The following is a 60948-nucleotide window of genomic DNA, read 5'->3' on the forward strand; positions in this document are numbered from 1 at the left end:
AATTAGAAACTTGTGACCATCTAGATCTATACTGAACTATAATTGGGCCATCAATTTACCACTCACTAATTTGGCACTGTAGTTCAATAATATTTGCAGGTTCCCTATAATATATTAATTACATCATTATTAGTAAAAGAATCTAGTCTCAAATCCAGCCTTAAGTACAGAAATCAGTAGTGATTTTGGACAGTTCTTCTTACTGCAGTCAACCTATCCTGCAGGGTTGCTTGTGGAAAAAAATGGAAGTAGGTGCACTACATTTGCTGCCTGAAGCTGCTGGAGGAAAAGGTAGGATAAAAATCTTACAAATAAATAAATCTAAGCACCATGGTAGCACAGTAATTAGACTGCAATGTTGCAGGCTAATTCTGCCGACTGCCAGCAGTTCGATTCTCACTAGTTCAAGGTTGACTCAGCCTTCCATCCATCCGAGGTCAGTAAAATGAGGACCCAGATTTTTGGGCTAATATGCTGACTCTATAAACCGCTTGGAATTATAAAGCACTGTGAAGCGGTATATAAGTATAAGCGCTATTGCTATTGCTAAGTGGATTCATCTGATTACTGCCATTAAAACACAGTATGACAATCCGTGAACTTGGGTGTACCTGTGACTGGGCTCAAGAAAATGTATGACAATGGTACCTTCCCAAGGAAGACCTGCACAGACTTCCTAAGATTCTCCTCCCTTACACAAGTGGAAGATTTGTAAAGAATGTCACTAGCAGGAGAAAATCAACTGGAGTCAAGTCTATATCGAGCCGGTCATATTGTCGGCAGTGTCACTGTTCTTTATAAGACATGAAGCCGAGCTGAAGAGAGTAGAGGAAAGCCTAAAGCACACTTGAGAATTCATAAGATCACTGTGTCAAATTTCATTTGCTGAATGCTCTCCAGATTGTTGACTTAACATTCAATCCCTTCTGTTCCATTGGAAACCAGGCAGAATTGCAGGCTTTAGACTGCAAAGCCTGACAGCCAAGGACTACCTGTACATTTGTACAGGAGATTAATCAACTGTCTTGGGAAGAGGTGGAATTCATGAATAAGTTACCTTTACAGGCTCCTTAGATCTCCATTATCTGCATTTTGAAATTTGCTCAACAATTCTATAATTTAATGATAATGTAGGAAGTCAGCCCTCCCTAGAGAAGGAAATATTAAAAAGGCAGAATATTATATTTCATCAGAGGGTCTTAAAAAGTCAGAAAACCATGCCCAGTTTTTCTTAATAGCCCCAAGTCTCCCTCCCCCAAGCAGAAACCAGCTCTGTAGAAATGTAGATGTGATAATCTTGTCAGAAAGATTGGAGTCAGGAAGCTGGGATTAGAAACACAAAGATCCCTAGAATCAACAATCCCACACACCCAAAAAAATCCAACAATCATCAGCCACAGCCCCAGGGAAGCAGGATACAACCTTTGGGACATAATAGGATTAACCCACCACCATCATAATACCAGAAAGGCACACTCAGACTCAGGTCAAAGTTCATGCCACAGGAATAACTCCAAACAAAAGCCCAAGAAGGTATAAAAACCCACCACTCCCTACTACCATCTTTCTGTCTAGCTCTCCTCTTCAATAAACTGCAACCTTCTTTCTAAAGCAGTGTCTATTGCCAGCTTGGACTAGACTCTGATGAAGATTTTTCTTTCAACAATAATGACTTAAAAACAGACTGTATAGAATTTAACAGCAAATAATAATATATTCACTATGTCCGAAAGATAGGTAAACATTCTGATATAAAGCATTTGTGAGAAATAACACATATTGAAAGATATTATTGTAGCTCTTTTTTAAAAAAAAGTTTACAAAAAAGTCAGTTTCACGTAAACATTTCTTGTCTGTGTTTAGTTTTTTTTGCTCAGGACTACTTTATTTACGAAGAGAATAATTTAAGCACCGCAGACTTGATGTCAATATTATTAACTCTGTGCATCAAAATCAATGAATTGTGAATATTAAAACTAGTTAGTTTTGACTGGATTATGCTCATAGTTTTATTTTCATCCTCTCCTAAGGACCAAGTACCTGTAACATAAATTGAAATCAGAAATGACTTTAATAGATTAAATCCTTCATATTGTTCACAATCTTAATCTTAATGATGGGAATTTAATTTAATATAGACCAGATCAACACATATAACTAAAATAAGCTCACCCTCTTTGCGATCCCCATGCACATATCTAAGCATGCTGTACTGAAAATATTCATATTATTTGGGTCAATTAGTGCATGCATGTTTATAGTCAAGAAGTTCATGAAGTGTAAAAGTGAAAGGTCAGAAGTAATAATGATAATAAAGTTGGAAGGGATCTTGGAGATCATCTAGTCCAACCCCTTGCTCAGGCAGGAAACCCTATACCATTTCAGACAAATGGCTGTCTATAATTTAAAGTAAATTATAAGCAACACAGACTGAAAGACATCAGATTGGGATAGGCAGAAAAGGAGAAAAGTGGGAGAGGCTATGATGCAGGGTAAAAAATCCCTCAGGAAACAGAGGGCCTTGCTATATACAAGTAGCCCTCATTTAGTGACCACCAATGGGACCAGCAAGTAATTAAGCAAAGTGGTCACTAAGTGAAAATCGCATGACCATGACTATGCTTATGATTTTACTTCAGCTTCTCTTTGCTTTATGGTGTCAGAATATGATCCCAAATAGCTAGGTGAACCCCAACGGTGGGGAAGATTTCTGGGATTCATACGGAAGCTGGATAAAAGAGAAAATCTTATAACCCCTTTCCCTCACTCACTCACCCTGTATTGGGATAATTGGCAAGAAGAAAATTGATGTTTACATTTATTGAAGAGGAAGGGATTACAAGAGAGTAAGCAGGCACACAACAGGCAATACACGTGAAAAGGAGTGCACTAGCTTTGGCTCTTCAGCTATTCTGCTGCAGGCTGTGAGCCAGGAGTTGTTTAGGAACAAACAAAAGCCTGTAGTGTGACACTCATTAGGGTCTTGTCAATGTCAGGCAGCAGTGCCAGTGGTTGGAGAGCTCTAATCAACTAATCAAGGTCAGAGAACTGAGCTTATTAACTTGCAGTTAGTGTTTTTTAGAGATGAGCTGCACCAGGAAGAAAAGCAGCCCAGGAAGAGATCACTTGTTTAGGCAATCTCTCTGCTTAATTAAGAAGAGGGGGAGGAAAAAATGGGTCTGGCATAGGACACCATGGACTAAATGACCAAGAACATGTGATTGAGAGATGTTCTGCAAATGTTGTAAATGTGAGCATTGGTTGCAAAGTTACTTTTTTAGTACCAGTTATTAACTGTTGCCTTAGGCAGTCTTTAAGTGAAATCTACCTATATTTGCAGCCTGTAGTATAGGCATGTCCAATCCACAACCCACAAGCTGCATGCAGCCCTGGACAGCTAGTAATGTGGCCCCACAAGATCATAAACACATAAAAAGTTCATTATTTATGTACATTAACTTTATTATATATTTTATATCAGTGGTTCTCAACATTTTTAATGCCGCGACCTCCCCAACCGGTCATAAGTCGAGGACTACTCAACCGGTCGTAAGTCGAGGACTACTCAACTGGTGCAGCACTGTTTACAGAATGAGACTTTTGGCGGGCTCAGCAGGGCAGAGACAGCCTGGACAATTCCTATTGGCTTTTGAAAGCCAATAGAATTAGACTCTATTCAAGAGAGTCTATTCTATTGGCTTTCAAAAGCCAATAGAATAAAAGGGAGTAGCACAGCTAAGGAAAAGGGGAAAAAAATGGCGGACTGCGTTGCTTGGTGACCCCCGTGAAATGGTCATTCAACCCCAAATGGGGTCCCGACCCACAGGTTGAGAACCACTGTTTTATATGAAGCCCAAGACAATTCTTCTTCATTCAATATGGCCCAGGCAAGCCAAAAGGCTGGACACTCATCCTGTAGAACATTATTCTAGATTGTTTTAAAATTCTTTTTGCAGCAAGAGCAATGGTGGGATTCAGCCAGTTTGCACCACTTCAGCAGAACCGGTAATTTTTTGTTGCCCAGGCCCAGAATGGACTTCCGCAAGCGACATCCACACAGAGAACTGGTTGTTCACATATCTGAATCCCACCTCTGAGCAAGAGTTGCCAGATCATGACAATTTGTACATACTTTGTACACACATTTTCAATTTTTCCAGTCCTTTCAGCATTTCTGCATGCCAGCCTATCGGTTGCCACCTCCATTATTGCAATTTGAATACCAGAAGTGGAAAGGACTTTTTTTTTTTCATTTCTGATCTTGTTTCAGCTTCCAGGTACCAAATCCTGTTCTATCTATTTTAGCCTCTTGTTGGTGGCCAATGGCAAAAAATATGAGAAGCCATATTCCGCCCTGTAACAGTTGCCTATCTTTTTTGTCATCTGGATAGCTTTCAGAAAGAATTTAAAGAACGCTAGGCTTTGAATTCAGGCTAATTCAATTGCACTTAAGTGAAAAGTTAATATTAATTAATGTTTCCATTGGGCAGTGAGGATTTTTTATGGATTAATTTGGGCACAATCAGTGAAGTAGTTTCATTAGTTTCTATCACCGATCATCAACTAAGTCTTCATCTATATGGGATGGATAAGGGGATACATGCAGGACACAGATATGGTCTTGTGTAAAGTAACATCAATGGTAGAAATTCATTCAAAATGATGTGATGCTAAGAATTATGCTAAATGATTATGTTCAAAATGAATTATGTTTGCTTTCCATAGTGGACAGCCGTAGGGCTTAATAAGCATGGCTTAAAAGTCATACTGTTATTCTCTCTAGGAAAAAAAAAACGTTGCAGGATCCAATCTGGGTCAGTCACCGGGATCAGAGGTTTAGCCTTCTGAGCTTTTGGACTCGTGCTGAGGTCCATCCTCAGGGAACTTCAGAGAAGTTCCAGTATGAAGCTCGGAAGACTAAATCTCTGGTCCCATGACTGACCCAGATTGGATCCCGCAATATTATCCTGGGAAATGTATATTCATCTTCATTTGAGAAAAAAATGAGTACCATTGAGAAATTAGGATAGGAAAAAGCTCCTTTGTGCTTGTACCATTTTCACTAAGTGGCTAGCAGCAACGCGCAGGGATAGTTAAAAATTAGCATTATAGGAAAATAGCTCTAATTATAACATTACAGAATATGGTCCTATAATCCTTTGATGCTAATGTTCAAAAAGCTTATGGTCATAACCACCTTTAACTATTTGGTTTAGTGAGAAGAAAGTTTCCTCCTCACCCATCCCCCTTCATATAGAGAGGAATAATCCCTTCCCCCAGTATTTTACTGTTTTAGACACTTTCCTTGCAGTTCTAAAATATTTGTCACAAAAAAAGGTTCTATTATAGACTCATTCAAATATTTAGAGTGAATGAATTTAATTTCAGTTACCATAGACTTGGTTGAAAGCAGAGAACGCTGCAAATTAAAGATACTGAAACTGATTTACTTCAATGAAATTTTTTTTTTAATGGATCACATATTTACAGAAAAGTGTAAAACCTTTCTGACACTGTCTTTAACTATCCCTAAGATGTTAATAAAGGTCAGAAGATAATACTTTGAGGAGGAACATTTCGTTCTGGTTCAGTACATCCTTTTGCATGTTGGAGAGGAAAAATGGCTATAGCAAAAAGAGTAAATTTAAATACATAGATAAATATAACAGAAGGGATTACGTTTGACTGGAGCCAAATTTTTGTGGGACTGTTTGAAAATCCTGCTGAAGTGGCACCCCAAGATGTTTTTGTTCTTGTAACTCAGTGGTTTTCAACCTTTCTAATGCCGCGACCCCATAATACAGTTCCCCATGTTGTGGTGACCCCCAACCACTTATACATCACCGGGTGCCAAGAGCGTGGCCAAAGAAAAGGGGGAAAAAATGGCAGACAGCCTTGTTTGGTGACCCCTGTGAAATGGTCGTTCGACCCCAAATGGGGTCCCGACCCACGGGTTGAGAACCACTGTTGTAACTGGAGTTTGGCCATTTATCATTGCAACACTCAAATTATTTTCATTGACTTCTGGGTCACTTTTCAGTGAAAACAATGCCAAAATAAATAGTTTGAGTTTGTAGTTTAATAGCATTACACTGAAGTCCTTTATTAAAGTATCGGTCCTCCTGAAGTCAATATGACAAATTGGTTTAATAGAAGCCCTTTCTGTGACCCACATTCTGCTTTGGACTGAAACGTCACTTTATAGTTGTGGCTGTAAATAACATGATACCCTGTATTCTTCAGAAAGATAGCTAGCTTGTTATAGGGAGTGCTTTTCTTTGAACTAGCTCCAAAACGTTAGGCAGTTATATAGATTCCTGTGCTCTATCTTAGATTAAGAACCATGATGCGTTACATCCTTTCCAGTCTGCCTAAATTTATCAAAGAGCAGATGCAGACATTGTCATTTAAGGAGTTGCTTGGGTTATTAGCATGTTAAGTAGGAGTGGGATAGATACAGGTAGTCCTCGACTTATGACCAAAAGGGAGCACAAGATTTCGTTGCAAAGTGAAACATTTGTTAAGTGAATTTTGCCCCATTTTACAACCTTTCTTGCCACAGTTGATCACATGACTACGGGGATGCTGCAACGGTCATAAGTGTGAAAAATAGTCATAAGTCACTTTTTTCAGTGTTGTAAATTCGAACAGTCACTAAACAAACTGTTGTGAGTCGAAGACTACCTGTATTTAATTTGGATGGTTGTTATATCTATCTATCTATCTATCTATCTATCTATCTATCTATCTATCTATCTATCTATCTATCTATCTATCTATCTATCTGTCTCTGTCTCTGTCTCTGTCTCTATCTCTATCTCTATCTCTGTTTCTTCCAAAAGCGAGCATGTTCATTTCCTTTCAGTATAGAACATACTAATCAATCAAGATAAACATGGCTCAAATCAATGAGTCAAGAGAAAGGTTGGACCAAGATCCTTTAATCCAAACTCTCTGTCATTGTGACAAAAGATGGCACCAGATGCCATTGGGGAAAGGAAAGGAAAGCAGGCTGTGTTCCGACTATGTCAACATTTGTTTTTCATGGAATAAAACCAAAGATTTGATGTTGTCTTAACCTTAATCAACCTCTAGGTTCAGAACAGCTCAAACAGCAGGACAGAATGCGGAAGAAAAGCTTTGGAAGACTGTTGATATTCAAGTTTACTTTTTCCTTTTATCATTGCTCTGTTTCTTGTCTTGTCTTTCCTGAAGATTTCTATGTCCCTTGACATAACACATGAATTGAATATTGCGAGGTATTAGTCCGTCTGCCACGAAATGGTTTAATGTACTGCACAGTATTAAATACATGTGCACACATGAGCATGTCTCCTTTTCATATATAAATGCTATTGAGATTAATATGATGATAAAGTGAAGAGATACATAGAAAGAAAGAAAGAGAGAGAGAGACTGATTTCAGGTGAAGAGCCAACATAGTTGCTTTGAGTTTCTTAGAAGAGTGGGGCACATATATGAACAATAAAATGTAAGAGATCTTCTTAAAAGTTGATGAAGATTATATGGGTGGTCATTGTACATATTACTAGTTCCCTTATAAGTCATAACACTACTTCACAAATAAAACTGGAGTTGCCATAAAAAGATATATACAATCTTTTATTTTATCCTGTCTTCAAAGTTCCATATCACTCAGCTTATTTTGCAAGTTCATAAGATAAAGCCAGAGGACCTTGACTGCCTATCTATAATAGAGCCTTGAATGAAGCTACCTATGGTGGCATTTTAGGGTTTACCGACACATATCTTTATTGTCTACACTAAATACAGCTTGGTGCTTCATAAACTAGGAAAACCCATTATGTGATCAGCCTTCACTTGACAATAACCTCCCGCTTTAAGTAGTTTACTGACTTCTAAAGATTTCAGATTGGAAATTACTGAGGTCCTATCTAAACATGCGATTGATTCAATCTGGGACTTTTTCTATAAATTACATGTTTCATGAGCAATAACCTTCCTTTCAGAAAAGTGAATCTGACATTTTGCCATGTAGAGAATCTGAAATTTGCTCTATTCCAAATCACCTAACAGGCCAGCTAGTAGATAGTAATCACCTTCTCATAGGGTGCACTACATTTACACATAACTAGCTAGAATTGGTTTCTTATCTTGAGTTGTTATAAACAAGCTGCATGCTGATTCATGCAGCTTGTTTGCTTCTGGTTTACTCCTTTCTTTGCAGAAGCTAAAATAATCTGTAAATTAAATCTGTACAATGGTTCAGATTCAAATAAGTGGTTCGGGTGGCGTGGAAAAAAATCCACAAAATGCATTGCCCCCTGCCCCAAATCTCACAGCAGCTATGTGAACCTTGGAAAAAAGAAACTCCTTTAAAAAGTTGTAGATGGGGGCAATTTATGCACGCACCTTTTGACTTTTGAATTGTACTAGAAATTAACAGTGTGAAATCTAAACCCTTAACCTTAAAGATTGGTCCCAAATACATTTGGATTCATAAACAACAATAAATAGGGTTATATTAGTTTGTTTGGGAGCAATGACCCAGGAACCTGACATCACATAAACTTTTTTTTTCATTTCTGGCTTGTTTTATTCCTACATATACAGACTGAGCTATTTGTACCAGAAAACCATGATAAACCAGCAATACTAAATTGTTATGCAGGGAGAAGGCAAAACCTTTGCAGAATTAGGTGTAGCAATGCTATATTTCTCCCAGTAAAAAGCTCTCCCATTAGTCTGGTTGTCGTGTATATTAGGCATTGATCCCCTTTAATTTTACTTTATGGATTAGAAGTACTGTGACTGTTTGTCATGTCTAGTTGGTTCTAAAATGGTAGCACTTTAGAGTATGTAAGAATAAATAGCTGTTGACTGACTGAAGCAGAAACGTTTAATGAAACACAAAAAAATTTATAGCTTGTGTAAAAAAAATAAATGAGTCCTAAGGAACATGGTGTGGTACAACCATTGGTTCAGAAACTTTTATTGAGAATTTCATTCATATATGACTCATACATGACTTACATGAACTGAAAAGGACTCTGCAAAGTGGAGCTAACGATAAAGGCAAACACCAAGGGACTAGTGAGTAGATAAGCTCTTTGGGAGCTCTCTTGATAAGAAGAGAATGGGAGATCACCCACAAAAGAAACCTAAGAAAGGGACTTTCCACCCTCTTCCTGACTAGTACAAACAATTTTATTATCTCTTCACCTCTTCTTAATTAACAAAACTCTTCATTCTATCACTCAGTGAGCCCAATAAGCAACATCTTTTTCAATGCAAATGTCAACAGAAAGTCCAAACAGAGCCCTAATCACATTCATTAACAAATACAATATTCATTAACAAATACAACAAATACAAATTCCATATCTCAACTCTTAAATATAAGGAAATCTATGTTTCACTGGATCTAGAAAATAAACTGGTCGAGGTTTTAAAATTTAAAAGGGAAGTACAAATGATGAACCAAATCAGTGACCTGGCAATTTTTTCCTGTTGAATTTACAAAGGTTGTTAAAGCCTCAAAGAAAGGTGGGCAATGGGACCAAGAAGAAATTAAAAGAAATCAAATCCAACAACAACATTTGAATGTACTAAGTCAAACAAATGAGTATAATGTTGGTTTATTTGATTAAAGTTAAAACAAGATTATTTATTTATTGATTTTCTGCTGACACCAGGACTAAAAAGTTAATTTCTTATGGTTTTGTTTATAGATAAGAGATGGGATATGGGATTAAGAGATAAATGTTGGAAACCTTAGGGGGGGGAGTCACTAAATTTGTTTATACTGTGATGAAGGTTGGAAGTTATTTATGTATTTCTTTTCTATTTCTTTATTATATTTTTTCTCTCTCTTTTCCTTTTCCTTGCACTTTTTACTCCTTTCTATTCTTTTCTTTCTTTCAGTTTAATTTATATTAAGTTTTACTACTATAAAAAATTCTTAATTAAAAACAATATCTTGTTCCTGCAAATTTACATTAAATTTTTATTTTAAAAAGAAAAATTTTACACTGAACTTTATATTTAAAAATCTTTGGATATTGGTTACGATATACTGTAGATTAGTTTGCTTCTCCCATTGCACTTGATTTAAAAACATTTTTTTCATGGTCTGTTCTGCTGCTTTGGTGTTCTTAATTTGTTTGCATCGTAATGTTAGTTCACTGTGTGATTAGATTGTTTTCATGGCATTACAGCTTATGCTTTTAAACTACTTTTCGTATGTAAAAGAACTGTTACTCTTCAGAAAACTGATAGGTATCTGTTCTGCACCTTTAAATTATATCAAGAGATAGGAGAAATTTATCAAGTAAGATGTGTCTTTGTACTGTAGACCTTGGAATGGACAAATTCACCAAATATATTTACCGGGTGGCTTTGAGCTGGTTACTGTCCTTCAGCTCACAGACATTTATTTTCTCCCTGATATATCTTAAGTTTAGAAAACAGTTGTCACTCAACTGTTTATAACCATAAACTACAAAATGCTAAAAGACAGTGAAACTGGGTGAAATTTCCTAGGAATTTTGTGGTGTGCAGCATCTTAATTGAAAAAAGCAGTGCAGCCATCTTACCTCTACGCATTTTGCCATCTTCTGGAAAGTGCCTTTGATGTTCACGCATTTAGCCGAAGAGTGATGTTGGAGATTTGTTTGATTGTGACATCCATTGATGTCTGCAGTAAAACATAACAGTGCTATTATAAAAAGAAGTTGAAGACTTGAAATTTTACCCCCAAATGCCTTGAAGAAGCCTACCCGAGGTAGTGAGAGCAATTGACTAGCAATATGGGCCAGCTTTTCTTGATTTGGCATGTTGCAGAGATATGGAGATGGAGCTACCAGAACTGTTTAATACAGGTAGTCCTCAACTTATAACAGTTCATTTAGTGACTGTTCAAAGTTATAACAACATTGAAAAAAGTGACTTATGACCAGTGCTTTTGTTTTTTTTTTTAAAGGTGCTGGAATTCACACACGTCATACAACCCGCCTTGCCTACCCTTACAAGGTTCCATCCAAAAAAGGTGCCAGAACTCAATTCTGGGCATTCTATGAGAAAAAAAGCCCTGCTTATGACCATTTAACATTTACATGAAGCCGCTGGGTAAGATCATCAGACAGCACGGGGTGAGGTTTCATCAGTATGCTGATGATACCCAGCTATATATCTCTTCCCCGAGCTCTCTCAGTGAAGCGGCTGATGTGATGGGCCGTTGCCTTGAAGCCGTGAGGGTCTGGATGGGGGTTAACAGACTCAGGCTCAATCCTGACAAGACTGAGTGGCTTTGGATGTTGCCTCCCAAGGATCATGTTAACTGTCCAATGTTGACTCTAGCAGGGGAAAATATACCCCCTTCTGAGTGGGTTCGCAACTTGGGTGTCCTCCTTGATCCACAGCTGAAATTGGAACATCATTTGACGGCTGTGGCTGGGAGGACCTTTGCACAAGTTCGTCTGTTGCACCAGTTGCGACCCTTCCTGGACCGGGAGGCTCTCCTTACAGTCACTCATGACCTTGTCACCTCACGTCTGGACTACTGCAATGCGCTCTACATGGGGCTACCCTTGAAAAGTATTCGGACACTACAGTTGGTCCAGAATGCAGCCACGCGAGTGATAGTGGGTGCTTCTCGGTACACCCATGTTACACCTATCCTCCGTGAGCTGCACTGGTTGCCTGTTGGTCTCCGGGTCCAATTCAAGGTGTTGGTTATTACCTTTAAAGCTCTATATGGCTCAGGGCCAGGCTATTTGTGAGACCGCCTACTACCTCATAGTTCCCTTCGTCCGGTTAGATCCCACAGGCTGGGCCTCCTTCAGGTCCCATCGGCCAAGCAGTGCCATTTGGCGGGGCCGTGGGGGAGGGCTTTCTCTGTGATGGTGCCCACGTCTTGGAATCAGCTCACCCCAGAGATTAGGACCGCTCCCACCCTGTTGGTTTTTCGCAAGCTACTTAAGACCTGGCTTTTCCGGCAGGCCTGGGGTTTATAAAATCTGACCCCTGGATGAATGTTATTGTATTGTTTGTTTGTTAAGTTATGTTGTGTTTTTATTGTAAACCGCCCGGAGTCCTGCGGGAGTGGGGTGGTTTATAAATTTTAATAAATAAATAAATAAATAAATAAATTTTTCACATTGCAAAATCCCCCATGGTAAATTCAGAGGCCTGGCAACTGATTCATGTTCATGACAGTTGCAGTGTCCCTTTTGCAACCTTCTGACAAACAAAACCAATGGGGAAGCCAGATTCATTTAACAACCTTGTTACTAACTTAACAACTGTGGCAAGAATGGTCATAAAATGGGGCAACGTCTCACTTAGCAACAGAAATTTTGGGCTCAATGTGGTCGTAAGTCAAGGACTACTTGTACTGTATTGGGAATTCTGGAAAGGCAACCCTAACACGTTGAGGAAGCCTGCTGTGGTTTGTAGTAGAACATCTACAGCTAGCAGTTCCCTCCCACTCCTTATGTAATAGTCTTCCCCTAGACGCCAGACTTGGACATCTTTTCACAAAATAATTACAACTCAATATTTGGCATTGAGAATATTGAAAACCAAGGTCACCATTTTTTGTTGTATTGTCAGCCATCCAGGGTTGTTTGGAGCTAGGCAGTGCCTGAACTAAATACCTAAAACAAATTAAGTATTGGTTGACATTGGTAGCTTTGGGAATTGGCATTGCTTTCCTTTAATTGCTTTTTGTTCAAATTGTTATTTATTTTTCTTTTATTGTAGGCTGGTTTCTATGTTTTATTGCTATGAACTGCCATGAGTCAACAAGATTGACTGGTATATGAATTCACCAAATCAGCTATGTTTTATTATGCTTCTAATCTATGAGTGATTTCTGGCTGAGAATCAAATGTAACAGGGCAAAAGTCCACTTTGCTAATGTGAACTGGCTTAAATCAGTTAGGTTGTTTTACTTACAGTTTTTTTATGACCCTATAATCCCTTGCTTCTGGATGGGGTCGGGGCGACTGGATGGAGCTGAGAGTTTACTGACTGGATGCCCTTCCTGAAGCCTATATGGAGTTTGCAGCAGATATTTTCTCTTTATGCCCTGATAGAGAAACATCTGTCACTGCCTGGGATTGAACTCTCAACCTTCTAAGTGGGAGGCGAGTGTCTTCACCTCTAGGCCACTGTGCTGCTCAATTTATAGTTGCTAGGCTCTAAATTAATGATTTAGAAATGTAGATGGAGAAGATCAGCTGGTGACTGGGATTATTGGCTGAAATCAGCTAATCTCAGGATGGAGAAGCAGGAATCTGGTGGTTGAGACTGGAAGGCTGGATAGATTGCTGGTGGCTGACAAGAGCAGGCAGCTATACAGTGGTAAAGCTTCACTGAAGATTTCAAGCAGAAACCAGGACAGTTTTACGCTCTTATTTTTAAATGTCCTATTTTTCTTTAGCCATAAACATAGATTTTGCCAATCTATCCTGGATAGATTTTGCCAATCTATCCAGTATTGTTAATGCTAATTCTGTTTGTGCTATAGGAATCATTCTCCAGATGTTTTATTTTGATGAACGTTTTTGTAGTCAAGACAATATATTTTTATTTTGGGGGTCCCAACTGGGAAATTTCTTTAATGATATGGAGGAAGTCTCAAAGAGGTCCAAGCTCCTCCTCTTCCTCCTCCTTAGAAAAGGAAGAGTATAGGTGGAATAGCTATATTGTTTGTCCTGCAACTTTTCCTGAAGCTTAAGGTTCATCCACATCCAACTGAGATTGATTTCCGTTCTGTCCAAAAAGATAAAATGAATTTATCAAATAGAATTAACTTTTCAAAGCAACTAAAACTTGTGAACTTCCTCACTTTATTCAGTAGGAAGATTACAGCAGAAGTTCTGGAGCTTCAGATTTTCAGGACAATTTATTTCAATTTGGCCAATTCTGGGCCTGGCTTATTCAGTATTGGATGTTATTCCCTTACATATCTTTCTATGTCGCTTTGGTGATTCTGAGTATGAGGGAAAAAAGAAAATATCTCTACAGAACAACATCCCAGTACAATGTAATGGAGACTGTCGGTTTATCTGACAGTAATTTCAGCAAATATCTGTTCAACTGGTGTTCATTTCTTGATTTGTTTTTCATCTGCCTGATTTTGGAAGAAGGAGAATAGGCTGTACAGGGAAGAAGTCAAGGCTTCCTACTGTATAAATTAAACTATGATCTTTATCGACAGTCTTTAATGGTTGTTTTTCTTCTTATTTTGTCAAGTCCCATTATGCTGCTTCATTTTCATACGGGAGATACACTGCAGCTTATTTTGTTTGGCTATAAACAATGTCTTGGATTATAAATTACAGATTTATGCAGCTTGCCCATTCAGTTTGTTGTCAGAATATTACTCTGCTAAGAGGCAGAGAGAATGATATTATAATACTATTAACACTTCTGTATTTTGCCTGGCACTTTGGTAGATAGAATTTAGGGTATACAGTATATGCAATGTGAATAAAAGAAAAAGCCACATTTCCCCCCATCAGATCATCTAACTCCATAGGCAAACGGCAAACAACAATATCCCATGTGTCACAAATTACATAGTGAGGTATGTGATGCCATATGCTCCCTTTCCTGTAGCGTTATCTGAATCACTTTCTCCTTTCAGACAAGTTGATAAGGCAGCTTAATAGAGAATCTACTGGCTCGTGCATGCAAATGAATTTGTCATCTATATCTTCCTGAATGCTGTGGCTTTTTAGAGAGTAATGTGAAGCTCTGCGGAGATGCAGTATACTGAGCTAAACTACAGGTTTGTCTTTTGCCAAGTTGAGGATAAGGCATCAGGCTAGAAACCAGGAAACAGTCAAAAATGGAAGGCTATTTTGATTCCCACTATGGGTGAATGGCTACAGAAGTTGATGGAGCTGGCAGAGATTACGAAATTGACTGTTTTGATTAAAGAAAAGAATACAAATACCTTTGTTTCTACATGGAGACCGCTTCTGGACTATGCTTGAGGTGGAAAAAAAATGAAACTGTGATTTTGGGTTTTACTGATTAGATTGATTTGTTGTTATAGAAATGGCTAGTTTATACTATTGTGGAAAAGTAAAAAGTTGATGTTCGATGTTAATGTTTTATTCTACTGCAACAGATGGAGTTTGAAATCAATACCTTTTCTTTTCTTTCTCCCCTCTCCTACTCACTTTTCTTTCCCCTTTCCCTTCCCACTGTGTCCTATCATTTGCTTTTGTATTTTTGTATTTTATTCCATAATCTAACATTATAAAAATGAAAAAAAAAGCAAAGAAAAAGAAACCAGGAAACGGTGAGCTTTAGTCCCACTTTAGGCACGAAAGCCAGCTGCCTGATTTTGGGACAGTTCCACTCTCTCAGCCTAACTCACAACAGCGTTGTTGTTATGGGAAAACTAGGAGGAGGAAGGAGCATTGGGTATGTTTTCTGCTTGAGTTATTTCTAAAATGAATAAAGATGGGAGAAAATAAAATTTAAAAATAAAATATTGAAGAACAAGTGTGGTCTGCACTAATAATCTCAGAACACAAAGGAAGAGATATTAGCCAAGTATCTCTGGCCTTCTTAAGGAATGGATAGACTTTGCACTATGCAAATCTAAGTCCAACTCCTCTGTCTTTCTTATGACCAGAAGTCTAAACAGAATTATGTCCCAATAATGAACTTGATTCAAACTGTCCATGGGATTCTTTCCTCTCTTTAGGGATGGGTAATCAATCCCCCCCAACCCCATGATTTCTCTCCACAGAAATCATTCAAACTACACCTGGGCCAGGAAAGCCAGCCTGCAACTGTGCTGTCTGTTATTTTGTGTATAACTGTTAATTATTTCAAGAAATTTGCCTCTGATTCTTCTAGCAGAAGTTAATTTATTGCTTAATGTAAACTGCATCTCTCCCTCTCTCTCTCTCCCTCTCTCTCTCTCTTTCTCTCATATCTATCTATCTCTCTGTCTGTCTATCATCTACACTGCTAACATTGGATGTTTTGCATTGACAAAATGTAGCCATCTTTTTCCTTTTCACTTTTAGAGTTAGATGATGCTGGGGGGGGGATGTGAATGAGAGTCTAGCTAGACATAACAACACTAAACTCAGCATGAGAATCAAGGTTATTGAGCCAAGAGCTGATAAAGAATTGGTGGGCTGGAGAACTGGAGAGGAACCCCCCCCTTCAAGCTAATTGGGGAATGTGATTTATGACAGTTAATTGGAGGAAGGAATTGTGCTTTGAGACTATGTGCCCAGGGGAGGGGAATTCAGTTTTTGGCTTCAATTATATAGTGCCGATATTATGCTACTCGAATATAAGATTCTTTAAGGTAAACAATGCCTTGAAGTTCTTTTGAAGAGTTTCATCTGTCCGAACTATGACACTTTTCCTTTACATATGTTCTTATGTTTCTCTTTTGTACATGTACATTTTTTCAATACAATTTATATAAAAAGAAACAAAAGGAATGATATTTAGTGGGGCTGGGTTGAAATATAGTATTTAATTTTGAAGAAAATATCAGATTTAAAAAAAGAGAAGCATCTTGACAGACTGGTGGTTTTGAATTCCGTTTCCTTTTTGTGCAGGATAATTGTTTTTGTCCAAGTAGCTTATGAGGGTGGAGGTTCATTCTCCGAGCTTGTGGGTTGGTTTCTGAACATTTCATTACCAGGCTAGGTAACATCTTCAGAGGAATTTAGGGAATGTCAGTGTTGGTGTTGTTCTGCTTATAAGGGCTTTGTGTAATCATTAGGTCTTCTGATGGGAGGTCACATCAGGTGAGGGTCTTGTGATGGGTCTTGTGAGGGCTCAGGTATGGATTACATCAGGTGAAGGTCACTGAAGATTTTCCAGCCTCTAAGCAATAGATGAAGTTCTTGTATTCCACTTTGACTGGAGCAATTCTTAAAGTAAAAACAGAATATGAGGTGAAAAATTAATGTTGATCAGCTTTGGTTGATGGTGATGGCTTTAATATACTGAAATAGAAGCCATATTCTCCACTTGCATCACAAACTTGCCAGTGACAGCAAAACTCAAGTACTAAGGCAGAACTTGCACTGTGATGGCATAATGCATATTTATTTATTTATTTTAGAATCATCATGGGTAGGATACTAATTTATAGCAATATCTCTTGCTAAATACAGAAGTCCCACATATACAAAAAACAAAACAATATAATGAGTTTAAAAGGACTTATTGTAGCCTAATAGATTTAATTTCTTTATTGCATATATAACAGGGATATTATATATATACACAACAAAAATAAATACATACAAGCACCAGGATAACATCAAACTAGAATTTGTTTAATAAAAATGCTGAGCTTTATATATATATATATATATATATATATATATATATATATATATATATATATATATATTCTGTTGTAGATTACTGTAGTCTTGGTGTTTTCAAAGCTGGGGAAGAAACAGTTTTTCTGTTCCTAATGGCAGATGTAAGCTCACACTACTAACATGTAATCATGACTTAATACATTCAGTCTTGCAGTCTTGACCTTTGATGTCACCTTTGATGGCTGGAACATCAAATTTAATTTCTTGACTTTTATGCTTTCCTCTTAACCTTTTCACCACTTTTAGTAACATCCTACATCAAAAAAAATTCCAGAGAACCTGGAAATTTGCATTTTTCTTTTACTATTTCATTTAGCCACAATTAATGTATTATTAATTGGTGGCACAGTGGTTAAGAATGCAGTATTGCAGGCAAACTCTGCCCACAGTTTGGAATTCGATCCTGACTGGGCTCAGGGATGACTCAGCTTCTGAGGTTGGCAAAATGAGGACCCAGAGTTTGGGGGGCAATATGCTGACTCTGTAAACTGCTTAGAGAGGGCTGTAAAGCACTATGAAACAGTATGTAAGTCCAAGTCCTGTTGTTATTATGGATCTTTAGTTTAATCGATTTACCATGATGTCAAGCTGACCAACAGCTAGTAATTCTTTTATTTACTCACTGCCTAATGAAATATAACATTTGATTTTATTGCCCAATGAATCTTCTATCATGATAATTTTTAAAAAAAATAGCACTTTGTCAGAGGTAGTATACTTGTTATATATACCCTAAAATACTGTTCATCATAACTTCCTGCTTTCTCCTGCAATATGTATTTTTGTACAATTTGTATTTTCTTAAACTGTTGAAATACTGTTTTTTCTTAATTGCCTCATTCAATGCTTGCATAATGATACATGATTTTACTTTATGAGTGTCTTTTATACAGAAAACCTAAAGCTGTTCTAAAGAAAGCATTCTTCTTAATTGTTATTTTAACCATGTAATGCCTAAAACTTGATACCTACCACTGTCATTTAAATTTGCCCATATTTTTGCAAAGAAAAAAAAGCACACAAATGTATTATCTTCTGGCTATATCCTTATAAGCTATTTGCTGGTTTGTAGCTTATCCCAAAGAATGGATAAGGTGTTTTGCTGAGCAAGGCCATAAGGAATCAGATTTTTCCCATTATGTACAAAGAAGGATCTTACAACCTCCAGATAAGGAACTTTATATCTGTTAATAATATTAAGAACCTTTTTATTCACCTTGAACTCTAAAGATATGTTCCTTGTGTCAGGGTATGTCTCTCACAGAGATTACTTTGTTTATAACACATTGGTCCAAGCCATACAATTTGTTTCATTTTTAAAGGAAGTGAGAACTCTGCTACTCTGCTTTGTAAACCATGGTTACGATTTAACTTGTGTGAATTCAATTCTGATTTCTTAAATAAACCATAATTAAACCAATTATGACCTACTGTGATCTGTAAAACCAACTCTGGCTTATTTATCATCATATTCTATCCAGGCTGTGTTGTAGCTGTAATAGGGACTTCTGAGAGGTCATCCTATATGGAATGTTGTCTACTGCCATTTGCAAACTGTTCAGAGCTCTGCACTGCAAATCTGGTAGTCTCAGTTTCTGCTGCATTAAAATCTTGTACATTTTTTAACAGATAACTGAGGATGTTCCAGTAGCTGGTTGTCTGCATGAATATACATACAGTATGTTTTCCTTGCCAATATATTCACTCAATGAATTAATTGCCTTTGATTCCATTGTATTGCCCCTGATTTCTTTAAATTTGGCAGGTATATAAATGCTGCATTGGCAATTTTTTTTTAGAGATTCAGCAACATAATTAAACTAATCCTGTCCCATGCCTGTACATGAAAGTAAATTCAATTTTCTAGGTGTAATTTAGATTCTTAGCAAGGAAAACTTCACAAAAGGTTAACTCTGAGCCAGTAGCATAGAAGCAAATCCACAGTGTCAGTGTGTGTACATTAAAAAGGGTGGGGATCTGATCAATAGTTCCACAGCCACTGATACTATTTTGAACAATATTTCTTGAATACTTTCATAATCCTTTCATGCAATGCAAGAAGATCTACTTAAAAATCGGTGGCAGAAGAAATTAAGGCATTTTGCTTCCATCCTTCAAAACATTCAGTATATTTTTTGTTTGCAAATATTCCTAACTAAGGAGGAGCAATCCTATGCTTATTCACCTGGGATTATGCCCCAGAAATGCATTAGAATTTATCAATAAACACTTGTAGAGGAATCTATTAGTTTTCAAGTTACCTGGTCAAAAGACTTCACGCCAAGGCCCTAAATTAATCCTAGGTAGATTTTCACATGACACAAAATCTTTAGGAAATTTTCCAAGTAGAAAAGGATCAAGGGGTGCTTTCGTCAAGCCTGTGTTATCACAAATAAGTCTGGATAAAGAATATTTTCCAAGCTCACGCCTTTGAGCATCAGTAAAAATGTTAACGTTCTCCCACCAAAATCTGCATGGAAAGAAGATCCCAGTATAAATACAATCTATTAGTGTATATCCCAATTTCATAGAACTAAATTTTCTGATATTAAAATATGTATTGGAACATGGCTAGAAATGGTTTAACATTTGTGCAGAGAGTAGAGTATTATAAAACAGAATCTTATAAAGGACTGAGGATTGTACATTGCATTGAAGGATAGGGAATAAAGATAATATGGATTTAACGGTGTAGTGTTAAGAATACTGAATGTAATTCTACTTCACCATGTGGGGGGATGTAACTTTGCTCAGGCACTAAATATACAGAGCACCGAGCACGTGAGCAGTTGTCCAATGATAATTTTCTACTGCAAATGATGTGCTTTCAGCGTGAACACTGAGAAGACTTTTGTAGTATAATTGTGTCCATTTTGGCTTCTATCAAGCAACAGTTCCCTAGTAAAGCAGGCTCCTGGTTCACACTGACATCATTACAGATATACTTGTTGCTGGACAGGCTTATGCACTGTAGATCTTTGCACTGCCCTGTCCCGTGCATGTCGGACTGTTTAAGGCACTTCAGGCTGAAAGGATTAGCTGGTGACATCACCATTGCTCAGAGAATGCCCAGGAGAGGCTTCTATCATGTCCATGCCAAGGAGCTGGAGTGAATGACAGGAGCTCAGCCCACCACACAGCAACATTCAGGTCTCAAACATGGATTGGCTAACCTCCAACCCAGCGATCTTTGCACTGATAAGTGAGCATCTGCAATTGAGATCATTAGTGCTATATTGGCAGAGGATGTTAGCTGTGTAATGGGGTAATGGGGTATTGAGTCCTTGAGTTTTATTGGGTGTCCTCAATCCAATTCCTTAAGTCACTAAGAGTTTCATATTCTTTCTTGGCAGAATCTGTAACTTGGCTAGTCGCTAACATAATTCATGATGGTGGTGGTGATAATAATGATGATGATGATGGAGAAATCTGCGGAAGGAAGGAAGGAAGGAAGGAAGGAAGGAAGGAAGGAAGGAAGGAAGGAAGGAAGGAAGGAAGGAAGGAAGGAAGGTCTTCATTGTGCTCACCAAACTTATTGAACTCAGATATCAAAATGGCTCATGTGGTTGTTTGGATGCAACGTATTATCATATTTGGTGGTCATGTAAAAGCATAAAAGTTTTTTGGATAAAGATATGGTGAATATTCAAAACATTTTTAAGAGAAAGATAAAATTCACTCCACAATTGTTTTTGTTAGGTATTATTGTTGATTGTGATGATAAAGAAATTATTTTAATGTTAAATTTAATTACAACAGCAAGGTTGTTGATAGGACAATATCGGAAGAAGGAATTTTTGCCTACTTTAGAGGAATGGTTTTTTAAAGTTTCTTATTTATCAGAAATGGCAAAAATTTCGGCTTATTTGAAAGATCAATCGCAAGAGAAATATCTCTTGGTGTGGAAAAGATGGATAAATTTTATACAGTATAAGTATGATATTAAAAGATATTATTTAGCTTTTGAATAATTTATGTTTAAAGTTTAAAGTTTAAGATAATGTATTTTTTATTGTATATATACATTGGATTTTTTTATTATATATAAGTATTGGATTTTTCTTTTTTTAAATGTAACTTTTGTTTGAGGTTTATTTAAGTTTAAATGTTTTGTATTCTTAGTTCTAGTTAACCCTGTATTCAGCTCTGAGAAGAGGGGGGGAGGGTTTTTGGGAGGGTAGAGAGGTAGTGGGAGGGGGATTTTATTGTAAAATTGTAAAAAGTTTTAATAATAATAATAAAAGGCTCACCCTGTCTGTTCTGTAAAAGCAAGTATAATCCAATAATGCAGGTACAGTAAACTTACCTATCACCATCTCTCAATGCTTTCATTTGCTTTCCAATGATACATGCAAACAAGGGACCCGTTCTGGCATTAGGATGAATATTTTCTACTATTCCCCCCAGCCAGACATCAATGTTGTTGGGGCTTTTGTAGAATTCCATAATTCTTTGGACAATGGTTTTATTCTCTATTGCTGTCATCAATTCTTTTTCTGTCCTTAGTCTTGGCAAGTCACAGAATTCTCTCCAGTCATTGTAACCTACAGATATTCCATACACAATAAGATTCAAATGTATTTCTCTTTTTTAGATATACAAAAGTACCCGTACCATGTTAGCAGTGCATCAGTTCTAAAAAGAACCCAAATCCCTGCCTCCCTGAAATAATCATTTTTGTACCAAAAAGCCTTTTGGAGAGTGAGAATCCTTGGGACTATATGGACACAACCATGCAGTTTTCATGGCAACAGTATGATGTGGCAGTACCATCTTTTGGGAAGTTTTTCAATTTTCCTGTCAAACCTACAACCCCGATATATCATGGCTCCCAATACATGTGTAAACTAAGCTAGAGCAACAGTAGACTTTTTCCAGTATTTTTTTAAAAAAAATGACTATGTGTCATTGTTTTGTCTTGGCATAAAGAATGTATCTGTCATATTGGAAACCCATCTGCTTGCTCAAAAAATTACATTGGCTGCATAGCCCACCTATCTGATGTAATTTTAGGGCCAAGCATTGAGCTAGTTTTGACTGAAATTAGCCCAAGAATTAGACAAAAAGCTTTGAGAGGGGAGTTGAGATACAGTAGGCTTTGCCAATTCAAATCCGCAACCCTATGCAAATGAAGCTGTGAGATAGTAAATATTTTGCATGGCATTCATTTTACATTGCATCAATACAATGTTCAGACTCTCTCTGATTCATCAGCATTGTATAGAGATGCATTTTTTTCTGCAAAATACGTTGTGGAAATACTGACGGCTGTGGTGCAAAACTGTAACTGGATTTGTTAATAAGTTTGGTCCTGCTAATCATAATGGCAAACCAATCACTAATTTGATTTAGGCCTTTTGGGGACTAAGAGGTTCAAAGATGTCAGGCTCACTATTAACTGCTAATCTTCCTGGTCAGAGTATTACAGTAGCTATATTCTATTAATTAAAAGAGAGAAATTTGTATTAAGGTGAATTATATAAAACATTGGAAAGAGGATTGGAAATGGATGGTCACTGATTGAAAAAACTAGAGCTCTGAAAGCATAAATGGAACATCTCATCTGATGTAAAAAGTTTTAGTTAATTAAGAAAATGAGCAGTGTATGAAAGGGAGAGAACTCTACTCAGATTAGGCCTGAATAGATTTTAGGACATAATTTGTAAAAGGTGCATTAGAACATGCAGAGGAGCAAGAGTAATACTTGTCTGCAGCTTTTTAAAGCAGCAACATTTTTCATGTGTTCATACAGTTACTCTCTGCATCCACCAGGTAAGCTTTAAAGAGTTGCAGTCACATGGTATACTTGTATACCTTAATTTTTTTGGAATTTGGAAAGTAAATAATATGAATTAATAAAAAAATATCATGCCTTGGAACCTACTCCTCTAAACCTTCGTTACTCCTTCAATATGTCCAACATACATCATAATGTTTTCCCTTTATGGTGTAACTTCTGCAGGCAAGAACTATAAGCATATGACCTCTGTGTGGCAGATTCTATCAGTCAATTTGCGGAAAATGTTAAATGTTAAATCTTCCCCATTATGTCCTTTGATTATCTTCTTAATCAAAGAAGGCTGTTCCTCACAAACAGAGGCAGAGAAATGATTATTTCTTGTACTTTTGGACCACTATTTCTCTGTTATCATTGGCTGTTTGTAGCATGCATTGTGGCACCATCTACTTGATCCATCCCAAAGTTTGACCACTTCTGTGATAAAGCAAAGCTAGCATTTCATGGAACTTATTTTACCAACCCATAGGCAAAGAATAGCTTTGAATAATCAAGTCACAGAGGAAATACACCCAGTATACCTGGAAGCCCATGATCACGTCCCCGTTGTAAATCAAGTGATGATAAATCCAAGGAAGCACTGTTAGACAATACAAAGAGCTTCTTTGTTAATTCTTCATTCAGCAGTTGGTCCTGTACCTGAAGTTTTGCTGCAGTTGTTAGTATTCCTCTTAGCAAGGGATCCAAACCACCTTTGACCACAAAAATAAGTAGCACTTATAAGAAGCTAAATTAGTTGGGATAAATGCTTAAACATAAGATTTCATCAACTATCCAAGAAAAATAACTTACCTGTCATTACAACTTTTTCTTTAATATCATTAAGTCAATTATTCTCATTTATGCATAATCTTTTTTTAATAAATTATATATTAAGCTCTTGATTTAACAAACTAAGGGGGAAAAGGCAGTGGTGGGATTCAAATACCCGAACATCCAGTTCTCTGCGTGGGTGCAGGCCTGGCCCTCTGAGGCCTAGAACGGACTTCCGGAAGTGACATCAACACATTTCCAGCAGGCCGTTCTAGAGGAGGTCTCCCAGGCCTCTGAGGCCTAGAATGGACTTCCAGAAGCAGCATGGGTTCAGCCGGTTCTCTGAACTCAACAAAATTTAGCTACTGGTTCTACTGAACTGGTGCGAACTGGCTGAATCCCACCACTGGGAAAAGGCCATGTGGTAAAACTGAAAGTTCATTATATCCAAATGAATGCTTAAAATGGCAAATGGGAATTTATGCCTGCACAGAAGTGTGCAGTATATGATACACTTTGTCCCTTGCATTCAAAGTCTGTTAAGTTAGGTTCCATTAAGCTGAGAAGTTACTGTATAAGGAAACAAAGTTTGGTGGAGGCACCTATCCCACAGCCTATATCACCATATGTGGAGGGTCTCTGTACTTGCAGATCTTTCATTACTAGGTAACATCATCAATGCTCCCTAGTTACCTAGTCTGAATAATGAAACATCTGCAAGAAAACAAGCAAGCTCAGAGAGCATCAAGGACCCTTCATTTCAACTCTGAGTTACAAATAGTCTCCTTTGTTGATCATCCTATATCTACCTGTTCAGAAACAAGATATCAATGTTGCTGAGCTACTACCCACAAAACCTACACTGTTACTGCCTGGGTTTTCTGGAAGACATCCAGCAACATCTGTAGGACTTTTTGTTTCTTATCCCTGCAATGTAAATTGGAGGTTTAGATATTATTGATACCATGTTTATAATACCACACTGTAAAAAAAAAAATCTAGATCTTTGAAATAAATGAAAAATTATTAAAATAATTCAGCAAATATGAGCTTTAATTGTATTTCATATACACCTTGCAGTCTGTACACCTATCCTTATTCCACCCTAACTTTTTCTCTTGGGTTATAACCCATTTGACAAATTTATTCAGAAAGCAAAATTAAATGAAAAGGGTGAGTAATTAATTTTACCAGCTAGATATGGAAAACCAGAACATGTCAGCTAATGCTTCAGCAGTCAGAACAATGTTGGAATGAAAACAAAACCTTTTCTTTTAAAGAAAATTCAATTAGGAAGGATATTGTAGTGATGTTAGTGGATGTAACTGCATTACAAGAAGTACCTTCTTTAATGAGTCTCCAAGGAGTGAAAAAAGCTTCGTGCAAGTAAAGTTTAGGAAGAGTTGGGTCTTCCTTATACTGCGCATTGAGCCTCTTCACCAATGGATGAATTGCAGCATGAGCAAAGCGAAAGGCTGCAGTTGAAAATACATTGGCTACTGTTGGATTGATCGTGGGATCATAGCCTTGATAAGGACCAATGTATTGTTCAAAAGCATCTGGACCAATGATCTTGGGAATGTAGTCTCTGATGGTAACAATCTGAAGGAATAAATAAGAAGGAAAATAAGAAAACTCCATCGATAGTGCTTTAAAAAGACAAAGTATTATCAAGAAATGTCGAGCTGCTTTTATCAAACTTCCAACATTCCTAAAGAAATTGACTCCTTGGACAATATAGCAGGTGATAGAGATGCCTTCACTGCATGTAAAGCAGCTTTGAATTCCATTTGTAACTCTTGTTTTGGCCAACTCGCTTTCAAGCTCATCAACTCACCTGGTTTTTGATGAGAGGCTTCTTTCCTGAATGAAATAATGGGCAGATTTTAAGATAACATGCTCACAAAATCCATCTCATAAGGTCATTTACATTTAGCTACAGAAAATCTATAGACATCTAAAACCTAATATTTGGTATACAAATTCTTTGGCATATGCTTTTACCATGCAATAGGTCTGTTGACCCATATAATTGGGGGACCAGGGACCCCCAGATCTCATTATGTGTGCTAGGTGTGAATACACATAATTTTGGCTCAGCTATTGAGAGCAATCAAACACATTCTCTATGCAAGTATATGATGGTCTATCACAATAATAAAGATTTGATTGATCAATCTATGAAAGTTTCTCCTATGCTGTCAAGAAAACCTTCCATGTAGCCCTCAACTCACAACCATAACTGAACCTGAAATTACAGTTGTAAGTTGTTCCAGTCATGACCACACCCAATTTTACAACCAAGATGAGTGCTTGTGTTGCACTAGTTTGATGGCCCAGGAGTGGGCAAACTACTCAGATCTGCTACTTGTTTCTTTTCTTACTCCTTAGAAGGCATCAATCAAAGAAATGTTCCTGAACGACAAAGCAATCATGTGCTCTAAACACTAAACCAATCATGTCCCACTAAACACTCAATTTAGGAAGGTGTTTTTCAGTCCTGGAACCAAGGTCTAAGTCCATTGCTGATTAATTGAAGGGTTTTTCATTTCAGTAGCCTTATCAAGGTGCTAATTCAGAATTAGAAATTCTGTAATCTATCTTCTGCCTGTATCTGTTCTACTGATGGCGGAGAGATTAAGAAATCAATCTTCTTGCAACAGTGTATAATGCTAGCTCAGCAGAGTCCAAATTACCTTGCTGGAAGAGCCAACCTTTAAAAAATATATTACTGCTGCCTTCATATAGTTCTCCTCTTTTCTCATTGCCCTGAACGAACCCACAAGCAGATCACTTCAGTTGATAGGATCAACCACACATGGCACAAAAAAAAATCCTACTTCCAAGTAGGACATAAAAGATCTCATCTTTGAAAGGCCCAGCAACAGCAACAGCATCTAACATTTCTGTTTAACCTGTGTAATCTGGAATAACAATGATTCATTAACTTGTCAGGAAAATTCTGGTGGTTTTCTTTTTCAAACACAGAGAGCTAATTCTTGGACCAAAAACCTGCTGCAATCCACGATGAAGAGGATTTGGACCGGCTGCTGTGTAAAATATTTGGAGAATCTCAAATTACCAAGTTAATACATCCTTTTGTATTTATGCATTTGTTTAAAATAACCCTTCAAAGCATCTCACAGCAGTTCTGAAAGACAGGATATTGTATTTAGAAAATAATCCCAGATACCAATGGTGTGGTGGTGTAGTGTTTAAATCTACTGCCAGGAATTTGATCCTGATTGACTCAAGGTTGACTCAGCCTTCCATCCTTCCGAGTTCGATAAAATGAGGACCCAGATTGTTGGGGACAATTATGCTAACTCTGTAAACCATTTAGAGAGGGTTGTAAAGCACTGTGAAGCAGTATATAAGTCTAAATGCTATTGCTATAATATTTCTATGAGACCTTCCAGTATTGGAACAGCAAGACTTTCAGCAACTAGGCCCATTAGTGTGATGTGGGTATCTCTTTAAATCAGGATGTTTTCAAAAATCCCATCTGGGCCAGCCTGTTCAAACTGAACTCAACTCTGCCTTACACTACTGCAAAGGAAAAATAACAGCTGATATTCTTCATTCAGCCAGCCTTTCTGACAAGAAATAGTTTTACTGTACTTTGGAGATACCCAGTCTTATTCAGGGAAAAATAAATAAATAAAAGCCTTTATCTTTGCAGTACAACAGTGGCCTAAATTGAGTAGAGCCCTCTGAAAGGAAAAGCAAAAGGCAGAAGAAATGAAAGGATCGTGCAAGTGATGAGCATCCGCTTCAGCGTGCCTGCCATTGTAAAAGTCTTGGAAAATTAAAAGGTATTTGGAGAACAGCAAATTGAAGATTCTATGGCCTCTTTCATTATATGAGTTAAATGAGAAACAGTGGAGCTGAGATTAAATCTTTAGCAGACCGCCTTCTCGATGGAATGGGGTAAACAAAAATGAGCATTTGAGTTTCCTGCAGAAACAACTAAATTACAAAATGGCAGGATCGGTGCAAAGTTCCAGCAAACGCCTGGATGCTCCCTTCCACAGAATTCTACTGAATATCAACTCTGAAGCCAAAATGCTGACAGGGTTTTTTATTTTCAAATTTTACATATAACTTGGCTCATAAAAATGTTAATTTAAACATGCATTTGGCCCTTCATTAAGCCACATGGTTGTTATGGCTAAATTCCCTTTCTATAATTTTGAAGGGAGACCTCATAATTTATGAGTGCTGCTTCAACTAGAAAAGTTGGATCTAGCCAACCAGGAACAAGTATAAGATCTTCTTCTGCCTCAGTCTTATCCCTTTTGGCAACCTACTTGCCGAAAGTCTGTTGAGACCTTTAGCAGAAGCCCTTGGCTGCTGCTGGGCTCTCTTAGCTTGAATGGTTACATGATGAAGGTTTCCTCAATTAAAGGTCCAACCTTTTCTGTAAGGTACTTTGAACAGAAAGAGTGGTTTCTTCATGGGTCCGAAGCCAGGGTCCCTCAGTCACCAACTATGGCCTTCTCCAACTAACAAACTCCAACCTTTAAGTCAGCTCTGACAAGAGTGGCTGGGACAATTTTCTATCAGCAAAGCAACTTTGGCCTCTATAGTTGTTTCATGTGTTTACTTTGGTCTTAACTGATTACTAAATAGAAACACTATACAGAAGAGGGGAAAAAAACCAATACATGAAATTGTGAGTGTATTATGTTCTCCATGGTTTTTCAAGGTAGTCAGTGACTGAACATCTTTCTTACCCTACTTTCTCTTCTCAGATTAAGGATAAAACCCTTGATCCTCCTCCTCTCTGTTTCTTCCAGGTGTAGCTACTGCTTCCTCTCTTCTCCTCTCCTCTCCCCCTACTGCTTCCTCTCCTCTTCTCTCCCCCTACTCCACCCCACCCCATCCCACCCCACCCTAATCTACTTGAGTCCACTCCACTCTATTCTTCTTCTCTTCTCTCTCTTGTCTTTGTCCTTGTCGGAAATCTTCTAATAATTTCAATGTTATCTTGTATTTCCTTGCCTTTCAACACCCCCCTTTTTATATCTTAGATTGAAATGGGTTTTCTTTCACTAGGTAGGTCCTAGGGATGCTATCTATCCAGACCAAAGTAACCCATATGGTGCTTCTTTCAATTTGGCAAGCTTCTGATCACTTATAGCAGATTGGTTGTGATCTGAATGGAGAGTGATATAGTAGGCCAGGACAAACTATTATAGGTAGTCCTTGCTTACTGACCATTCATTCAGCAACTGTTTGAAGTTATGATGATGCTGAAAATCAAGACTTATGGCTGGTCCTTGAAACCACAACCACTGCAGCATTTACTTATAATGTGATTACAATTCAGGCACTTTGCAACCAGCACACATTTACAATGGTCACAGCATCCCATAGTCACATGATCACCATTAACAACCTTCACAGCTGGCTTCTGACAAGTCAAATGAATGGGGAAGCCAGCGGGAAGTCACAAATCATGGTCATGTGATGGTGCACTTAATGACTGCACTGCTTAGCGATGGAGTTGCCAGTCCTTATTGCAGTCAGTAAGTGAGGACTACCTGTACTAAATGTACCAGAATCTGCTACCGAAACACTAAAAATCAACCAGCATGTTTATGCCTTGAGTAAACAGAGTAACAACAGGAACAAAGGTGACTTCAGAAATAACCTTAAATTGCATGATATAATTTCCCCCTCTGCTTTTAATTTTAGGTTCTCCTAGTACAATGTCATTTCAATAGGATGGAAAGACATGACCTTGAGAGACCTGGATTCATGCTACCTTTCTACTTTAATCTCCCCAGTGATGTTTTCTATGAATTTACTACATTTTTATAATGAAGTGTTCACAATATTTTCCAACCATGGAAAAAAATACCTTATTCTTTCATCCCTCAAAGAAGCTAAATCTGTTTTTGTAATTTGTATAAATATTCTGTACTAGGACATAAAAAATTCTAGTATTTATTTCTCAGCTTCCCTATTTGCACTATTAAGATGTTATCCTTTTAGTTACTTTCCCCAAGTTGTAGGAGAATATAGTTATAGTTGCTCAATAAGAAAGTTTCACATTCACAATTGACTTGTTCAACTCCAGAAGATGCTAGCTGCTAGTTAAGTATCCATACTTCAGTTATGGATCTGTAAGTTATGTTACCAATGTGGTAAGTGTCCCTGAACTGACAAGATTCTTTCTAAACTGTTTCTATTGTGCCAAAGGCTGATCTCATTAAATTGCAATTCTCAGACAGATGATGAGTAGTACTTTAACCTTGGGCTTCTGGAAAAAAAAATAAGTTATACAAAAAATATACTTTCTTGGTCTTCTTGTTGCTTTGACTTGTTGACTGACTAATTGAGTGATTGTATTTTGATATGGCTTTCTAAGCAGCCTCATCTCTAAGCAGTTTACAGTAAAAGTAATGAAAGGAGCATGGGAATAAAATTAAATTACAGCATACCCATTAAAAAGATTGGAAAAGGAAAAAGGGAAATCAACCAAACTATTCCTCTGTTGCATTCACTTGGGGAAGGTTTACAGGAAGAAGTAGGTCTTTAATAGGCATCTAAAAACAGAACAACTTGGTTCTCATATAATTTATGGGGAACCGAATTCCAGATAGCAGGGGCACAAGTAACTCTGAGATGACCTCAATTGATTATGGCATTGCAGCAGAACTCTCTCTATTGAGGTTAATAATGACTGCCCAGGTCTGTAATTGGGCTGTCAGGTATCCTGATCACAAGTTAGAATCTATATATCAAAATCATGATCTAGGATGTATCTCAGTATTAATAGGCAACCAGTAGTGTTGGTTCAACATAGGTATAACAATGGGGCACCCTGGTGCTCTCTGTCCTTAGCTGTTTTCTTGCATATGTTTCATTACCCACACTAGGTAACATCATCCATGTTGGTAGGGAGCAGGGCTTACTCTGTTTATATACAGTGGCTTGCCCTGTCAGTGTTGGTGGGGGTGGTTTTGGAGGTTCTTTGGTTGGGATGTTTACTTTTATTTTGTTTGACAATTCCATGATTGGGCTGTTGCTTGCTTCTAGATTGTTGGTCTGATGTTAATTTCTGCTCATCTGGGTGCTGATTGCTGATGGGGAGGTGTTTTGGGATGTTGATTGTCTCTTTGGAATGGTATGTAAATGTTGTTTATGTCTATGTGCCTGTTGATGGCTGATCTGTCTGGGTGCCAGACTTCCAGGAATCCTCAAGTATTTTTGGACTTGGCTTAGCCTAGAATGGTCACAGTTTCTCAGTTGAAACTATAGTTAAGTTTTATCGTATTTTTTGACTACTAGTTTTATTCTATCGGTCCTAGTATAACAAATGGCCAGGTGGCCCACTCAATCTGTTACTACACTTTGTATTGCCTGCATTTTCCACATTGAGAGCAATAATGGCCTCATTCAGAATGCATTCCAATAATTTAACTGTGAGGTTACTAAGGTGAGAACAAAAATTTAGATTTTTCCCTGTCCAGGAAAGTACATGATTGTTATTTATGTATTTGTTCAATTGATATGGTTGCTTCTTGCCAAATGACTCTGGGCAGCTAACAAGGATTTTAAAAAAATCATAAGAATAGCAACAAAATAATAAAAGACACTGCATTATCAGCAATATGCAACCTCATGTACTTGCCACAATCTCATATCTTCTGGGTCAATTCCTACACGGAGAATCAGGTGTTCAGGACCTTCATAAAGGCCAGTAGGGTTATATCAATCACACTAATAAAAGGTATTCTGAGACACAGAAGTTACCTGGGAAGAACCTCAAACTTACTACTGCTTCTTTCTGGGAATGCTATCCCACTACAACGTCTTTATCTAGTTAAGATAGATGCCAAATCTGGCTCAGAACATGAAGCAGCAAACCTGTCAATTCTAAGCCTTTCTTGCTACAGATCCAGGCTGTACCACTTCTGAACTTGATGTGGGGGAATTCTCATATGGAGCAGGACACAAAGCCCTTCAGCCCTTGAGAATGCTGGCAGCAACAGATGGGGAACCCCAATAGCTAAGCAAGTGACTGAAGGAGATCCTTGATAGGAATTGACTTTGCATTAAATCTGAGCTATTCAGTTTCAGTTCTGGGTGGGGAATAAAAGATGCTTGAATATTTAAGACCCCTCCGGGGCTGAATCACACATCTTTATTCTGATTATGGACCAGAAAGTCAGAGGAATGTTATTCACAGGAACAACTCTCTTGAAATTGTGTTTTGTGCAATTGCTGCATATCGTGCAATTGCAACAGTAATCGATTCCCCCTGGAACTTGACTGCTTATTTGCTGGCTGAAATTTTGACTCCCAAATTGATTCAGGCACTGCTTCTGCCTAACCCTTTTCAGATGAAAAATTAAAGCCTGGTTAGGTGAAGAAAATGGACTTAATTCATAGCTTTTTGAGCAAGAACATTCCTACATAGATTTTCTGGCTTGAGACAAACCTGTTTAATTTCTTCTAGACTCAAGTAAGAGGTTCACAATTTATGGAGCTGTCTCTTAGAGTACCTCCCTGCTTCCAGTTGAGTTATGCTAGGACTGCAGATGTCTCACACTGAATTGTTCTGTTTCAGAACTGGATAAACACACCCTTTGATTGCAAATGTGTGATGATGGGAGCCACATTCAAAGATGGCAGAGTGGGAAGAGGAAACCCTACAGGCACAAAACTAGCTGCAAGAGCAAGACCCAGCTAGAAATGTATCTTCTGAACTTTTTATTTTTAAAGAGCTTGGTAAATAGGGCAAAAGGAAGCCTCAGACTTCTGTCACTCTCAATTGGCCTGGCCAATGGCAATAGCATTCCACAATAGCAATAGCCCTTAGACTTACAGTATATACTACTTCATAGTGCTTTACAGCCCTCTCTCAGCAATTTCCAGAGTCAGCATATTGTCCCCCCCCCAATAATCTGGATCCTCATTTTACTGACCTCAGAAGGATGGAAAACTGAGACAACTCTGAGCTGGTCAGGATTGAACTCCTGGCAGTGGAGTGCAGAGTTGGCCTGCAATACTGCATTCTAACCACTGCACCACCACAGTTCTCACAAGGACAGAGGATAACTGAAGGAAGAAGACAACATTTTCCCTGCAGGCTGAATTGGCTGAGTTATTTTAAAACCCTGCAACTTCAAGCCAAAGCATTTACAGTATGTATGCAGGAAGTATTCCCCTCCCAAATGGATTAAATCGGTACCTTTGTAACACATCACTTTCGAGGAGCTCTTGGCCCTCTGTGCCTGTGGACAGTAAATCAGTATAATGGCATCCATGTGAGCAAATGCAGAGAACGATATTTTACAGTAAGAAGCCTGTCAAAGTCTAACAGATTTAACTTGTTCTCAAGTTGGCACCAAACCTCAAAAGGAGAGACAGGCTTCATGCTGTAATCTAGCAGTAATTCCCTAATGCATCCCTGCAGCTCTGAGGGGGCCAGGCGATTCTGCTCTCTTATGAAAGTGCTAAGTTAAATGTGGTGGCTTCAGGAAAGGGGATCTGCAAGTACAGTTAGTTCTCAACTTACAACCATTTGTTTAGTGACCGTTTGAAGTGACCTACAACCGGTTCCTCCATTTATGACTACTGCAGTATCCCCACGGTCACATGATCAAAGGTCAAGTCCGCCTGGCGATTGGCATATATTTACGATGGTTGTAGCATCCTGGGGTCATGTGATCAACATTTACAACTTTCCCAGCCAACTTCCGACATGGCAAATCAATGGGGAAAGCCATATTCATTTAACGACTGCGTAATTCATGTAACATCTGCAGTGATTTGCTTAACAATCATGGCCAAAAAAAGTTGTAAAATTGGGCACAATTGGCTTTACTGCCTTGCTTAGCAACAGAAATTCCAATATCAACCATGGTCATAAGTTGATATAGCCTGATCCTCAGTTTGTGGATTCCTATAATCACAGTGATATTTTTATATTATAACCACCATTTGGAGTAGTTTCCCATAGCTTCCGTGTAGCACTCAAACTTGATAGAACTACTATGACAAATACTCAGTTTTCTGAGGGAAGCAAACCAATATCCTCCAGAACTTTTCATCTGTACCGTAGCTTTCATCAACTTCTGTCATACATACATATGTATACATCTTTTTCTTTATAACTCACATGCCACTAGGGTGCTATAGAAAAATCCAGGAGAATACAAAATGACACAAGCAGAATACAGTTTTAATCTCTAGCTGACATAGCACATTATGCAGGCAAATCTGAAACTTCAGAAGTAACCAGGATTGCAGAGCCATGCATGCTAAGAGTAGTGATTTAACTGTATTCTAAACCTGGTTGGTACTCAGTGAACTGTACAACAATGGAAGATGAAATGGGAAAATTGGTTAAGGCCTCTTGGCAAACTGCAGGTTTAAAGGATGAAGATAAGATGAAGGTAAGTTTTGATAAGATGCCTGACACCATCAAGTCATGAATGAATAATTTAGCTGTCTGGGAAATCAAAAGTGATCCACAAATTTCCATCATTGAATGTGGGAAGGTGACATTCCTTGATTGTAATTTTGATGAAGAGTCTGAACATTAAGTGGGCGTGGACTTGTATTGTCAAGTTCTGCATTATTAAAAAGATGCCATCTGATAAGAACTGGGTCAATAAGTGGATACAAGGGGCAAACTAACTGGGGGAAGATAAGTCGTTTAGTTTTCTTCAATTTCAGTCTGTGATTGGAGAACTCATCTCAAAATGTCCTCAAGGTATTTTGATAAAGAAGTCAAAATTTGTTCATCTCAACAAGGAAAGTACGGTTCAATCTGGGTTTTGTAATATGGAATCCAAAATATGAAACAAATACCTCATAGAAGAGAGAAAAGAAGAAAACCAAGAATTTGTCTTTCAAATGTCTACCACGAAAGGAAAAAAAAATGGAAAGAAGCAATCAAGGCTATAGAAAAAAAATGCCAGAAAAAAAAGAAAAAACAACAAGAGGAGGTAGAAATAAAGACACCTAGAGATGCCAACCAAAACAGAGGCACCTGAGAGTCATAGGCATCAAACGCTACTGGTATAGATGCCAACACAGAGGATCAAACAGTGGTGCCAGGCTTCAGCCATCAGAACACCATTCAAAACTTAGATGCAACCTGACAGAAAACAATTATCTGAAAACCTTTAGCTGGAAAAAGAAGAAAAATCCGTAGGCAGAACATACAAGACAATCAAAATAAGGGTTTTTCAACAAAAGAATGCTTAAAAGAAGCTGGGAAGAAAAAAAGAAAATAAAACCCTTATAAGCCTGATCATAGAAAGCAAAAAAAGAGAAGGAAACCAACACAGGAGGAAAAGGGGAAGAATCACATAGACAGTACAGGATGAAGACAGAATAACAACAGAATAACTCCTCCTCCAAACCAGGTATCAAAAAACATAAGGATTGAACCACAAGTCCCATATTGCTGTGTACTATCCCCCTGCCCCCAAAACCCAGAAGAAAACTATATGAATAAAAGAGCAAATCTCAGATACTGTAAACTACTCTGATGAAATAAATATAGATTTTCATTCTTAAAGCTTGAAGCTACTTTATCTGCTGTGGGGCTAGCAGAATTACTGATTTCTTTTGAAAGAAAAGATCAAGTCAACAGATAATGCTGAAGCAAACTTTTCTGGAAAATGTGAATCCAAAGCCACCAATGCTGAAAAACATGTTTGGTTAGCTGTACCAAGATGGGAAAAAATGGTGCTGGAGAATGTTCCAGGCTAAGCATTCCTTTCTCAACTCATATATTAGGAAGGGGGAGGACAAAAGGTAACCTGATTTCTGATGAACTATATATTTCATAAGGGGCCACGATGGCTCAGTGGTCAAAGATACTGAGCTCATCAGCTGGAAAGCTGACAGTCTGGGATCAAGACCGGAACATCACGCAACAGGGTAAGCTTCCGTTACTTGTCCCAGCTCCTGCCCACCTAGCAGCTTGAAAGTATGCAAATATTAATAGATAAATAGGTGTCACTTCAATGGGAAGGTGACAGCATTCTGTGTGCCTCAGTCTTGCTGGTCACATGACCACAGAAATGTCTTCGGACAACACTGGCTCTCTCAGCTAAGAACGGAAATGAACACCACCCCTAGAGTTGGAAACAAATGGACAGGATAAACCTTTACCTTTACTTTTATATATTTCATAGCCGATCAAATAGCATGTGTAAAAAAAAAAACCTGATGAATCTCATGAGTATACATTTAGCAAGAACGCACAGTTCTTCTTAAGAAAGGAAAAACCCAGAGCCCGAATTATGGAATTATCTTAAATCTTGAAAAGTTCTGAAGGATTCTAAAGTTTTATTAATTTCTCTGAAATGGGAATAGGAATGAAGAAAGAAGGACAAAAAATGTTCAGAAAGGCTAGAATGTAGAACTGGTAATTAAGAACCAATCAGTAAAGAGTATCAAAAGGAGATTAAGCACTGTTCAGCAGTTAATGGATGGAAGGCAAAAGAAAAATAATCAAATTTTGTTCAGACTTAGCAGAGACTCTAGTTTCAGTCGGGAAATCTGAATGAATATTGAAATCCACAATAATCACCAGGGGAACTGATTGGGGAAACGTGCATGATTCCTTCTGATAGTCTTGGGGAATGGTAAAACCAGCTTGATATAATGAAATTCAAACAAAGATGATCTTGGTTTAGGGCAGGGGTAGGCAACCTTGGCTCTTTTATGACTCATGGACTTCAACTCCCAGAATTCCTGAGCCATTCTGGGAGTTGAAGTCTACAAGTCATAAAAGAGCCAAGGTTGCCTACCCCTTGTTTAGGGAGACAAGGGAGAACACAAGTCTTTAAGGAGTTGTGAATCAGAACTACAGTTTCCCTTCAGTATCCAGCTACACAAAATGAGTTAAAGCACATATAGCTTATTGCTGAGAAAGCTGTTAAGTACTGTTGTCTCTAAGGGAGAATACAACATTTCAGATACAATAGATAAAAGCACATGACCATCAACAAGATATGATAATAAAGCACTTTGAGCAATAAATAAGAACACTGAGTTCAATGGTAACTTACTTCCCATCAAGTGTGGATGCAACTTATGTCTAAATAATTCTAATTCTACTTTTTCAAAAAATTGATCTTAAATAAATATGACTGAAGCACAATCCAGCTTTGCTTGTGGCAATGGGCACTTATATACACACAAAAATGTAATGCATGAAAAATAAATCTTGGAATCGATGGAGCATTCTATTATTAAGTTTTACCACTCTGGCTATTATACTGGACAGGTAGTCCTCAACTTACAACAGTTCATTTACTGTTCAGAGTTACAAAGGCACTGAAGAAAGTGAGTTACGACCGATTTTCACACTTAACAACCATTGCAGCATCCCCATGGTCACATGGTCAAAATTCAGATGCTTGGCAACCGACTCACATTTAGGACAGTTGCGGGGTCCCCGAGGGTAGCTTTTGCTACCTTCTGATAAGCAAAGACAATGGGGAAGCCAGATTCACTTCACAACCGTGTTGCTAACTTAACAACTACAGCGATTCACTTAACAAAATGTAGCAAGGAAGGTTGTAAAATGGGGCAAAATTCTCTTAGCAACTGTCTTGCTCAGTTGGGGCTCAATTGGTTCATAAGGCAAGGACTGCCTGGATATCAGCATAAATACCGTGGCAATCCATAACATTCCTCTCAATGAAAGCGGGAGAAAGGAGAAACTAGGATACGAAAGGAAGACATCAGCAAGCATAGACTGACCTGATGGAGAGCACCAACAATTTTGCGAGTCTCTTGATAGACTGTTTCAGAACTCCAGTGAAGGTTCAGTTTCTTTAGGGCTTTCGCCAGTCGGTTGTGCTCTCGCAACCAGAGAGTGTGCAGAGTTGCCAAGGAAAGCACTTCACTAGACCTGGTATCCCCAGCCATGAAGCATTCAATCCTTTCTGCTTTGTCCTCCCTTGGATCTTGAGCACAAGGAGAAGGCACTTGGTCGACAAAAGGAAGATATTCAAGCCCTTCATCAAAATAGAGCAGGTTAATTCTTAGGAGGCCTTCTTTGCTGGTCAGATTTCTCAGCTTGTTCTCTGTGGCAGCTGTGCTGCCATAAACAGTCGAGGCATCGAGGAAGGAAGTAGCTATATTCATCTGTTGCCTTGGGTTTACCACTGATAGATTTCCAGTGGTGCATGCAGGAGTTGAACGATAAAAAGGAATGCAATCCATCTTTACTGAGAACGTATCATGGGGAAAGATCTGTGAATTAAATTAATTATTTTCCATGAAAGAGCATAGCCTATTTTTAGCACAATGAAGATCAGATTTATTAAGTTTAGAGTTAAAGGGGGTATAAAACCACACATATAAATAGAAGGGTGTTTCCCACAGTAGGTCTTCTCCAGTACAAATTTACAATCCTCGCTGCAACTCCTTTTTACAATTCATCTACATTCTTACCCAATATTTTGTAGTAAAGCCCAGTGCATACAGAAGGATTTGACACAATGAGTGAAAGGCCTCTTCTGGATGGATAAGGACCTTTTCTAACCTGGCACAAGGAATAGTAATCACAACACAGTTTTTACCTAAGATTTGATGTGGCATCTTTCTCTAGCTGTTGCAAAATAGTTCATAGTAAGCATTTCCATTAATCCATTGGTGGATCTATCTGTAGATCTGCAGAATGTCACATGCTTTATTAGGAGTGCAAAAAAAAAAAAAAAAATAACCCATAGGTTTCTTTTCATATTTGGCATAAAACACACAAAGATATTTATACTTGTTTCATTTATGAAACAAGGGAATAATACCTGATCTGAGCTGCAAAAATTCTAGTTGCAGAAAACTCAGGTCTTTTGCTGACCTCCAGTGGTTGTCCAGTTATTTGCAGCACATATATATGCCAAAACATGGGGGACACTTTTAAATTTAAATAAATCAGGAGCATAGCAGATAAAAGGAGAGGATTTAACTCTTTCCTTTGATCTGTAGTCTTAAAAGAAATTTTCTCTAAATGTCAGCTACTTTGTTGGCTTTTTTTTTTTTTTTTCTCTTTCCAGAGGGAATCACACATACACATTTTCCAGTAGAAGCCTTTTGTGGCCGAACAAGTTGTCATACACCACAACTGGGAATGTTTTTTCTGTCGTGTTATGCATGAACAAATTGAATTTCTTTCTTTTTTTTCTTTTTTAACTCCTTTGTGTAGTTAGTGGAGTCAGGCAGAAAGAAAGGAGAAATAAGCATTTCATGATCTTTGTGCAGGAGAAACCATTCTGTATGTGGATGGAATTCTTATACAGGTAGTCCTTGACTAACAACATTTCATTTAGTGACCATTACAACAGTTACAACAGCACTGAGAAAAAAATGACTTGCGGCCTTTTTCCACACTTGCAACCATTGCAGTGTCCCCACGGTCACGTGATCAAAATCGAGATGCTTGGCAACTGACTTGTATTTATGATGGTTGCAGTGCCTTGGGGAACATGTGACCAGGTTCTTCGACCTCCTGACAAGCAAAGTCAATGGGGAAGCCGGATTCACTTAACAACCGTGTTACTAACTTAACAACTGCAGCGATTCACTTAACAGCTATGGCAAGAAAAGTTGTAAAATGGGGCAAAACTCACTTAACAAATGTTTCACTTAGCAACAGCAATTTTAGGCTCAGTTGTGGTCATAAGTCAAGGACTACCTGTATTTGGCATCTTTGGAATATAACTTAAAATGCAGGAATGATGCATTATTCAGAAGCCTTCCCCAATTTTCCTTTTTTTGGTCATTGTGGAAAACAATTGGACAATTCAGCTATGGTTGAATTTCTGAATCAAGCTGTACTTTCTTATTTTCAGTTACTTTATAGGAGGAAGGTGTCACAGAGAAGTGTTGATTTAGATTACATATAACATTCCCATTCTTCTATATTACTTTTGTTCTGATTATTAATACCAGTAAGGTTATAGAAGATAAATATGCTTACAATCCAAAGAAAGCAATGTAGATTTTCCTATTTTGATGGAGCTGAAAATGTTAAGCTAAAATACATTTTACGTTTGGAACTACCCTTAATATTATGTCATGAGATTTTTATCATTGTGGTATCAAAATAAGTGGTGTTGCACAACAGTTTTTACACTGAAACGTCTTAATTTTTCATTCAAGGGAAATACATTGGGGTTGCCATGTAAGTATGGAATTCTGTCATAATTCCACTGTAGGTTAAATGCTAAAAGAATCCCTCTGCTAATGATTTGAGCATGCATTTCCATAGAATGTTTTACCCTTAATTATTAGGAGAAAATATTTCTAGCTATTTTACTGTATTTATCACAACGGTAATTTAAATAAAATATAATTACCATGCTGCTTTAGAAAAATCAATTACTATCAGGACATCAAATATCTACTAGCTATTAAAATCTATCTCAGAATTATAATTATCATACTCAAGAGGGTTCTTTTGTTTTGAGGGAAGAAATTCATTCTTCTGAAATACATTTCTTATTCTTAATCTTCAAATAAATGATATATTAAATGGAGATTGATACAACAAAATTTTAGAGACCAATTGCATAAGAGACCAGGAAATCGTCCTAACCTGTGTCTTCATTTATATGTATTTATTTTCTATTATATTTTCTTCCCACCCATCATAGTATTCCTAATCATTGGGTTAATTAGGCTAGCTTGGAATCTGCATTAGCATTTGAATTTGGAATATTTTTCATTTTATTTAAATGTTGAGCACTTTTTAACTGTATATGTGTTCATGTTTAGGGTGGAGTAAACATGAACACAGTTTACTTAACAATAAACCAAAATGGGTGATTGTTTAATTTTGACTCAGCGTGTTACATTAACTGAGCTATTTTATGGCTTAGTTTATTCTGTGAACTCAATCAACTGTGTCTTGTTTAACAAACCATGGTTAATCAAATTAAAATATCTGAATACAGCCAAGGGGTTGTAATGGCTTGTCAGGAACTAATTGCTATAAAAACACCTATTTTGTCTCCTATGGATGTTGTGGAATAAATGAATATACCCCTCAATTATCTAGTACAAAGTCAGGATATCTAACCAAATAACCAAGTCCTGACTGTGTCATTTGTAGAATAACATCTGTTCCCACTAGATTAAAACAAAATGGAGATATCTGGGATGGATTTCTTGAATATAAAACATATCCTGAAACCCAGAGTGACAATTTTCATTACAGCTAGGCTGGATTTTAATTATAGCTAGTAGGTCCCTGAAGAAGGATTGATATTTCCTCAAAGGATTTCCTCATTTTTAATAATTGTGCTGCGTAGGATGGTGAGACTTCTGAATATGCTCACCACTGGAATTTCATACATTGAATGCATCTACTTGCACTGATAGGCCCCAAAGGTTTAAATACATATAAGTTTAAATACATACAAACAAACATATGTAAAATATACAATGACAGATTATTTGGTCACATCCAGTACACAACTGTGAATGGGATTCTTTTTTTAAAAAAAGTATTTAAAAGTAATTTTTTTAAAAAATAGTACCTGTATTGGGAAGCATGGATTTTGGTTTGCACAAGTCATTTGGCAATTGGGGGCTCCCAGGAAGGAAAGTTGGTTTTTACTTTGGGGAGTAAACGCAAAGTCATGGTCTATATATTGGCCCCACACTATGATCAGATCAGAATATAGCTTATCTTCAGTGACAGCCTCATTAGATGCCTCAATAACTTTTCTGGTCACTTCACGTACCTGGAGGACAATGAATTAATAAGTCACCATGTTACATAGTATTTTTTTTCTAATGTTACCCCACCCCTGAAAAAACATCTAGCCCCAAATTGTTGGCTTGTTTCTTTGCATTTTGACAGACTGGCACTTAGATGCAGGTGTAGGAGTTCACAGAAGGCTGAATTACATATTTACTAGCACGTTACTCATCCTTTTGGAAAATAAGAAATGTGCAACTTAGTTTCTTGAGAGAGACCCAAATAACTTGATTATTTGGTAACTACTAACTGCATGGCTACTCAGAGGTGACCTCCATTTAGTTCAATGAGACTTACATTCAGATATAATTACACTCTAAGAGGTCCTACTCCAATCTCCAATCATATAATGAGAACACTGCTATCCACCAAAAAAAGAAGATGGGAAAGAAACTGAAAGTCACATGACTTCTGAGGGGGAGGGTTGCTTTCTGGCACCTGGATGACAACATAGACGTAGTCAGGCAACAAAATATTTGTCTTTCAAATAGTATTCATGCAGGTCCAGAGATCTCTTTCCCAGGCAGAAATACAGAAGTTTTCTTACCTGCAATGCAGTGAAATATTTGCCCATTATGTATAGGAGCTTGCTAATGGTTAAGATGCTGGGCTTGCCAAGTCAACAGACCCAAGCACTACATGAACAGGGTGAGCTCCCGTTCCTGCCCCAGATTCTGCCAACCTAGCAGTTTGATAGCATGCAAATGCAAGTAGATAAATAGGTACACCCGGTGGAAAGGTCACAGCATTCCTTGCACCTTGCATATAGTCATGCTGGCCACATGACCACAGAAGCATCTTCAGACAATGCTGGCTCCCTTGGCTAAAAAATGGAGAGTCAGACGTGACTGGACAGGGGAAACCTATTCTTTCTGTTTGCAGGCTTCAGCAGTGCAATGAGAAAAGCGCAACTGTGTTTTATTTGTGCTAGTATTGGTGCTGATGTAATGCAGTATGTGTAGACCTCCTTTCTACAATTTATACATGCAGTGTTTGCAAATAGCAGTGTTCACAGATTTGAGGGGAGCAACTCTTATCCTAGTATGCTCAAAAAGGTGTAATACTGAATACATCTATTTGGCCCCCAATCATATCACCCTCTTTTCATTCATTAGAAACAAGGCCATAGTTCCCCATATATCTATTGTTCATGACTGAATAATTTCATCCCAACATTTCCCCAATCAGTGGGATCTTGGCTAGGAAGGAAGGGAAGCACCGTCTAGAACCCCATCTTTTCTTTGTGACCTTCCCAACCCTTACCTCATGCAGCACACCTTCTACCATTCAAAGGCAGGGAATCTGTGACTCTCCAGATATTGATGAAGGCAACATCTTAGCAGCATGGAAAACTATGAAGGCTGCCAGGAATTTTAATTCACCAACATAAGGAAGGCTGCAACTCATCCCTATAATCCTACAATCTAAGGATTAGAAGACAGTACACAAAGTTGCCCCCAGCATAGGACTCATCAATCTGAAAGAATCCACTTGCCTTTCCACATAGCGTAAGCAATATCAGGCAGGGTTTTCACTCTGTAACTGGACATGAAGAGAGTGACAAAAAGGAGAGATGAACAGTGGTACCTTGATACTCAACTGCTTTGAAACTCATCAAATGTGGTACTCAATGCATTTTGACATGAAAATTTTGTCCTGGTATTCATCATTCATTTGGTACTCAACACACAAACTAGAACTTGTGACTCACTACATTATTGCTTATGTGAAAAATTTGGTACCATCGTTTTTGGTACTCATCACACGAGAATCAATTAATGATGAGTACCAAGATACCACTGTAGTACTAAACTCTGTTCCCTGAACTTTTCATATTGCTAAATGGTACATATTATTATCATGAAGACTTTTCTGTTCTTCATTGCCTTTGGAACTACTTTGCCTCTGTTAGGCTGATTTTGAGTTCTGTTAATAGTTGCTGTTTGATTATATTTGTTGGATTGAGTGTTGCTGGATTATGGAATGTTACTTCTCAATGTGTTTCCTTATTTTTTCTTGCCTTGGAAGCTTATGTTTCAGCACAGTATAGATGCCTACTAAACAACCTTTTATTGAAAGATGATTTCATCCTGTACTGACCGAAGGCAATGGAAATCCATTATGTAAGAAACCAGGATTCCATCCTCTGGGTTGACTTAGTTCATCTTCATAATCCGGAGGAAGCCATCTAGCCAGAGCAGTATTGGAAGCTCCCCAAGTAGGATGTTCCCTATGTAATTAAAATATTTTATGTCATTACAATTATTCATTATAACAGTCTATTCCAGTGTAATTTCCTTTCTATTCTTGCAAGCAATCCTCAGTTAATGACAGTAATTGGAATTTCCACCACCTAAGTTGTAAAAGGATGTCATGTGACTGCACTGCTGAGTGATGACAAACTCAGCAGTTCCCTCTGAGTTTCAACTCTCAGCAAGAATCATGGGCCATTAGGCAAGGCCCTCCTTGTAATTTCCTACTAGGTGTCAGCAATCAAAACCAATGGGGAAGCTGGCAGGAAGTCACAAATCCTGCAGGCTTGGTTGCTATGGGAGCTGCTGCAGCCCAGAGTGAGCTCAGCCACTGGCTGCTGAGTGCAGAAAAGCAGAAAAGTTGCACAAGCTCTTCCATAGCCTTGCAAGAGTCTCCAATCCTTGCCTGGCAAGTAACTGCCTTGAGAAGGGCCAGGCTGGGCATGCCTCATCAGCAGTCGGAGGAAGAAGATGGTGAAGGTCACGGGGGGAAGCAGAAGTGGCAGAGCACAGGGCAGATTGGGGAAAATTGAAGCTTATCATGTGATTATAAGTGTGGGCAGCCTGACCAGCACCCGAATTTTGATCATGTGACCCCAGAAGCACTGCAGCACCAGGCATAAATACCACTCATTCAGTCCTATTGTAACTTAGGTCACTGAACAAATGATTGTTAAATGGAGCTTACCTGTACTTATTATTTAACTACAGCCAGGCAAGTCTACTTGTGCCTGTGCATCTTGTACGTGGGATAGAAAAGAGTCAGAACATTGGAGAAAGTGACCAAAAACAAAGCTGAATGTAGCCAAATGTATCTTGGATTCACAAAAAAGATATTAATACATTCAATGTGACAGTAAGTACTGTAGAAAGAAGAAGTGATGGGCACTCACATGGTTGGAAGTCCTAAAGCATGAGATAATAGTAGCACAGTTGCAAATAATTTTAGTCAGGAGGAATTAAAGAAAAAGCCAGCATGATTGCCCATAAAATTTAATGAAGAGTTGAAAATGCAGATAGAAAAAAAAATGGAAAGAAGGTCAGGCCACAAAGGGCAAAGTGATACAATAGTCCTGAACTGAAGAACATAAGGAAAGTGAGAGCCCAGAATGTGCTGACGTTAGAAAAAGATGGCAATAAAAACAAAAAGGGCTTCTTTAGATGTGTGAAATTTAGAAGAAAAAGAATCAATATACCAAATGCCCAGGGAAAAATGCTAGCAAGTGGTAAAGTAAGGGCAGATTTACTCAAGGTATTATTTGGTTCATTCTTCTTTAGCAAAGAATTATAGGTACCTCCGGAAGTTATGAAGAGCAGGTGAAAGGCAGAATTAAGGCTTGAGAGTGATAAAAACATGGATCAAAAAAGTATCAGATTCATACTTCAAGATTAGATGAATTGAATATTTTTTTTTAAAAAAACTAACTAACTTCCTGAATCCTCATGTGTTTTTTTGAGAGAACCTAGGGAACTGAAATGTCAGATGACTGGAGGAGAACCAAAGTTGCCCTCTCTTTTCAAAAAGGGGAGCAAAGAAGCAAACTAGTCAGTCTGACTTTCATCTCTAGAGGGATTCTAGAACAGATCATAAAGAGAAGCAGCTTAAAAAGAATGGGATGATTAGACACAAACAAACACGGATCTGCAAAGACAATCTTTCCAGACACATCTTAACTCTCTCTCTCTTTCTCTCTCTCTCTCTCTCTCTCTCTCTCTCTCTCCCTCCCTCCCTCCCTCCCTCCCTGCCTCTCTCTCTCTCTCTCTCTCTCTCTTTAAAAAGGCAATTGCTTTATTAGATTATGGAAACGATCTAGGTATAATACACCTTGATTTTGGCAAGGTATGCGTAAGTCTCTTGTGACAACAATTGATAGTGTCAAACTGACCACAGCCTACTCCCTAGGAAAGAACAACCATTGACTCCACAGCTGTTAGAGAAAAGGTACTTTTACTAGAGATGCTGAGTGCAGCACGAGCGAGGCAAGCTCTGAAGAAAAATTGCGCAAAAATCGTATATTGAAAGTAATCCCCAATGTCGAACCCCCCCCCAGAAGAGTAGTCCAATCAGGCTCTGTTCCAATGTTTGGGGAACCTGGTGCTTCAGGCGCCTTTGTAAATTCCTTTCCCAGGGCCGGTGTCCTTGAAAGCAGAAAGATGGCTCAGTTTGGCACCTCTGGTTTCTGTTAGGGTCCACATTCCCTAATTCCCACAGCATTCTTTCATTCCTCCAGCACTCTTCCCCTCCCAAATGCCCCCCCCCCAGTTATGGCAATTGCTAGTGAGCTTTAAATAAAGTGAGGACATCTGACATGTAAGCTAATTAAAGTATAGGTTGGGTGGTATCAAAATTAAGTGGACACATGTCCGGCCTGAAAACTGCATTCAAACTACATTCAAAACTGCTCATCAGTGATTTTTTATCAAATGGGAGAGAGGTATAAAGTGGGATGTTCTGAGAATCTGCCCTCTATCCTCAATATTTTATTAATTATTCAGAAATTGCTGTAGCTTATAAATTATACAACAATGGGTAGGATGACTAATACCACCAAAAACAGAAATAAGGTTCAAAACAGAAAGGAATTTTATTCCAAGCAACACAATGTATTTTAAGAGAGATTTCTGTAAAGTTCTTTACAGCTAGTCCTTGACCTAAGGAGGGCAGGATTTCCATTGCTAAGCAAAGCAGTTGTTAAGTGAGTTGCACCTGATTTTTTGACCTTTTTTGTCTGTTGTTAAGCAAATCACTGCAGCTGTGAAACAAATCATGCCATCATTTGCTTGTCATTGGGGAACATTGCAAATCACAATTACATGATCCCGGGATGGTGCAATCATTATAAATACAGTCCCCACAGTGTGATCTCATAACACTGGGGATGTTACAATGGCAGAAATGTGAGGACTGGTTATCTTTTTTTTTTCAGTGCAGTTGTAAGGTTGAACAGGCACAAAACAAATTGTTACCTAAGGTTTGATGCCCAGTTATGGATACCAGAGGTTCAGAGAAATTGAAAAGCCTCAAAGAAAGGCATGAAAAGTTATCAGAGAACTAGAAACTAAACCCTATAAAGAAAGCCACAAGGAACTGGGTACGTTTAATCTTGAGAAAAGATTGTTGGGAAAGCTATGATAACCTTTTTTAAGATACCTGAAAGGGAGTCACATATCAGGAACTGTTCCAGAATGCGGAACACAGAACAATGGATTTAAATTACAGGAAGGCAGATTACCATTCGACTTTAGGGGGAAAAAACTTCTCAACAATAAGAATAGTGGAACCAATTATTCAGAGAGGTGGTGGCATCCCTTCACTGGATATATTGAAATGGCAGCTAGACTGCCAACTGTCTGAGATATTTTAAGCTGGATTCCTACACAGAGCAGATGACTGATGTAGCTTCAGGAGGATCCCTGTCACCATCATAATTCAATGGTGGTTTCTTCAGACACTCTCACTTAGTGTTGAGAAGGGACAAGGAACTCAGGATTATCAACTTGGGCTGCAAATATCTGAATGATCACTCAGTAGCAGCAAAAAGATAGCATTCTTTTTGCAACCTTTAGATCATTTCAGCCGAGATCTGGTAGCCCTAAGGAAGCTGGACAAGAAAGATTCTCTATCCTGTTCTCTCCCTTCATGTTTATCTGCTTTTCTTGATTATTCTCATCATAGCCATTACTGAGAGTGATTGCAGAGGACAACAGGAAAGAATCAAGAAGAATGCTAGACATGAACAATTCACACACAGCAGAGGAGTTCATTAGTAACTCCTATTTATCTCATAAGCTTTCTCATAAATGGCAGCTGAGACCAGGCTAAAAAAAGCACACTAAGAAAAGATTGAAAATATTCAAACCCACACCACTTTAATGAACTCTCTAACAAAAAAGGGCTGGAGATATTGATGGCAGTTTCCAACTTTCAATACTTTATCACAAAACCTTGCATTGAACATCTCATCAAAATCTATGTAATCCTTATTTCTTGATCATATCCTGTTTCGGACGGCCTTACAATTATATTTTTATATTCCTGTAGGAACTTCAGATTAGACCATGAAGGAGTACTAAATTTTGCCATGCAGGCAAAGCTAAAAGAGATGGGTGTGTGTGTGTGCAGAGGAAAGAGGGTCATGGTTTTGGAATACAGAAATTCAAATAGATTAATTTGAGTCTCCAAAGAAGAAACAGGATATAATAAAAAGAATAAGAATTGCAAAGCAATCAAATCCTAGTATTCATTTTAAAAACATTATCTATAATCTGAATCTTCAACAGGAAATTGGGGAGAAAAAAACAAACAAATCTGAAGACTGTTATCCATACAAGGATTTTTTTTTTCTGAGTGGACACTAAATAGAGAACAATTATTTTATTAATACTTGATTGATCTTCAGTATACCAAAGGGCTCAATTTGCAAAACAGCGTGAGACAGTAAAACAGTTAATTAACTGTGATAATTCACACTTGAAGGTTGACATATGCCTTAATAAAGCATTCAGATTAGTTACAGTTGATTTGTCTTTATTGAAATGGCATAAAGATCGGCATATAGTGCTATTTCACTCAATTAAAAATAATGATATGTTAATTTAACAGCCTAGCCAGTTATTTTCTTCTTGATTGCTTTAATATTTTAACAGACAACTGACTGTTTCTGGGAGAAGAAGTAGATTTCTGGGGAAGAAGAAGTGTATAAATAAATTTTAAAAATTGATTAGATGGATCACTTGAAAGCACTCTGGACCAGATAATTCTGCTACCATGTGTAAAACTACTGTATTCATTTAAAATCTCTCAAGTGAAGGCAGTAAAAATTAGTGATAGTCTTCAGTCTGCCCAGTGGACAGTCTGTGCATAAAGGACCTTTTGTTTGTAGACTTAAGATAAATTTGTACCTGAACACAAATGAGATTTATATGCTAAATTCCTCCGTATGGTTGCATAATGCAGCTATGTTAAACTGAGAACCTAAAAATAGTCCAGGGTGTATACGCATGGAGACTTACGTCTTCTGAATCTGCAAAATGACCATTATTTCACTGCCAAGACTTCAACTTTTACAAGAAAGCACATCTGTATTCTCTTGCATTGTCAAATGAACCAAACTTCAGCAGTTGCAGGGGAAAGCAAAGCAAAATAGACCATGAGCCATTTTGTACATCGCACTAACTAAACCATAATTTAATAATCTGCATCTGAACAAGCCTAGTGAAATGCCAAAGTCCACTCTCCATTTCTCTTTGACTTCAGCACATTCCTCATTTGTTGCTATGATAAACTCTGAAGTGAGATTTAAAATAAACACTAATTTAATAGACTAGAGCTCACTTTACATTAGAAATGTAGATGTGGATAGTAAGATTTACCTGTTGTTGCAAGCTCCAGTGATGCTTCTATACTTATTGGTTGCATGGTTGTTTTGACACTTAGGTGGTAACATTTCAGATATACATCCAGATATATTGGAAACCACAAAGAAAACTTCACTAGATAACTGATCTGGAATTGAAAAAGATGCCATAATTCTTCTCACCTGTAATATTTTACTAATAACAAAACCTTATCACAGGATATGATAGATTGGTTTAAAGATTTAACTTCAAAGACATGGTCCTACAAATTCTATATGATTTTTTTTAACTGCCTACTGCACCCAAGGCAGGTCTTTATCTTGGGTGCAGTAGACAGTTTTGATATTTTGAAAACAACCCATTAGTCTATTCCCAGCCACAAACAAAGCTATGAGCTAGTGCCCTCATCTTTACTATTCTAAAATAACCAACATTTCAATATTTGAGTTCTTGGCTTGAACAGTAGGACAGTTCCAAATAATACAATCTTTATCAACTTCATAAAGATACTGATTACATTTCACAAATGGAGATTTTTGCCAGCTATTCTGCTACTTAGGCTTAGGAGAGAGTTGGCTTTCTTCTAGTTTCCCTTCAATTAATCTTAGCTGTGATTGGAAGATGTTCAAGCTCTGGAAAGAAAACACTGTCAAAGTGTCTCCATCTGAACTGGATATTACAGATTGTTTCCTCTGTAGAGGTAAATTAGACAATCTGTCTTCACCCACATATCTGTGTATCCTTTAGAATTCTAATTAGTAACTATCCAAAGAACCAAGCCCAATCATATATTTGAGCACTTGCTATAAGAGAAATTCTTTATGGACTGAAAATTGCCAGTAGCGCTTGATTATCAGGATACACATCCTTTCTGATCATAATAACTTAACCAAACACAGCTGTTTCCTGTCTGCTTATGCATAGTTCTTCTGTACAGCTATAAGAGAGCATTATGTGACCGCTATCTCTCATGACACATGAGAAGACAATATGTTGTGAGGAATCAAGTGTCAGCTTCACTAATTAATGTGGGCTGTAAGATAGTAAGCATCATATGTGATGTCACTATTTCCTTTGCTTCTCTGAAAGCTTGTCATGAAGCTCTTGATAACAAAACAAATCCTGATTCTTATGAAGACTTCTATAAACAAATTCATGAAAGAAAATGGATTAGGTACAGAAATCTTAATGACTGGATATTTTTGCTTTTAGATTCTAGTGTATCTCTGAGTTGATGATACTGGGTGGAGACAGTATTGGTCTGTTTCCCTGATGAGGAAAAAAGTACAACTGTTCCAAATATGGTTTTTCCCCCCAAGCCCCCAAGTTGTGAGAAGATCATAACATCTGTTCTCAATGTTTCTCCACTATCATGTCCTACCTAGCTGTAATAATGTATTCAAGGGCTGACACATTAGCTTGATGGCTAAATTATCAAGAATTGGTCATAATAATTAATGAATACTAAAAAGGATTATAGCTGTGATATATTTTGGGTCATTCACAAGTACATGATTTTTCTCTTCATACATCTGTAGGCCTTGTGCATCAATGATATGATTCCCATTTGTTATACTACCAGTAGTTTTAAAGATTTCATGTTTGTTATATCATGCTCAAATGCCATATTCTACTAATCTCTGCAAAGCTGCCTTGATATTATGTAGATTATGTAGCAAATTTCTCTAATAATTGTGATGTCATCTAAATAGCTGTAGAAGCTTGGACAGCTTTAAAGTACTTGGTCTGTTGCTTTCTGCAAAAGTATTGATGCTGATGCTACCCTTAAAACAAATGTTGTAGATCTATTGCTATTTCTGCATAGATTTGATGAAAAATGTATAAAAACTTCACTCATTTCTCTCTGTAAAAAACCTGTGTTAGGTCTATTTTGTGAAATATTATCTCCCAATGTGATTAGCAAAAATATTCTCAATTCTAAGCAAAAGCTATTATTGCACTAGTAGTAATGATTTAATGGTAACTTTAAAATATCCACAGATCTGACATATGTTCTTAGCTGTGGAAATCATAGATGTAGAACATAAACATTTCAAAGAATTCCTGCAAACTTTCATCTGATTTACCTCACTTGCCACTTTTCTGTGTGACCTCTGGATCTGGGCACGCTTTATGAAACATAAGTGTAGCATGCTTCTCTATTTTAGCTTTGATGTCCTTGAGTGGGCCAATGCTATCTTTGAACACTGTAATCTTTGTGACAGAAAGTATAACATGCAGGCTATTGATGGGGTGTCAACAGTGGTGAGATTCAGCCAGTTTGCATCAGTTTGACAGAACCGGTAGCTAATTTTTTGTTGCCCAGGCCAAGAATGGACTTCTGGAAGTGGCATCCACACAGAGAACCGGTTGTTCACATATTTGAATCCCACCACTGGGTATCAAGAATTACAACCTATACAGGTGGGCCAAGGGAAATGAGCAGCCATACAAGATCACAGTCATGGTTGATTAACCTCTAACAATGTACCCCAATACTGTATGCCAGTGCATAACAATTTTGGGTCAGAAGAATCTTTCCCTCTTCTTGCTTGCCCATAATTGTATGTGCACATCAAGAGATTAGCCATTTCTGACAAAGTTGTCACATTCATAGCCCATTGACTCAATTTGTAGAGTGCTAATGGTTTGAACGATGCAAATAAATAACACAAGCACAAAAAGCTTAAATGCCAATTGCTAGTTTGCATGAATGTTCCTTGGCATTTAGAGAAATAAAGAAAAATATTTTTAAAAACCCAAATGCTTGTTACTTTATGAAATGTCCTCATATACAGCTAGAAACCGGCAGCCCCTTTGTTTCTAATACACTATATGCAACAAAGAACAGTGGCTACTTAAATATTCTGAAGAAGACATTAAGTTCATCGTCATACACAGGTTCATGTGTCCTTGTTATTTGGCAAACTTGATTTTTTCCCCTGAAAGCGCAAATACAGTTTTATAAGAGTTTTCTTTTCTCTCTTTCATTTTTTTTTAAATAAAACCCCAAACATTTAAAGTGTTTAGTCTGACCGATGGCAATGTTTTTTTTTAAATAAAGTAGTGCTGCTTTAATCTAAGAGACACCACCCTCTCAAGCAACCACAGGGTTCCATTCCCAGTATTATGCTTATGTACTTATTCACCGTTTGGAGACAGCATGCGTTTATGCTTCTGATGTTTTTCTTTCAAGTCTCGCATGGAAGTTTCCATTTTTTCAGCAGCTCGAGATAAAACCTCCATCTCTTCTTCCGGATAGTTAGGAAACTGTACATAAGCCACTGTTTGATTTCTTTGGTGAAGACAACAACAGAAATAAAAATATTAATAATAGTATTTGAGTTACACTGGCTTCAGAGGTGCACTGGGAAAGCAAGAAATAGAAGTCTGTCTTACTATCGCCTGGAAAAATGCTAAATACAGATAATTGTCCAATAGAAAGGGAGGCATTATATGACTTATATTTCTGTGAACTAGATTATTGTTGATCAGCATGTTTTTAAGAATGCAACTGAAAAACTTAAATTTGCCCTTGCCTAGGCTTTGAATATATTTTCTGTTGCTTTTAATATTAATGAAAATATTTGATGTTTGGCATGCTCCTTTGGGTATTAAGGATAGTCTACAAGAACAAATGGATGGACCCTTTCCCTTCCACTAATATCTATTTACTGATTATTTTCTGAAATTCGATTTGTTTCTCTTCTGTCTATGAAGTTTGGCATCACTTTCAAAAACTTTTCCTGTCATGGTTCCGACAGAGACAAATAAAGCAGAATTCCGAGGCTTGCAAGTTCCTCAAAGAACATGTTTATTGATACAAAGTATTGGCACGTCAAAAGTGAAACCAAGTCTGAATAGACACGTAACAATCCCCAATACAAAGTTAAGAAATCCCATCCCTAAAGCTATGCAAGCTACTACATTCCCCAATACATCTTCTTGGCGGGCTTTTCACAAAATGCCCAGCCTGCAGTCCTGGGAGCAGCCGATAACCTTGGTTCCCATGGGAAAAAGTCTGCTATGTGTCAACCAAAAATGAGTAGGGAAAATGACTGCAGCCATGCTCATTTTCAAAGTTGACATTTCCAGGATGGAAAAGTTGAGATGATTGAGATTATTATATATGGAAGAATTTTATGAAGGTAGATTGAAGCATTTGGCATGAAATGTGAGGGAATTAAAAATGCACAGGCACACATTCGCCTGAATTTGAGTCTATATTGTACTAAAAGAAAATTCTTAGAAATTATGAAACTAAACTTTTCTATTTCATTCATAACTTCTAATGTTGATGATTGTAGAATAATTCACAATGTTTACTGACCTTCTGAAATATCATCTGCTTCTTTTGGGCATATAAATTGATTTTCCACTTCCTTTGAGCACCATATGGCTCTTTTGTATCCTCGGGATACAAAACAACAACAGCAACAACAACAACCATCAGTTGAGTGAGTGAAATATAAAAAGACATTGTCTGCAGAATAATCTGTTTTTGGAAGATCTGCTTTTGTCTCATAAGTACATTATTTAGAACTATGAGATGGGGGGGGGGAATCTGATCAGTCAATGAAGTATAAAGGGACAAATTTTGTGCACAGTATGTTTATCAACTCCAATCAAAACCAAGTTTTCATTTACTATAAGGACAAACTACTTGATGCATCACAGAGCTAATAACCAGCTACTCTTCTGTTATCATTATTTCTTTATATTAGAGAAAGACCAAAATGATTTGATCTAATTTGGAACCACCATTTTCTTTCAGAAATTTACTTCTTTATAAGAATTTAAAAACAAATATTAAATTTATAACAAGGAATGAGAATTAAAAAAAACCTTGTGGGTAATATGCATTTTTTAAAAAAAAATATATCTTGGATAAAAATATCTTGGACACTGGCCTTTTTTGAGGGGAGGAGAGAGGGGGGTTAAAAAAACAATACCAGAATGCTACGTTGTTGTATACTGGTCCTCAACTTACAACAGTTCATTTAGTGACGATTCAAAGTTACGACACTGAAAAAAGGAACTTGTGACTGTTTTTCACAGTTATGACTTTTGCAGCATCCCCATAGTCATGTGATCAAAATTCTGATGCTTGGCAACTGGTTCATATTTATGACAGTTGCTCTATCCCAAGGTCATGTGATCATCTTGTCCGATCTTCTCACAAACAAAGTCAATGGGAAAGCCAAATTCACTTAACCACCGGGTTACTAACTTATCAACTGCAGTGATTCATTTAATAACTGTGGCAAGACAGGTTGTAAAATGGGGCAAAACTCAATTAATAAACATCTCACTTAACAACAGAAATTTTGGGCTCAGTTGTGGTTGTATGTTGAAGACTACCTGTACTTTCATCCACAGTGCAAGCAATGGGGATTAATCAGCATCATTTGTTTTGTTGATTAAAACAGGGTAGCTCCAGCCACTCTAAAGGAATGGAAATTAGCCTTTTCTCACTTTCCTCCTTTAATCATTAAATTTATATGGCTGCTCATCTCACTTGCAGATGACCGTATATAGTTAAAGCACAAATCATATTCTTCTATCATTAAAAGCAATTAAAAATTAAAAGCTAAATTAAAAATATAATAAAAAGATAGAAGAGAGTTCACTCTACCTATATACAATATAACCATTTAATTGACTCCATACCTCCTTGGGCATCTTAAGTTTGATGGCATATCCAATTGTTGAGTGCCTTCCAGAAAGCTGGAAGATTGGGGAAATTTCACCTGGTGGTAGATGATTTTCCAGAGGGTGGGTGCCATATCAGAAAAGGCTCTGTTTCTGGATCCTGCCTAATAAAGCTTCTTAGCCCACAGGACCTGTCTCTTCTGTTGGATCTGATGGGATGACTAGATGCAATCAGGGAGAAGCAGTCCTTCAAATACCTGGGCTCTGTGCCATGTAGGGCTTTAAAGATCATCACTAACACCTTGAATTGGAGCTGGAAGCAACCTGACAGCCAATTTAGTTTGTGAAGCAGAGATGTAACATGTGAAGTTCTTGAAACACACATAACTGCCCACGCTGCTGCATTTTGTAGCTTCCAGATAATCGTCAAGGCTAGCTCAAAGTAAAGCATGTTACCATAATCTATTTGGAAAGTTACTAATGAGAGTAGGGATTCCCAACACAGGGAAGGGGGCAACTGATGTACATCATGAAATCGGGCAAAGACCCTTCTGACCACAACTGTTGTTGTTCAGTCACTAAGTCATGTCCAACTCTTTTTGGCCCATGGACTGTAGCAAGCCAAGCCCCCCATCCTCCACTGTCTCCCTGAGCTTGCCCAAATTCATGCACCCTGCATCAATGACACTATCTAACCATTTCCTCCTCTGTCGTCCTCTTCTCATTTTGCCTTCATCTTTCCCCAACATCAAGGTCTTTTTCAATGAATCTTCTCATTAGGTGACCAAAGTATTTCATCTTCTGTTTCAGTATCTGCCCTTCCAAAGGACAGTCAGGACTGAGTTCCTTTGGGATTGATGGATTTGATCTTCTTGCAATCCAATGTACTCTCAACTGCCACTTGCTTTTTGAATTACCAGCAAGGAGAATGCTGATAAGCTGCAATGTCCTCAGGTCATCTAGCCCCTGGCCCTCAGCCTGGCCCTTGACTGTGGAAGCTCAGCTGAGACTTGACCCTGGTGATCTACCACCTGCCCATCTACCTTAGCTCACAAGCCATACACAAAGAGGTAACAAGCCGGATTTGGTCCAAGCAATCAAAGATTAATACCTCTCTTATTTGCTCTGGCTGAGTTTTAGACAATTTAGAGATTTCTGTATTAAAATGAAAGCGGAGTCATTTCTGAATTAAGATGAATATGCCCATTGATATTGGTAGCCTTTATAATTATTTCAGAAAATAAATGCCATGTGCCATTCACAGATGCACTGTGCTTGGGTTTTTAGAATAAGTATGCTACAAAGTAAATCCATTTGGCCAATGGGGTCCTCCTTCAAGTTCAAATAAAATGAAATCAATTTTTGTTCACTTGGCTGAAGTACTTTCAGGTCTTAGTTCATAAAAAAATCAGTAAACATAACCCTGATATCCTGTGTATAGAATTATTAAGTGTTTTTCAAGCTGTAACTAAATCAGAAACTGCCTCTTCAATTCAAGAGTCCTTTTTCATTCTCAAGGGTAGTATTGAAACTTACTGCCCTTGCACTGCTGCAATCTTTCAATGAGAAATCTGAACATTTTAGTTTTCACAGTGCAAAGAATGCTGTCATTTGGTGAAGATCAGATTTAAAATAATACATCTCCTTTCTTTGTTTCCTTTCCTTCCCTGTAATATTTGCCATTCTCATAATACTTTCCTGACACTTCAAATAAAAATTTCTCAATCTGGACATATGTAACTTATTATAATTAAAGAACACGTATCTTCCAAAACCCTTTCAAGTCTTCCCAAATTTTCCCACCACCACGTTTTCAAAAAATATTTTCAAATTACCTAACTGATATTTTATGAAAAATACGATTATTTAAAGTAATTATGCTATGGAAAGGAAACAGATTTGAAAGGTGACTAAGTTGCACAAAAGCTTGGAGTTACATTTCTAGACAATCACGTGTGTACTACCAAAGAAGATGCAAATATAAATGTTTGGACCTAGGGTCCATATGATTTTTAATTCAGTTTTTGTGGAGAATGATAAAACCCAAAACCCACATAATGTTCACTGTGTCCATTTTATTCCTCATATTTTGATAGCTCTTTTGAGTAATTAAAAGGTATTAGAATGCCATCAAATTGGGCCAGGCCTCTAAGTAGTCTATACCTCATGGACAATATCTATCCTGGCACCAATCCCTAGCTTAACAGAATATCAAAGTTGGAAGAGACCTTGGAGGTCTTCTAGTCCAACCCTTTGCTCAAGCAGGAGACTCTAGACCATTCCAGACAAATAGCTGTTCAATCTCTTCTTTAAAACCTCCAGTGTTGGAGTACCCATAATGTCTGGAGGCAAGCCATTCCACTGATTAGTTGGACTGTCAGGAAATTTCTCCTTAGTTCCAGGTTAGTTTTCTCCTTATTAATTTTCATCCATTGCTTCTTGCCCTGTCTTCAGGTGCTTTGGAGAATAGGTTGACCTCCTCTACTTTGTGGTAGCTCCTTAGATATTGGGACACTGCTATCATCTCACCCATTGTCCTTCTTTTCATTAAACTAGACAAGGTTCCTGCAACCATTCTTCACATGTTTTAGTCATCAGTCACTACTTATCATCTTTCTTGCTCTTCTCTGCACTCTTTCTAGAGCAGACGTGTCAAACTCACAATGTCACGTGATGTTGTACGATGTATCGGAGCTTTTTCACCATTGCTGGCAACGGGGTGGACATGGTTTCGTTGTAACGCATCCGGCCTGTGGGCCAGCAGTTTGACACCCCTGTTCTAGAGTCTCGACATCTTTTTTATATATTCCATCCACCCATCTTATCTCTTGACTTTCCTAAGTCTAGCCAAGTACAGTTGCTTTCCACTCATCATCTTGTATCACATGGCCAAAGGACATCATGAGAGCAGCCTGCCTTTAGTTACTTGTAATATATTTCATGTTCTAGCATAATATGTAGAATCAAAAGCCACACTTAATAAAGCAAAGATTTTCTTCCTTAAATTCTCTTCTCCTTTCCATTTGCTTAATTATTTGATTTTGTCAACTTTTTCTGAAACTTTCATTTCATTTGGCATTTCTCTCTCTCTCTGGGGTTTTACTCACCTTGGTAGAATTTTAAACAAAACATTGCTTAAGTAAGGAATAAGTGCCAAAGTCTAGTAAATCTGCACATTCTGTTGCCTCTGTTGTCTTTGGTGTAGGAGATGTTCACCAATTGCCTGCTGCCTCTAGACCACACAGACTTGTTCCCACGGACAGAGAATCATTTGCAGATTAACTGCTTTTTCTGCAGCTTTAAACAGCTCAGTGGGTATTTTGTTTGCCTCTGGTGCCTTTTTACTTGATAGCCGTGCGTCTTATGTGTAACGTCTTAGTGGAATTGATTCTTGAATACATTCTCTGTATACAGATGTTTCTGTCACTCTAGAATTCCATTTGCTAAGGGTTTCAATATAACATTTCCATCTTTTTTTAACCTCATTTTCCTCTCAATTTTCTAGTAGGCCTTCTCCATGATTATTTTTGAATATATTAGTAATAAATGTTCTTATGAGCTTCTTCCTAATTTGCTTTTTCCTCTTATTTTCTTCTATGTGTTAGTATTCTTGAAATTGAGATCTTTCTTTGTTGCATGTTGCTGTTCATTGTGAGAGGAGGAGCAACGGAAACCAAATGGAGACACGGTGCCTTCGATCACATCACTCAGGCGAAAACTAGATGGTGCTTCTCAGAGGTAATTTCAGGAATAGATACTTCATCTCTCTAGTTTTCTGATTGGTGCATACAGGAAAGGAGGCGAGGCCACCAAGTATTAGCTGGGTTGTGGCTCTGGAACTTTTTCCTGCCTAGCTATTCAGAGCGCAACTAATGATGAGTGGAAAAGCTCTTAAAGGGTTCTATTCTGAGAACCAGTTGTTAAATTATTTTAATCCCACCACTGGGTAAAGGTTTCCCTATTCAGTCATGTCTGACTCTAGGGTGTGATGCTCATCTAGAGGGAACCAGTGTTACCTGAAAATAATTTCTGTGGTCATGTGGCCAGCATGGCTATTTCTTGAGGTACATGGAACACTGTTACCATCCCACCAAAGTGGTGCCTATTTATCTACTTGCATTTGCATGCTTTAGAACTGCTAGGTGGGCAGGAGCTGGGGCAAGTAATGGGAGCTCACCCAGTTGCACGAACCTCAGGTCTCAAACCTGGGCTCTCTGTCTCCAGCTGATAAGCTCAGCATCTTTAACTGCTGAGCCATCGTGCCTTCTGGTAAAATCGTACTACCATAAAATTGTTTCACACTCAGCTCTTGGAAGTCCTGTAATTACTAAACTGCACTTCTTCTTCTGTTTCAAATATGTGGTTCATTGATGCCATTGTTATCTACCTCATAATATTAAAATGTAACATGTGTGTTTTCATTGCTTGAAGCAGGTGTTTATCAAAAATTTGTCTTCACAACATTCTATTAACATATAGTATATCCTGCATCACTGCATTTATTCAATCAAAATATTCTTGTAATTCAGGCTGCTCATTTCTTTAACATTAGCATTTCAATCACATAGTATAGTATATGATGTAATTCCCTGATGTTGATTTAACATTTTTTTTTTGCAATTTGCCATAGCATTCCTTAATTTCTTCTATCATTATGTCTGCATTAAGTGCATAACTTTTATAATGTTGATGTTCCTGGATTTCCACTGTTTCTGATAATTATGAACTTAATCATTTATTGTGCTATAGCCAAATACATACTTTACAATGTCCTTTTTGAGTATCATAGCCACTCCATTCTTTTATATGGTTACATGGACTGCATGTAATCATAATGTGATTAAAGTGACAGATTCCAGCCCACTTAATTTCATTTCTTCCTAAAACATTTATTTTAGTATCCTTCACTTCAAAAGCCTCAAGTTTTCATCAGTCTTTGCTTCTCATATTATGTATTTCAGCTGTTTCTTCCTGTGAAGCATACCAGAGAAAGAAGCAGCTTTTTTTAAAAAAATGCTTTGGATAAATTGAATCTGCTGAATTGTACGTCTCCAAGGAATTCTTCTTTCCATACTGGTATCATCAATGACCAGAATGTTGTCAGTTTATCATGTGATTCCTTCCAAATCATCTCATGAAAAGCAAATGTTCTACCCCAGTAATTATAAGGATGTTTTTCAACCAGGATATTATATCACCAAGCACCCAAACTATCAAGTGCAAAAGATCCAGTCCACATGCTTGTAGATCAAGTCCAGTGTAATGTATTGAGTTAAATTTGAGAATTTGGTTGCTAAGATCTGTGTAATAACGGTTAGCAGGCCACATGGCCAACCAGTCAGACTTTCTGTCTGCAGACTACTTAGTATGCATTTAAATGGGAGAATGCTGTGTTTCTATTGGCTGCTGCCTCCTAGGCTGAATGTATAAATAGGGGTGGAGCAAATGATTGTTATTGTCTGTTTTGACCTTTAATAAAGAAAGTAGTTTTTCACCTTCTGCCTCTTCAATGCCGCATTGAACAGTAAACATAACATTGGCGATGAAGGTGGGATCGTGCTGCCTCAACACAAAGAGCTGAGTCACTAAGGGGGTTAGGTCTAGCAGATGCTTGGTCAGAATGGCGTTCCACCCCCTCACTCTATCCTACCAGTATGAAAACGCTGGAGGAGAGTGCTTCTAAGGATCCACCCTGGAAGTCCCATGGAAGCCTGAGCAGCACGCGGCATTGAAAGGCCCACAAAAAACTCACCATGGCAAAGATTGGAAAACTCTCCAAATTTGACATCGCTCATTCAGAGAGGTGGAGCTCCTACATTGCGAGAGTTGAAAACTACCTGTGGGTTAACCAAGACGACGGATTAAAGGCCACAATGCTGTTATGTGAGTGTGCGGTTAGGCAACATTCGACATTGCCGAGAACTTGCTTGCACCAGCTCTGCTCAAGTCCATTGCGTATTTGGAACTTAAGAAGATGCTCAAAGAACATTTTGAGCCCAAGCTATCGGTCATCGCTTGGTG

General features: G+C 37.8%; 1 protein-coding gene across 1 annotated transcript; it reads right to left on the reverse strand.

The window, feature by feature from the left end:
• Window positions 1-16551: 16551 nt before the first annotated feature.
• TPO (thyroid peroxidase) lies at window positions 16552-52555 on the reverse strand. Its single transcript, XM_039348052.1, has 10 exons — window positions 52425-52555; window positions 49291-49423; window positions 43766-43895; window positions 41442-41648; window positions 37660-38154; window positions 25260-25518; window positions 23685-23855; window positions 21673-21910; window positions 19628-19836; window positions 16552-16904 (listed from the first exon to the last, which is right to left on the reverse strand). Exons 1-9 carry the CDS (start codon window positions 52519-52521, stop codon window positions 19632-19634), a joined length of 1935 nt encoding a protein of 644 aa, XP_039203986.1. The 5' UTR covers window positions 52522-52555; the 3' UTR covers window positions 16552-16904; window positions 19628-19631.
• Window positions 52556-60948: the final 8393 nt, after the last annotated feature.

Source organism: Crotalus tigris, unplaced genomic scaffold (assembly GCF_016545835.1).
Source record: "Crotalus tigris isolate CLP2741 ecotype Arizona unplaced genomic scaffold, ASM1654583v1 scf7180000018117.651136, whole genome shotgun sequence".
In the NCBI taxonomy this organism is placed as follows: Eukaryota; Metazoa; Chordata; class Lepidosauria; order Squamata; family Viperidae; genus Crotalus; species Crotalus tigris.

Coding starts and splice junctions, on each gene's coding strand:
- TPO (XM_039348052.1), bottom strand. CDS start 52,521: ATGGAGGTTTTATCTCGAGCTGCTGAAAAAATGGAAACTTCCATGCGA. Junction 49,424..52,424: donor ACGCATGCTGTCTCCAAACG/GTGAATAAGTAC, acceptor TTTCAATTCCAG/ATCAGTTATCTAGTGAAGTT. Junction 43,896..49,290: donor ACTGGAGCTTGCAACAACAG/GTAAATCTTACT, acceptor TTAATTACATAG/GGAACATCCTACTTGGGGAG.